The 72089-nt window shown below is 47.0% G+C and overlaps 1 protein-coding gene, 1 long non-coding RNA gene and 1 pseudogene across 2 annotated transcripts; 1 reads left to right on the plus strand and 2 right to left on the minus strand.

The window, feature by feature from the left end:
- Positions 1 to 11827: 11827 nt before the first annotated feature.
- LOC147978763 (uncharacterized) lies at positions 11828 to 14527 on the minus strand (annotated as a pseudogene).
- Positions 14528 to 30819: 16292 nt separating this feature from the next.
- On the minus strand, positions 30820 to 32758 carry LOC125546703 (F-box protein KIB4-like). Its single transcript, XM_048710864.2, has one exon. The coding sequence runs from the start codon at positions 32248 to 32250 to the stop codon at positions 30820 to 30822; it is 1431 nt and encodes a 476-aa protein (XP_048566821.1). The 5' UTR covers positions 32251 to 32758.
- A 590-nt stretch (positions 32759 to 33348) lies between these two features.
- LOC125548061 (uncharacterized) lies at positions 33349 to 36450 on the plus strand. Its single transcript, XR_007300886.2, has 3 exons — positions 33349 to 34186; positions 34280 to 35328; positions 35805 to 36450. It is a non-coding gene; the product is annotated as an uncharacterized LOC125548061 (long non-coding RNA).
- The last annotated feature ends 35639 nt before the right edge of the window (positions 36451 to 72089 follow it).

The raw sequence follows: 72089 nt of genomic DNA on the forward strand, positions 1-72089 counted from the left end.
AATCTATATATGTTGTTGTTATGAGAATAATCATGATGCCTTCATGTCCGTATTTTATTTTTATCGACGCCTCTACCTCTAAACATGAGGACATATTTATTGTTATCGGCTTTTCGCTTGAGGACAAGCGAGGTCTAAGCTTGGGGGAGTTGATATGCCCATTTTGCATCATGCTTTTATATCGATATTTATTGCATTATGGACTGTTATTTCACTTTATGTCACAATACTTATGGCTATTCTCTCTTATTTTACAAGGTTTATATAAGGAGGGAGAATGCCGTCAGCTGGAATTCTGGGCTGGAAAAGGAGCAAATATTAGAGACCTATTCTGCGCAACTCCGAAAGTCCTGAAACTCCACGGAACATCTTAAAATAAATAAAGAAAAATCCTCGCCAAAGATGAAGGCCAGGGGGCCCATACCCTGCTCACGAGGGTGGGGGGCGCCCCCCCCCTAGGGCGTGCCCCCTACCTCGTGGGCCCCCTGGTGGCTCTCCGATGTCCATCTTCTCCTATATGAAGTCTTTCGATGAGAAAAAAATCAGAAGGAACTTTTCGGGACGAGACTCCGCCGCCACGAGGCGGAACCTTGGCGGAACCAATCTAGAGCTCCGGCAGAGCTGTTCTACCAGGGATACTTCCCTCCGGGAGGGGGAAATCATCACCATCGTCATCACCAACGCTCCTCTCATCGGGAGAGGGCAATCTCCATCAACATCTTCACTAGCACCATCTCATCTCCAAACCCTAGTTCATCTCTTGTATCCAATTCTGGTCTCAAAGTCCGGGATTGGTGCTAGTAGGTTGCTAGTAGTGTTGATTACTCCTTGTAGTTGATGCTAGTTGGTTTATTTGGTGGAAGATCATATGTTCAGATCCTATATGCATATTATTACCCCTCTGATTATGAACATGAATATGCTTTGTGAGTAATTACGTTTGTTCCTGAGGACAAGGGAGAAGTCTTGCTATTAGTAGTCAAGTGAATTTGGTATTCGTTTGATATTTTGATAAGATGTATGTTGTCTAGCCTCTAGTGGTGTTATGTGAACGTCGACTGCATAACACTTCACCATTATTTGGGCCTAGAGGAAGGAATTGGGAAGTAATAAGTAGATGATGGGTTGCTAGAGTGACAGAAGCTTAAACCCTAGTTTATGTGTTGCTTCGTAAGGGGCTGATTTGGATCCACATGTTTCATGCTATGGTTAGGTTTACCTTAATACTTTTGTTGTAGTTGCGGATGCTTGCAATAGAGGTTAATCATAAGTGGGATGCTTGTTCAAGTAAGAACAGCACCCAAGCACCGGTCCACCCACATATCAAATTATCAAAGTATCGAACGCGAATCATATGAACGTGATGAAAACTAGCTTGACGATATTCCCATGTGTCCTCGGGAGCGCTTTTCCTATTATAAGAGTTTGTTCCGGCTTGTCCTTTGCTACAAAAGGATTGGGCCACCTTGCTGCACTTTTTTTACTTGTTGCTCGTTACAATTTATCTTATCACAAAACTATCTGTTACCACTTATTTCAGTACTTGCAGAGAATACCTTGCTGAAAACCGCTTATCATTTCCTCCTGCTCCTCGTTGGGTTCGACACTCTTACTTATCGAAAGGACTACGATAGATCCCCTATACTTGTGGGTCATCAGCTAGCAAACTTAGTAGGAGGGATTTCAGCTTTATCATATCTGTAGAGAGAATTTACCTTTACTACCTGTGTCGGGTTATCAAGACCATTTGTTTCCTAAATAGGGGATGGATTAAAACCACATATTTCTTCAACATGCGGTAAATTGAGACCATGTATTTCTTCAATAGGAGGTAAATTCTTAACATCTTCAGCTTTAATACCCTTTTATTTCATGGATTTATTTGCCTCTTGCATATCTTTAGGACTGAGAAATAGAACACCCCTTTTCTTCGGAGTTGGTTTAGGAATAGGCTCAGGAGTTGGCTCAGGAGCTGGCTCAGGAAGTGTCCAATTATTTTAATTTTTCAACATATTATTCAATAGAATTTCAGCTTCATCCGGTGTTCTTTCCCTAAAAATAGAACCAGCACAACTATCCAGGTGGTCTCTGGATGCATCGGTTAGTCCATTATAAAAGATATCAAGTATTTCATTTTTCTTAAGAGGATGATCAGGCAAAGCATTAAGTAATTGGAGAAGCCTCCCCCAAGCTTGTGGGAGACTCTCTTCTTCAATTTGCACAAAATTATATATATATATCCCTTAAGGCAGCTTGTTTCTTATGAGTAGGGAAATATTTAGCAGAGAAGTAATAAATCATATCCTGGGGACTACGCACACAACTAGGATCAAGAGAATTAAACCATATCTTAGCATCACCCTTTAATGAGAACGGAAATATTTAAGGATATAAAAGTAGCAAGTTCTCTCATCATTAGTGAACAAGGTGGCTATATCACTTAATTTAGTAAGATGTGCCACAATAGTTTCAGATTCATAACCATAAAAAGGATCAGATTCAACCAAAGTAATTATATCAGGATCAATGGAGAATTCATAATCCTTATCAGTAACAAAGAAAGGTGAAGTAGCATAATCAGGATCATATTTCATTCTAGCATTCAGAGTTTTTTGTTTAAGCTTAGCTAATAATTTCTTAAGATCACTTCTATCATTGCATGCAAGAAAGTCTCTTTTAGTTTCTTCATCCATAACATAGCCCTCAGGCACAACATGCAATTCATATTTATTAGGAGAGCCTTCATCATCACTTTCATCAATATTATTAGTTTCAATAATTTCATTCTCTCTAGCCCTAGCAAGTTGTTCATCAAGAAATTCACCAAGTGGCACAGTAGTATCAAGCATAGAAGTAGTTTCATCATAAGTATCATGCATAGCAGAAGTGGCATCGTCAATAATATGCGACATATCAGAATTAATAGCAGAAGCAGGTTTAGGTGTAGCAAGCTTACTCAAAACAGAAGGTGAATCAAGTGCAGAGCTAGATGGCAGTTCCTTACCTCCCATCATAGTTGAGGGATAAATTTTTATTTTTGCGTCTTTCAAGTTCTTCATAGTGATAAGCAGATATAAATCCAAAGTGACTCAAAGAATAGAGCTATGCTCCCCGGCAACGGCGCCTTTTCGAGGGTAGAGTATTCAACCCAAATTTATTGATTCGACACAAGGGGAGCCAAATAATATTCTCAAGTATTAGCAGCTGAGTTGTCAATTCAACCACACCTGGAAACTTAATATCTGCAGCAAAGTAATATGATAGTAGTGGTAACGATAGCAAAAGTAACGGTAGCAAAATAAATGTTTTTGGTATTTTATAGTGATGATAACAATAGAAACGGAAAAGTAAATAAGCGAAGAACAATATATGGAAAGCTCATAGGCATTGGATTAGTGATGGAGAATTATGTCGGATGTGGTTCATCATGTAATAGTCATAACATAGGGTGACACAAAACTAGCTCCAATTCATCAATGTAATGTAGGCATGTATTCCGAATATAGTCATACGTGCTTATGGAAAAGAACTTGCATGGCATCTTTTGTCCTACCCTCCCGTGGCAGCGAGGTCCTAGCGGAAACTAAGGAATATTAAGGCCTCCTTTTAATAGAGTACCGGACCAAAGCATTAACACATGGTGAATACATGAACTCCTCAAACTATGGTCATCACCAGGAGTGGTCCCGATTATTGTCACTTCGGGGTTGCCGGATCATAACACATAGTAGGTGACTATAGACTTGCAAGATAGGATCAAGAACTCACATATATTCATGAAAACATAATAGGTTCAGATCTGAAATCATGGCACTCGGGCCCTAGTGACAAGCATTAAGCATAGCAAAGTCATAGCAACATCAATCTCAGAACATAGTGGATACTAGGGATCAAACCCTAACAAAACTAACTCGATTACATGATAAATCTCATCCAACCCATCACCGTCCAGCAAGCCTACGATGGAATTACTCACGCACGGCTGTGAGTATCATGAAATTGGTGATGGAGGATGGTTGATGATGACGACGGCGACGGATTCCCCTCTCCGGAGCCCTTAGCGGACTCCAGATCAGCCCTCCCGAGAGAGTTTAGGGCTTGGCGGCGGCTCTGTATCGTAAAACGCGATGAATCTTTCTCTTTGATTTTTTCTCCCCGAACACGAATATATGGAGTTGGAGTTGGAGTTGATGTCGGTGGAGCTCCAGGGGGCCCATGAGGCAGGGGCGCGCGCCCGGGGGGGTAGGCGCGCCCCCACCCTCGTGGCTAGGGTGTGGGCCCCCTGGCCTTGATTCTTTGCCAGTATTTTTTATTATTTCCAAAAATAATCTTCGTGGAGTTTTAGGTCATTCCGAGAACTTTTGTTTCTGCACAAAAATAACACCATGGCAATTCTGCTGAAAATAGCGTCAGTCCGGGTTAGTTCCATTTGAATCATGCAAGTTAGAGTCCAAAACAAGGGCAAAAGTGTTTGGAAAAGTAGATACGATGGAGATGTATCAGTTCACAAGGTTATTGAATATGAAGGACATGATCGGATAATAATCCAACAAGGGGTATTATGGTCTACAACGGAGCTGATGCGAGTATCGGTACTCTATCAGAGGAAGAGAGAATGCAAGAAGATCAGATTATAGAAACAACTGACTAACTCAAAGCTCAACTGCAAAGGAATTATGAATTCCAAGACAAGGGATCAGAAGCAATGCTCTGATTAGGGGTACAATCGATGGCGATTTGATTGGTCGAGGTCCATCACCTGTTAAAATGACGTCTGAGCTGGAAGGATGAATTCTAGGATCTGATTGAGGATTGCGAGCATTCACAACATATTGTATCAACAGACTCAAAATGACAATGACAAAGGATGACAATAAGATTACTAGACTTATGGTATTAACCATAATGCAAGCAAGCAAGAAATTCAAGAACAATAGGTTGTTAAGGATTTTTAGAAGAACGAATGGTATTATGAAGACTTTTGTGAAATACATGAATCAACTGAGGATGAGAGGATACTCGATAGGTGCACAAAATTATCCGTAGGGGTATTCAGGTGACAAGGAACTGCAAGGCAATAAGCTCAAAGGATTCTCGGAACAACGGAGAGTAGTTTGGGGCATCTTGTAATAACAAGATCAACGGGATTGAATGTAAGAATGGCAGGTGTATGCAATTATCAATAAGGATATAACAGTGGTAGGAAATTTGCAAAGGCGGTGGGTACAAGTGTCTAGGGAGAACATTGTAGAGTAACTTCAAAATCTTCTAGTGCACCAAGTAATCATCTAGAGTGAGGGGCTCTCCGGGAGAAAGTAATTATGAGAACCTAGAGCCAGAGTTAGTAATTCATTAACCCGAATAGAAGAGAGATCAAAGTCCCAGAGTATAGACGAGGAATAAAAGATTCTAATACCACCCAATGGCGACAAGGGCCCGTAAGCCACACAGCCATGTTAGTAAAAGTTTTTCAATGACTAGACTCAACTTCGGCCAAGGAGTTTAGAAGGGGGATTCCTATAGGCAGTCGGCTCTGATACCACTTGTGACGCTCCCGATTTGACCGTACACTAATCATACACGCAAATGTGTATGACCAAGATCAGGGAATCACAGGAAGATATCACAACACAACTCTAGACACAAATAGAAATAATACAAGCTTTATATTACAAGCCAGGGGGCCTCGAGGGCTCGAATACATAAGCTCGAAAACACAAGAGTCAGTGGAAGCAACAATATCTGAGTACAGACATAAGTTAAAAAAGTTTGCCTTAAGAAGGGTAGCACAAAAGTAGCAACGATCGAAAAGGCAAGGCCTCCTGCCTGGGACCTCCTAACTACTCCTCGAAGCCGAACTCCATGTAGAATCATCCTCGGGATCCTCTAGCTCCTGGACTCCATCATATGATCGCAATAACCGGGAAAGGGGAAAAAGAAGTAGCAAAGAAACCATGAGTACTCATCCAAAGTACTCGCAAGCAAGGATCTACATTACATATGCATTGATATCAATGAAATGGTTAGTATCTGTGGACTGAACTGCAGAATGCCAAAATAAGAGGGAGTTAGCTAGTACTATCGAAGACTACGCTTCTGGCAGCCTCCATCTTGAAGCAGTAGAAGAGAGTAGATGGTAAGTTCACCAAGTAGCATCGTATAGCATAATCCTACCCGGCAATCCTCCTCTCGTCGCCCTGTGAGAGAGCGATCACCGGGTTGTATCTGGCACTTGAAAGGGTGTGTTTTATTAAGTATTTGGTTCTAGTTGTCATAAGGTCAAGGTACAACTTTGGGTCGTACTTTTACCGAGGGACACGGCTATTCGAATAGATAAACTTCCCTGCAGGGGTGCACCACATTTCCTAACACGCTCGATCCCCTTTGGCCGAACACACTTTCCTGGGTCATACCCGGCCTCGGAAGATCAACACGTCGCAGCCCTACCTAGGCACAACAGAGAGCTCAGCACGCCGGTCTAAATCCTAAGTGCGCAAGGGTCTGGGCCCATCGCCCATTGCACACTTGCACGTTGCGTACGCGGTCGGTGAGGAGACCTAGCAACCTCCATTACAAAGGAAATTGCGTTACACGGTCCAACCCGGCGGCGCGCCGCTCAGTCGCTGACGTCAAGAAGGCTTCGGCTGATACCACGACGTCAAGTGCCCATAACTGTTCCCGCGTAGTTGGTTAGTGCGTATAGGCCAGTGGCTAGACTTGGATCAAATACCAAGATCTCGTTAAGCGTGTTATCTTGAAGTAACCGCGAACGCCGACCAGGGCCAGGCCCACCTCTCTCCTGGGTGGTCTCAACTTGCCTTGTCGCTCCACCACAAAGTAACAGTCGGGGGCCGTCGGGAACCCAGGCCCACCACTACCTAGATGAAACCACATGCCCCTTCAGCCCCCACATCGGAATCACTTGCGGGTACTCTACGAGCCGACCCGACTTTAGTCACCACCTGTAAGTATGTATGTATGTATGTATGTATGTATGTATGTATGTATGTATGTATGTACCCGTGATCAGTTCCCGAGTGATCACGGCCCGATAATATAGCATGGCAGACGGACAAGAATGTATTGCAACTGATGATAAACTAGCATCCTATACTAAGCATTTAGGATTGCAGGTAAAGGTAACAACAGTGGTAGCAAAGATAGGCTATGCATCAGGATAGGATTAATGGAAAGCAGTAACATGCTACACTACTCTAATGCAAGCAGTAGAGAGAAGAATAGGTGATATCTGGTGATCAAGGGGGGAGGGGCTTGCCTGATTGCTCTAGCAAGAAGGGTTCATCGTCGATGTAGTCGATCACAGGGATACCGACAGCGGTCTCGGGGTCTACTAGAAAGAAGTAACGGAGGGGAACACAATAAATAACAGATCAATCAAAGTATAACATGGCAATACACGGTGCTAGAGGTGACCTAATGCAGTACTAGGTGATACCGGCAAAGGGGGGAAACATCCGGGAAAGTATTCCCAGTGTTCTGCGTTATTGGACAGACGGACCGGAGGGGGAAAGTTGCATGTTCGCTATGCTAGGGATGTGTGACGGACGAACGGGCTGCGTATTTGGATTCATCTCGTCGTTCTAAGCAACTTTCATGTACAAAGTATTTTCATCCGAGTTACGAATTATTTTATTAATTTTCAAAGTTTTATTTTATTTCCTAAAATTATTTTAATTTGAATAATGATTTTAATGCATCAGCCTGACGTCATCATGACGTCAGCAGCCAACCCAGCTGACTCAGGTCAAACCTGACAGCTGGGTCGCACATGTCATACACAGTGGGGCTAACAGTGGTTTAAATTAAACTAAATTAACTATATTAGAACCTGGGCCCACCTATCAGTTACTATTTAGATTAACTAAATTGATATAATTATTTCCTGTTAATTAGGGGGGTAGGCCCCACTGGTCAGTGGCTGGGGGTTGCCCAGTCAGCAGGGTTGACTGGTCAACCCAGTCAAATAGGGTCCCTGGGCCCACGGGTCAGTGACCCAGTAGGCGTCCACGTGGCACCAGGTCAACGCCGTCGCCGGAGTTACTCCGGCGACCACGTTTTGCGGCGGCGCGCGTCTGGAGGTGGTGGGGTTTCAGCTACGATGGCTCGTTTCGAGCGCGGGAGGTAGCGTTCGAACGAGTGCGGCGAGCCACATCTAGTGGTGGCGGTGGCGTGGCTGGAGGTGGCCGGAAGTGACGGCGGCGAGCACATCGGTGGACGTCCGGAGTCGGGCGCGAGAGCAAAGGGTGGTGCGAGGCATGGTTTTACGCGCGGTTGGGTGCGTTTGAAAGCAGGGGCTCGGGTGCACCCATTCGTGGCCTCAGCCGGGGCTGGGACGGACGGTGTCGACGACGGCGTCAACCGCGGCGGACGCCGGAGTTCGGTCGAGCTCGGGAATGGCGTTGCAGAGGGCTAAACGACCGGTGTTCGGCACCTACGGCACCTACGCGAGCTCACCAAGCGAATGGAGGCACGCACGGGACCACTGGTCCACCGGAGCCTCGCCGAAGATGAGCGAGTGCGGCGGAGCATTTCGGTCGAGGACGGATCGGTTGCTAGAGCTCGCTATTGATTGCATGGAGCGAGGGGAAGGAGAGTGATGCTCACTGGGGGCCTGCAGATGTGCTAAGCGGGCGCGGGGAAGGCTTGATGGCGACGAACGGCGGCGGCGATCCAAGGTGGCCGAGGAGGAAGATGAAGTCGCCGCGATCGCTGTAGGGGCTCCGAGCTCCAAGTCGAGGTGGCAGGCGGTGTAGGGTACGGCGACGGAGTGAACAGGCACGTCGGACGGGCGTGGGGAGGACGGTGGCCGCGAGGGCGACGACGGCTATGGCGGCAGAGCGTTAGATGTGCGCGGGGAAAGGGGGATCTGGGCGAGAGGGGCGAACTGGGAGGCGTCTAGGGTTAGGGTTGCGCCAGGAAGGATGGTCGGCGACTTGAGGTCGCCGGGAGTCGCCGGATGGCCGCCCCGTGGTCCATCCGCGCCGTGGACGGCGCACGGACGTCCACCGAGCTGCGGTGAACAGAAGTAGAGGTTGGCTCGGCTATTGGGCTAGCCCGGTTGGGCCGGTTGGGACGAGGCCCAGTTGGCCAGGGGGTTTTGTTTTATTTTTTTTCTGCTGTTTATTTTTTCTTTTCTGTTTCTTTTAATAATTAAGTTATTTTAGTTTTTGTAAAAAAATTAATTTCAAAATCTAAATTAGTATTTAGAATTACAACACTGCCACATTAATTTGAATAGCTAAATAAAATAGTTTAATATTTTATCAATTTGAAAAAGGTATTTAATTAAATATTTTGCTGCTATTTTATTTATTTTAGAGCCTTTAAACACTTTGTCAAAGTTTGGATTCTCCAGCATAATTACCTATGATTTATCCGACACCTTTAGAACATTTTAGTTTCAAGGTTTAAAAACGTTTGTCATTTGCCTTTACTTCAAATTTGAATTTGGATCGGTTCTCAACTAACATGAGATTAGCAACAGGGATCATGGTGACATGGCATCATTAGCAAGTAGTTACTGTAGCGTAAATATCCGGGCGTCACATCCGTCGTCTCCAAGCAGCATTGTGTTTTTCCATTTGTAGTTTGCTTGGAGTTGTTTGGGGTGGCTTGCTAATATTCAGGTCCTCTGTATACTGTCTTGAGTGTTGTATGCAATTGGATGTTTGCTGATCATTGCTTTTGTATATAAAGCGGGCAGAGCCTTTATCGGTATATGGTCGAACTTAATCAAGAACATTTGTGTTGTATAGGTTTCATCTTGGTAGGTTATTGAAACCAGATGGGCTAAGTTAAAACACGAATGGTTCCTTTGTCCAGGCTACTGGAGTTGTTTGAAGTGGCATGATTTTTCAAGACCACATGGGAGAGAGAGTGTGTTTTCATCGTGCAGGTGCCTTCAACATTGGTCGTCCGCCATGGAAGCTGAATTATATTCGATGGAAGAAGGCATGTCTCTAGTCACACAGTGGAGCCAACTTCCGATACATATTGAGAGTGATTGTTTTGAAGCAGTTAACATATTGGGAAAAGAAGGTATGGACTGAAATACAAGTTATTTCTCGTAAATTTTTTAGAGAAGTTGCGCGAATGATCACTCAAATAGAACAAAAAAATGACATCCTTATCCCACATGGATAAGTTAAAAATAAGGGCGGATGTTGAAAATTTCTACGAAACTGACGTGCCATATAACAGAGAATATTTGGCAATGTTTGACCCACTCATAAAATTATTAGAAATAATCCCATGCAAATCTACGATACAAATACGGCAGGACCCCGACGACTCCACGTGATGCGACCTGTTCCGTCTAGTCTAAACGGCTGGTGCATATGCGTAACAGTCATCAGATAAGCCGTACTTGGCCGGCAACTGCTCTGTATGTACGTAATGAAAGCCGTTTTTCTTCCGCGACGGGCATGCCGTATGCTCGTTCGTGTTAGTAGTTTACGAGTAGTCAGTTTTAGCAGCTAGCCCGAGATTAGGCACCGTGCCGTCGTGCGTATACGGAAGGACCAGCACGGGACGGATCATGTCAATGGCGGCTGCTCAGCTGATCGGCCGTTCTCGGTTAGATAGAACTGAATAATTAGTGAGTTCTGATGCCGCGAGGTCATGTCGTTGGTAGCAGCAGTTAACCCAAGATGCTTCAACCGGAGTATCTGTAACTGTATTGTACGACCGAGAAAGCTTATCGGGCCTGTCTATCACGCAACGGTGGAGTCGTCACGTACTGCCACCCCTTGACGTTCGGTTCTTGGGGTGGTCGGTCGAGGAGCTGCAGCCCTGTGAAGGCAGCGCGGGCACGCAGCTGCACCGGCATGCATGCATCAGCCACCTCTGCCTTTTTCGACCTCTGTTGGGATCCTGCCTGCGGATCGCACGGCGTCAGAGATTCAGAACGCGCTCATCACCTGTCACGTCTCGCTCGCTCCAACCTACCAAACGGCCCTCGGGTCCCTGGCTGTACAGTTTATAATCGAGCGTCGTGCGTGATTCCAGCATCAATGCCTCTGTGCGCCCCGTAACGCCGGTAACAGTGCATGCTTGGCTGAGTGCTCAGAGTGCCGGTACCCACAAGCCCACAACAGTCATCAGATAAGCCGTACTTGGCTGCACCAAAGAAGAAGATATGTTTCACTTGTGACGTGTTTGGTTGACCGCATGAGACCCAATCAGACCGGCGCAGGAAAAATTTAGGTTGTTTGGTTGCCTGGGTTCATGATTTCACCTGCATTGCACGATGTTTAAATCACCTCACAGTAAGGCACGCTAGAAACCGCCGAATCAACAGTTTTTAGACCCAGACTCGGCCGACGCAGAGGAGGGGAACACGGCGCGGAGCTCATGCGATTACGAAGATGGCACGAGCTCGCGTGCATCATCAAGAAGTCGGCGGGAGGATTTTGGGTTACCTCCGCCGATTCGGTCGCCCTATATAGCCACCTTCACCTCACCGTCTTAACTCCCACCACCATTCTCCCCCCTTTCAAGCTTTCCCTCCAACGTGGATCAGCACCGTCTAGCAGGTAAACAGTGCTTCTTCTCTGCGGCCGGTGGTCCACGACGGTGATGACTTGTGTCCTCCTCTTTTCCGACCTATTCCGTGTCTTCCTCGAGCTGCGCGATGGCCTATGTGCCTGCTTCTAAGCAGGGGCGGAGCCAGGATTTCACCATGGGGGGGGGGGGGGGGGCGAGGAACACATTGAAGCACACATGAGACATAACACAAAAATATTTCAAGTCTTGGATATTGTATCGATATCAAACATGTAATAGTATAAGCTTTACAATAAAAAGACTACATTTCTACTAGTTTGAATGCAGATCTATGCCCCCCAGCCGGTCGATCAAACAAATCAATAATCTCATTAACATTGAACTTTGCAGCTATTTCCTTCCCAATGTATACAACCATGTAAGGTCGACGAAAATCGTCACCCATTTTACTTCGGAGACGTGTCTTGATAATCTTCATTGCTGAAAAAGCTCTCTCCGCAGTTGCAGTTGACACCGGGAGAGTGATGACCAAGCGCAATAATCTATCAACCATTGGATACACAGAGGCTTTACCTGTTTTATGCAATGCAACGGTCAAATCAGCCAGTGATGACGAAGAATTCAGCTCTGGATGGTTGCAAATATCTAACTGATAGTGTGGAAGTTGTGACTCCAGGCGAGCCTGCTCTTGACTAGAAAAATCCGCTGGATAGAATTTGTCCACAAGCATGCAAATCTTTGATATGTCAAACGAGTCATGCCTTGGATCCAAGGATGCACAGAGTGTCATTAGCTCTGTTGTCTGAACGCTAAAACGGTCATTTAGCTCAACCAGTTGTTGATCTATCGCCACATTGAACACATCTGCTTTGTAGTGGTGAAGCACCATGATGTTATTATGTTTATTCCGAGACTTAGTCACATCAACATGCCTGTAAATTACAAATACAGTATATGTGTTAGAGTAAAGCACATGTGATCAATATTATTCTATTATACAGTAGAGGAAAGGGAGTAAGGGACATACTTGCGACTCATATCGGGGATCTCAACTTCATGCTTCACACAAAAGGTCTTAACCTCCTCTATGAGAGGTTCCCATCCTTCCTCTCTTAGATCAGCGAGGAGCACCTTAGTGTTAGAGAGTGTATCTAATGCATTCGAAATGTCCATAGATTTCTTCTGGAGTGTTTGGCACAAGACATCTGTGATTTTCATAATCCTCTCCATGAGGTGCAAAATGAACACAAAATCAAAAGAAACAATTATCCTTAGGGCGCCTCCAGCATCTTCACGGGAATATTGTGTCATCGAACGATCATTCGCTATACTTCGTAGGACTGTAATTGTGGCACCAAACATCTTCCTCAAGCTCTGAATTGACTTGAAGTGCGAACTCCATCTAGTGTCTGCTGGTCTCTGTAAAGAACCTATCTGGTTTGCCCCTTTTCCCGTATCAAGATCCCCCAGTTCAATTTCACGTGCAATTTCGGTGGCTTGATTTGCTAGTAACTCATCATTGCGTTTAGGTGAAGCACTAACAACATTTATGACAAAATTGGCATGTTGAAAAAAATTATGCATTTCATGTACCTCTCGTGATGCTGCAACAAGGGCCAATTGAAGCTGATGCGCCATACAATGAATGTAATATGCATAAGGGCACGCCTTCAGAATTAAAGCCTTCAATCCGTTCCACTCCCCTCGCATATTACTGGCCCCGTCATAGGCCTGACCTCTGATATCTTCCACATTTAAATTGTTATCTGCTAGAACAGTGCAAATTGTCTCCTTGAGAGTCAATGCAAGAGTGTCATTCACATGAATGACATCAACAAAACGCTCCTGTATGAACCCTTCAGTGTCAGGAAACCGGAGGACCAACGCCATTTGCTCTTTCTTGGATTCATCGCGAGCTTCGTCAACCATTATACAAAATTTGCTATCACCAATTTCTTCTCTAATTGTTCTTTGCACCTTTCGAGAAAGTATAGCAAGAATTTCCTCTTGAACCTGATGAGATGTGTACTTTGCGTTTCCAGGAGCATTTTCCAATACAACATCTTTCACCTCCTTGTTATAAGAAGCCAAAAGTTTTACCAGTTCTAGGAAATTACCCCGGTTAATGGATCCCGGAGATTCATCATGCCCTCTAAAAGCACAAGCCTGGAATGTTAACCACCTGCATCATGTCATATAATTGTTTTGTTAGGATACTACAAGATATAATATTTTAATTATTGTAACATAAGATGGAAGAAAAATATTGCTTACCGGATGGAATCAATTGTAACTTTGAGCCTTAGCCTTGCATCTAAAATCGTTTTTGCGGTTGCTTTCCCTTACACCTTATCAATATGAGTCATGCTGTTTTTGAAATTATCATAACAACGAACTGAGAAGTTATGGGCTGAACCAGCATCTTTACCCATATGAGTTAAAAAAGCACACTCTTTCCTATTATTCACCTTCTTCCACCTATCAAAGCCCAACACAGTAAATGTTTCTGAGCCGCACTTCCCAATCGGCTTTCTTGAGAAGAGGAAACAATGGAAGCAATATGCACGCTTTGTGTAAGGTGAAAACTCAAGCCATTCAAAATCCTTGAACCAACTGTACTGGAAACGCCGACGATGTTTTGGTGGATCATCATTATATGGATACTCTCTCATGTATGGCATGTATCGGCCTTCAGAAATATAGAATTGGCGTGCTTCATTTTGCTTATCAAGAGGGAGTTCCCAAATCTGTTTGCGCTTTCCAGGGTCTCGCTCGAATGGTGTGCTTCCGATTCTTTGTTGTTCTAGAACTTCTACTTCTACAGATGCCTCAATATTTTGCTTGGGGGTGGCATATCAACTGAACTGAGATTGGGGACACTGTTATCAGTGGGTTGCTCTGTGTCATCGACCTCCACGGTTGCATTTGCATTTTCAACTGTAGAGTTTGAAGCAATTGGCTTGAAAAAATTACTTATCGGTGGTGTCTTCTTCTTCCTCATGACCTATACAGTTCTTATATAAGTACAAAGCAGATATGTAATCTGGAATTGATGTGACAAGTGCCAAAATATACTAAGTCACTAACCACTACTTAGTACTAACAGTTGATCAATTGATTTATTGAATCAAACTGACGAGTAGTATGAACCTGACAATAATACCTCCTTCTCTGATCACGGGACAGGATCAGTTAGGAATTCGGTGTGGGCTTGTGGCGATTCCGTGCGGCTGCCTGTACTGGATTGATGCGCGGTCGGCGGCAGCTTCGCGAATCAGCAATCGACGACGGGCGAAACACGGCGGCGCGACGCCCGGCGGCCGGCGTCAATGAAGCCCTAGCGCCAGCGGCTAGCGGCGCGTCGCGGACGAAAGAGTCCAGGTCTCCAGGAAGCTAGTCGCGTGCGTGTCGTTCATCGTTGATCGATTGAGATGTGGATGCTACCAGCGTATACATGCGTAGTATGCAGGCTGCAGCCTCGGTCCTTGGCCCTTCTTGCGTTAGCCCATGCACTAATGGCCTGATGGCCGGATAATTATGCCTAAACTATTAGTACTAGTCCCCGCTGGAGTTCGTTCGCAAAGTCACGTCGTTGGTAGCAAAAGAATTAGTACCAGCCCGGTTGGCGGTAGCGATGTTTCCTACCGTCAATAGACCCTACCGCCATGGACTCTGGCTGTAGCAAAAGAATTAGATCTCGAATTTTTTTTAAACTAAGTCAAATCTTGAATAGGTTTCAGAAAAGGATCAAAACACGAAAATTTGCCTATTCTGGCTGGCTGAGCTACGGGAAGTCAGTCCGCGCTGCCCATTTGTCAGTCAGACCCGTCGTTAAGGTGTTCAAAAGAAAAGAAAAAACGATCCGTCGTTACGACGGAGCAACATACACATGGACGACCATTTTGTTTTCCATACGTACATCCACTGGCTAGCTAGCACACATGTTGGCCGTCATCGAGCTGCGTAACGTTAGAATTTGGGTTTCTGCGGTTTCAAGCGAGCCTTGGCTCGTAGTCGTACGTAATGTACGTACAAGTGCAAACAAACTCTAGATTGTTCTTAAATGACAATACCGTACGGCAGTATGAATCTGTAAAACAACACTGCAGGTAGAAACCACCGCTGCTTGATGTAAGCAATGGCGCCATTTTAAGATTCGCAAGCCGCCTAGCCGGGACAGTTCACATGAGCTACTCAATCTGCATAGGAGTACATTTTATGATTGAGCGTGGTGCTCGATTCCAACTTGCATGCCGCCGTGCACCGGTAACGCCGTGGCAGTGCATGCTTGGCTCGGCTGAGTGTTCAGACTTCAGAGGGCCGGTACCCACGAGCCCACAACAGTCATCAGATACGCCACACTTGGCTGCACGAAAGAAAAAAAAAAGGAAGAGGTGAGTACCGGCAGCAATTCCAACGCCCAACATCACTACACTCTACACGCACGGCATGCATGCATTTTTCTATGGCGCCAAGAATGTCAGAAAAAAAGGTAATATCATTAAGAGTCATGGAACTTGCGCTCGATGTTCAGTTTGGTGCTAAAACTTCGAAAATACGGATGTGTGATCACATAACTTGTCTTAGCGTGCAAATACGGTACCTCCTCTCGTATATCGCAGTATGGGCTTGCCACGTGGCGCACTAGCCCGATGAAGGTCCACATGTCAACGGTTGAGAGTGCGCAACGCGTTGGGTGACCATAGCATGCCAGTTTTTTTATGCAGAAAACATCCTCGCAATTTATTTAATTTTGCAAAAAGCCATCACATATAATGAGAAAATGCTAGCGCAGATGGGTTGGAACTGGCGACCTGTTAGTAAAATTGTCCAACGTACGTCCATCACACTAGTGCGGATTGACGATAAATATGTAAAACTAAACTGCTTTAAAATAAAAGCCCCAATGCATAGTGAGTGACAAATTGATTAAACCTGTCGTCAGTGCTATCAAGTTTGTCTTGATCAATAAGATGAATTGACCCACTGGGTGTTCTTAGGCAACTCCATCGCACGACCGCAAATAGACGTCCGTTTTGTCCGGATTTCGTCTGAGGTGACAATGGATGATTGCGTCCGGCTTTTGTTGGAGGCGTCCAACACGGCCGACCATCCCCAAAACGTTCGTCTGCACTTTGATTGCGCGCCCACGCCTACGCCTCTCCCGCCCGCAAGCTCGCGCTCTAGCCGCGCCGCATCAGTGCTCACCGGGGTGCAGCAGCAGTAGCCGAGCTCACCTGCGCGCCCGCGCCTGCCAGCCCGCCTGCCCGCTCGCCCGCTCACTCGTGCTGCGCTCGCCGGCACAGAGGCCGCAGCTGCGTCTTCCCACGCGATCGACATTCACCGCGCTCGCGAGCTCTGGCCGGGATCCACCGCATAGTCCTCATCCTCGTCCTCGCTCTGCTCGGAGTCGAACCCGCCACCACGCCCCTGTGTTCCTCCGCGCGCCCCCGTTAGTCGTGCCCTCGCCAGTAGCTATTAGTCCCCATAAAGAGAAACGCCAGTGTTTTATATATTGCCCACGACAACTACTCGTATTCAGGTTCTTTTTCTCTCTGACGTTTTCTTTGTTAAACCAAATATATTTATACGTTAATTCATTTCGAAGTTTCAGGCTAAAAATGGAATTGACAAGATATTTTGGAACCCAGATTTTCCGGCGCCTTCCGGAAAAAAGGAATAAAAAAGAAAAACTCGCTCATGAAGTTTTGTATGTTATGGGTTAAACATTATACATTTTGATGTGGTTTTTCAATTTAATTTTTTTATGAAAAAGGCCGAGATTGTCCTGTATCCGGCTTTTGACCGAACCGTGAAAAAAAGGTATCTAGAAAAAAACAATTGTGTCTTTTTTTGTGGGGAAAAGAAATTGTGTCTACTAATGTAAAAACAAGTGCACCTTTTTATAAGCACGACTATGTAGGTACTGCAGTGGTTTGCTAGCGTGATTTCAAATGCCCGCATGCACTTTTTATTCTCATTTTTCAAGTGGGACCCACCATGTTATTGAGGGGCTTTTGCTTATTTAAATACAGACCAAGGGGTGTTTCTGCGAAAAAGATACGCGTCAAGCTGTTCCAGTCACTATCTCGCAAAAAAAAGCCATTCCAGTCACTGACAGGTGGGCCATAGCCATGTTGGCGTGCCACATAAGCACGAATATGTCTAAATACGAGTGATGTGATCGTATTTGCACGAGAACGCAAGTTGGATGACTCTAAATCCGTATTTTTAAAGTTTTAGCACTAAACTGAACATTGAGCACAAGTTTTATGACTCCCGGTGATATTACCTCTCAGAAAAACATACACAACTCCCACGGGTCAATGCCAACTTCTCCCTACAGGTTGACGTCACACTTTGTTTCTACTCCCTCAGCGTCTGCAGAAAATCCACCAAAATACTCTGGAAAATCTGCACGATATAAAGTAGCTAAAGTTGACATCTACAAGTTGATGTCAACTTCTCCCGGCCGCGGCGGCTCTAGCAGACGGAAGCAGGGATACACAGACAGTGCGTCGCGACGGCGGATGGAACAAACGGATATGATGTGTGCGGGTCCTGTAGAGATTTTTTTTAAGTCTTCATCTAAAATAAAAGCTTAAGGCATCTCTAACGCTGGCCCCTAAAACACGGTATTCATCCGTGTACTAATCCACGGAAATATACATGAGCCTATTATCTAATTGTATTTTCTAAACATCTGTCCAGACAAGGCCAATTTGAAATTCTAATGCATAACGTCCGATCACTGCAAAAAGAGACCGTTGCCCATACTTTTTACTTGTTCGTTCAAAAAAGTACTCCCTCCATTCCAAATTACTTGTCGCAGAGATGGATGTATCTAGATGTATTTTAGTTCCAGATACATCCAATTTCCACGACGAGTAATTTGGAACGAAGGGAGTATCTCAGTTCTTCAGTCGGTGCAAATAATGGTGTTTGTCCTGCCGGATCAGCTATCTGAGCCTCCACGCTCACCCTGCCGCCAGCCCCTCCTCATCACCCGCCTTCTTCTCAGCCGCTTCCTTCACCTCCTAGAGTAATTAACCTGTTTTCAGTCGAAACTAGAACCTCACCCAAATAATCTACAGCTTCCTGGGTACCAAGACAATCACCCACCGCCCAAGCGTCCTACACGGGGTCAGGCTATTCTGTACACCTTTGGCAACCTGGACATGAATAAGAGACACAATGCCGAGAAGGAAGCGCCCCGATGTTTTCCTCCGGCTCCTATTTATCCAGTGAGTAAATACTTGCTCTTCAGCCAAGTAACTTGCCAAGGACTGTACTTAAGTGAAAAACTCTGTTTCCTAGTTTGTTCCTTTGTAGTTTCCTGTTAAACTCTCTTGTGTTATGCTAACAGGTTGACAAGGATGAGGATCCTTACCAGAATGAGAGGAGGTATGAAGAGTTTTGTGAAGCTAGAATGAAGCTTCCACTTGGATATGAGTTGTGCACTGTGTGTTTTTTTGAAGAGCCCTGGAGACATGGAAATGCAGTAGTACGTTCTGGGAATGTAAGTTAATCACTAATGAATTAATAGTAGCTTATTTCATCTTCTTGAGCATAACTGAGTTTTGACCTGCAGATGCTCTATCATTTCAATTGCCACAACACTCCAGGTGTCAAATGTGGTGAAGAATTATGTACGGTTCCGTAGCTCTGAACATCAGTAGTTATACAGATCATATTGCACAAGTATTTGGGAGGTAAGGTGACTCCTTCTCATGTGCATGCTGAAAGAAATGATGTGATAGTTGATACTAACTTTTGTTATTGTTAATGTAGACCAAGCCAGAGTTGCGGTATGACAGGTTTTGTCGAGGTAGGGTGTAGTACAATCTGTTGGGAAGATTTGCAGGAGCTAAAGGTGTCTGCAAGTATGTCCTGAGATTGAGGAACCACATGGTCTGCTAATAAAAGCTACTAAGAGATGAACTGTTGGATGATGGGTTGACATGTTGTGTGAGAGTGATGTCAAACGACAAACTGTGAGCCTAGTGCAATCATGTTGTTGAGAAAATGGTTTTCTTGGATGATGTCCTGCAGCTACTGTGGAAGTTATCTTTACTTTGATCGATCGAAATATGTTTGTTGGAATGTTATTTACATGGGGGAGATGGTAACAAGCGTCGGTTTGATCATGGTGACATTCACTTATTGGTTATGAGTTTTACATGTGTATCACCTGGTCACAGTTTACCGTAGATTTGACTGTTTCTAGGAGAATTGTTGAATGTTGAGGATGGGTATTTCTGTTTAAGGTCAGCTTGGGGTGAAACCTGCAGGACGTGGTAAGAAGTGCCAAGGAAGTATTCTGTGTTTTCTTTACTGATCATCCATTCATCCTGATGCCGTCCTGTGGACATGTGGTAGCATGTGATTCTGTTTAAAATCCCAGGAGGTGTCTTCTCCTCAGTTTCATTTGGCATGTGAGTGCTCATTTGAGATCAACTGGTCCTTTTCTTTAAGTATTCAAAAACTGAATTCTTACCAAGGATAAAGGTGGTAGCATGGTAATAAAGGTTGTCCTTTTTGCTCCAGAATCAAAAGATCACATGGTTTTTTCCCGGTGTCTGCTGGCTTGATATGTGGAAAGCCATCCGGTCTTAGTGAATTGTTTGAGCGCTGGGTGAATGGTTTCAGCAACATAACTCAAAAACCAGTATTGGCTGGGATTTCAGTGGTTTGTAGGGGCTATGTGGAACTGAGTCACAAGAAATGTCTTGCTGTCAGCATATTTTATACCTAATTATCCTAACACCGTTGTTCACTGTGTTTTCAGATCGATTCATGCTTTGCAGGAGGAGCAAATCAATGAGAAGCCGCTGCTGAGAATTTGGTGTGTGTGTTGGATGGCATCGACAGATGCTTTCAGAAGATGGGCTGCGGTGGCGATGAGGAAACTTTGAGTTGGATGAGCAGAATGTTCATACCTCCCCCACCCCTGCCTTGTTTTCCTCCACGTGTTCTTCTCGCAATTTCAATGAATATTACACCCTTCGATCCAAAATAAGTGTCACAGTTTCGAACTAAGGTTAGTTCAACCTTAGTTTAAAACTGCGACACTTATTATGGATCCGAGGGAGTACTATTTTATCAATGTTTCGCATCTAACCTGAACTTGGTTTAGCTTCTGCAGGCTTGTCTGTCTGATGCCTTCATGTCGCTGTGAACTAAAGCTTGTTCTTTTTATATGAGAAGAAGCAAGAAAATATGCCGGCAGACATTTGGATTTCCTCCACAGATTTTCAGAATAGTAATGGATCATAAGTAGTCGTGTTCCCTACTGTCAGTAGACTGCTGAAGGAGCAATGGTTAGCCTTGCAAGGACAATTCTGCAGTTGCTTCTCCTCCAAAAGACCGCTACTAGAAAGAAGAAAAACCCAAGGAAGAAACAGACACGAAGATAGCTCATATTCTGCTAAATAGGAGCGATGTGGCTCAAGATGACTAGTAGATATGTCGAAACAATACACTCCCTCTGTCCCATAATATAAGAGTGTTTTTGACACTAATACACTATTATATTATAGGACGGAGGGAGTACAATAAAAGGAACTTCCAAAAGAAGAGAAAACTGCTCTATGTATTTTAAGTATCTTCTCTAGTGCTGCTTCTTGGTTGGTTCATGTCTGAACTTTCCATTGACAGAGGTTCTGGTTTATTACACAATCAAAATTGAGATTTGATATGCTTCTTCCATCAACAGAGGTCCTGTGCTAATGGTAAATTAAGATTAAAAAGCTTCTCTTAGAAATATGACCTTGACATATACCAAGGATTGCGGACACAGTCAATTGAGAATTTGACAGCTGCACAATATAAGTTAACTGTTTTTGTTTACTGGTGTTGATGCAAAATGGCACGTTCAGATTATTGTCAGATTCTGCGAACATTTTTAATCCGATATGGAAGAAAATTCTTATCCTTGGCAGCTTGCGTTTCAATATATTGAAAAGATAGAAAAAGGTTGCCCCTAAAAAAATAGAAAAAGTTTTACAGGCCAAAAGAAAGACCAAGGGCCAAAGCCGAAGATCATTGGTCTATCCTTCTGGCTCAAACTTCTCCTGTTTGACATTGCAAGGTCAGCAGCATCGAACCTACTCGTCTCAGATTCTTGCACCTCACATCTGAGGGTTTCCACTTTTACTGATATTCTGAACCAAATACTGATGATTGAAGACTTGGTGAGCAATCACAAGCCTCTGCCATTACTGAGTGATTTGCGAAGTTCTTTAAAGTTGAAGGACCAGAACCTTTAGGTTGATTATTTTGCCTTCTGAATGTCTTCAACATCAAGCTTGCAACACAGTGTGGAGTCGTGCAATAGCATTCACTACATTAAGCAAGATCGCTTGAAGTCAATGAGCAACTATCCCTGTGTTTAAAATGAGTGTTCTCCAATACGGCTAAAAGCATACAATCGATTACCGTATTAATAAAGAAGAGTGCATTGATGGATTGCTGATGCAAAAATAGCACTAACAGATACGTACTTCAACAATATTTTCACAGCAAATAGAATAGATGAATCACTTGCCTAAATTGCTGCCTTCTTCTTGCTTACACAATTAACTGCAGTTTGGAACTACAGCGCAAACAAAGACAGCTGGGGATAGATTGATAGATTGATGGAGCCACCATAAGTAGGTGCCTCTGTTACATCTATCTGGATTGCACTGACTGCAGGAATGTACCAATGATAATGCATAAATAAAGTATGGTTAATCAAGTGAAAAGATAATTCCTCTTTTCAAGAAATTCAGCAGTAGAGATGTATATTCTCGGAACGTTGCCCGCATGGCTTATCATATTTTCTGGAGAAAGGCCAGTGTGAGGAAATGTATTGATGCTCACCGTGGATCATTAACGGATGCAGCGAAGTGAAAGATCACAGAAAATAGGGTGCTGCTAGAGTCAAAAGAAAAATAAACTAAACATAGACAAGCAAAAAAGGCAGTAACATGCCCTTATAATTCCCCATCAAAGTACTGATGAAGATGCCAAAAACATCATGATCTGCCTGTCCTATGGCCATTTATGTGAAGACCTTCATCTCCAAACTAGTTGTGTGTTTTTCCTGTAACACAAACTTAATCTCATTGCCGCCATACATAAGCCCGCACGCTATTGTATAAAGCAGGAAGGTGAAACTGAAAAGGAAAGGTCGGCCTGACCTTATAGTAAATTGGGTGACACCTAATCTAAGCAACATAGGAATATGCAGCTTTTGACCCCAAAAATAAGATCATTGTGTAAATTAAATTTCTAAATAGCCACTTCACATCCACCAGCAAGTGACGTGAATTATAGTTCTCAAAACCTTAACCCCACTATAATATACATAAACATGCCACTAAGGTGCATTCAAAGAAAATTACATACATTTGTAGTGTTACGTGCGTGGAGTTGGAGGTGGGAATTGGGATCTGATTGGAGGGGATAGCGAGGTTCGCCCTTAGGCGCACGTAGGGGCTCGTCTCCTGCCGTGGCGCTGGAGGCTCTGAACTCTCAGTTTGGGGCAATTTTCTTTATTTATTCATTGATTCTCCTAATACAAACTATCCTCTCTTTATATAGATCAGAGAGATCACAAAACTTGGAAAGCAAACCAGATCCTAACCGTTTGAAAAGTAAAGACAACTTCCTAATAGAAATATATTTCCTAGGGATAAACTTGGACTTCTTGGCCGCCAAGGATTAGCCATGTGCCTGCCTAAGGCCCATCTGTTGGTATTGTGGTTACGGACTGTGTTACAGGCTTGGGCCTGCGGCTATAGTATTGTCCCCAATACCTGTCCGTAACACTTCCGCCCACCCGGAGAAACAGCTCGTCCTCGAGCTGGAAATTTGGATAACGATGCTTGAAGTCTTCCAGGGGCAGCCATGAAGTAGCTATCGAATCAGCACCCTGCCACTGCACCAATTCTTCAGGGACTCCCTTGAACAAACGTGAACGAAGTACAAGAGCCGGAGTTGGAACCACCCTACCATGTAAGATGTCCGGTAATGCAGGAGGGGTATCTGGGGGCGGACCATGATATTTTTTGAGGAACACCGCATGGAATGCATCATGAATCCGTGCATGAGGTGGAAGGCTGCAACCGGTATGCCACCTCACCAATGCGCTCAAGAATTTGATATGGTCCAAAGTATCGTGGAGCGAGCTTGGCATTGCTGTGCGCACTCAAGGATGTCTCGGGCTGAGGGAGTCCTGGATTAGGGGGTGCCCGGATGGCCGGACTATACCTTCAGCTGGACTCCTGGACTATGAAGACACAAGATTGAAGATTTCGTCCCGTGTCCGGAAGGGACTTTCCTTGACGTGGAAGACAAGCTTGGCGATACGGATATGCAGATCTCCTACCATTGTAACCGACTTTGTGTAACCCTAACCCTCTCCGGTGTCTATATAAACCGGATGGTTTTTAGTCCGTAGGACAACATACAGAACAACAATCATACCATAGGCTAGCTTCTAGGGTTTAGCCTCTCCGATCTCGTGGTAGATCTACTCTTGTACTACCCATATCATCAATATTAATCAAGCAGGACGTAGGGTTTTACCTCCATCAATAGGGCCCGAACCTGGGTAAAACTTCGTGTCCCTTGCCTCCTGTTACCATCCGGCCTAGACGCACAGTTCGGGACCCCCTACCCGAGATCCGCCGGTTTTGACACCGACATTGGTGCTTTTATTGAGAGTTCCTCTGTGTCATCACCGTTAGGCTTGATGGCTCCTACGATCATCAATAGCAATGCAGTCCAGGGTGAGACCTTCCTCCCCGGACAGATCTTCGTCTTCGGCGGCTTCGCACTGCGGGCCAATTCACTTGGCCATCTGGAGCAGATCGAAAGCTATGCCCCTGGCCGTCAGGTCAGATTTGGAAGTTTAAACTACACGGCTGACATCCGCGGGGACTTAATCCTCGACGGATTCGAGCCACTGCCGAGCACGCCGCACTGTCACGACGAGCATGATCTAGCTCTGCCGCCGAACAGTGCCCTGGAGGCCGCACCCGCATCGGTTTCGATCCTTAATTCGGAGCCAACTGCGCCGATCGAGGATGGGTGGTTGGACGCCGCCTCGGGGGCTGCGATCCCAACGGCGATCAAGCCGAACACCAGCCTTGCACTCCGCGAGACTCGTGACTCCAAGGAGCCGGACTCCTCTCCGGACTCCGAACCCTCCGCGCCCCTACCGATCGAATCCAATTGGGCGCCGATCATGGAGTTTACTGCCGCGGACATCTTTCAGCACTCGCCTTTCAGCGATATTCTGAAAACACTAAAGTCTCTCTCTTTATCAGGAGAGCCCTGGCCAGACTACGGTCAGCAAGGTTGGGATACGGACGATGAAGAAATTCAAAGCCCACCCACCACCCACTTTGTAGTCACTGTCGATAATTTAACCGACATGCTCAACTTCGACTCCGAAGACATCGACGGTATGGACATCGATGCAGGAGACGATGAAGAACCAACGCCTATTGGGCCCTGAAAAGCCACCTCGTCGTATGACATATACATGGTGGACACCCCAAAAGAAGGAGATGGCGATGGAACAGCGGAGGATGACCCCTCCAAGAAACAGCCTAAGCGCCGACGTCAGCGGCGCCGCTCAAAATCCCGCCAAAGCAAACACGGCGATTCCGGCACGGGAGATAATAATACTTCAGAGAGTGCCGAAGAAAACCCCCTCCAGCAAGATTCGGCACAGGAGGATGGAGAAGCCAGCCCTCTTGAGAGAGCGGCGGACAGAGAGGTCGAGGACGATAATTATACGCCTCCCTCCGAAGACGAGGCAAGCCTCGACGACGACGAATTCGTCGTGCCAGAGGATCTCGTCGAGAAAGAGCGTTTTCAACGCAGGCTTATGGCCACGACAAGAAGCCTCAAGAAAAAACAGCAACAGCTTAGAGCTGATCAAGATTTGCTAGTCGACAGATGGACTGAAGTCTTTGCGGCCGAAGAGCATAAACTCGAACTCCCCTCCAAGAGCTACCCAAAGTGCAGGTTGCTACCCCGATTAGAGGAGGAAGCACTTAAACCTACATCACCAGCACTTGATACGGCCGACCGGCCACCTCGTGGCCGCGACAGAGAGGCCTCTCAGCCCTCCACTCAAGCCGCACCCCGTACCAAGGCATGAGAAAATGCGCCTGACCTACGAGATATGTTGGAGGACAAGGCAAGGCAAACAAGATCGATCTACGGATCGCGTGGGCGCCCCACGACTCGAGACGGTAACCGTCACGCCGGACACAAATCCGGCAGGGCCGAACACAGTAGACAAAGCTCATTGGAGCTACGTCATGATATAGCCCAGTACAGAGGTGCCGCACACCCACTATGCTTCACGGACGAAGTAATGGATCATCAAATCCCCGAGGGTTTCAAACCCGTAAACATCGAATCATATGATGGCACAACAGATCCTGCGGTATGGATCGAGGATTATCTCCTTCATATCCATATGGCCCGCGGCGATGATCTCCACGCCATCAAATACCTCCCACTCAAGCTTAAAGGACCAGCTCGGCATTGGCTTAATAGCTTGCCAGCAGAATCAATCAGTTGTTGGGAGGACCTGGAAGCCGCATTCCTTGACAATTTCCAGGGCACTTATGTGCGACCCCCAGACGCAGATGACCTAAGCCACGTAATTCAGCAGCCAGATGAATCGGCCAGGCAATTCTGGACACGGTTCCTAACAAAGAAAAATCAAATAGTCGATTTTCCGGACGCAGAGGCCCTAGCGCCTTCAAGTATAATATCCGTGACGAGTGGCTTGACCGGCACCTTGGACAAGAAAAGCCGAAATCTATGGCAGCACTCACGACACTCATGACTCGCTTTTGCGCGGGAGAAGACAGCTGGCATGCTCGTAGCAACAATATGACCAAGAACCCTGGTAATTCGAATACCAGGGACAGTAGTGGCAGGTCGCGTCGCAACAAGCAGAAGCGCCACATTAACGACGACAATGCTGAGGATACGACAGTTAATGCCGGATTCAGAGGCTATAAATCCGGTCAGCGGAAAAAGCCATTCAAAAGAAATCCTAGGAGCCCGTCCAGTTTGGACCGAATACTCGATCGCTTGTGCCAGATACATGGCACCCCTGAAAAGCCGGCCAATCACACCAACAGGGATTGTTGGGTGTTCAAGCAAGCAGGCAAGTTAAATGCCGAAAATACAGACAAGGGGCTGCATAGCGATGACGACGAAGAGCCCCGGCCACCGAACAACAGTGGACAGAAGGGTTTCCCCCCACAAGTGCGGACGGTGAACATGATATACGCAACCCACATCCCCAAGAGGGAGCGGAAGCGCGCGTTAAGGGACGTATACGCGGTAGACCCAGTCACCCCAAAGTTCAACCCATGGTCCTCTTGCCCGATCACCTTTAATTGAAGGGACCATCCCACTAGCACCCGTCATGGCGGATTCGCCGCATTGGTTCTAGACCCAATTATTGACGGATTTCATCTCACTAGAGTCCTTATGGACTGCGGCAGCAGCCTGAACCTGCTTTACCAGGATACAGTGCGGAAAATGGGCATAGACCCCTCGAGGATTAAGCCCACCAAAACGACCTTTAAAGGCGTAATACCAGGTGTAGAGGCCAACTGTACAGGCTCAGTCACACTTGAAGTGGTCTTCGGATCTCCGGATAATTTCCGAAGCGAGGAGTTAATCTTCGACATAGTCCCATTCTGCAGTGGCTATCACGCACTGCTCGGGCGAACCGCATTCGCCAAGTTCAATGCGGTACCGCACTACGCATACCTTAAGCTCAAGATGCCAGGCCCTCGAGGAGTAATTACGGTCAATGGAAACACCGAACGCTCCCTCCGAACGGAGGAGCACACGGCGGCCCTTGCAGCGGAAGTACAAAGCAACCTCTCCAGGCAGTTCTCCAGTCCGGCCATTAAACGTCCGGACACCGTCAAGCGCGCTCGGAGTAACCTACAACAAGACCGCCTGGCACGTTCCGAGCAGGCGTAGCAATGCAGCCCCAACCCCAGCCCTCGCAAAAATGCGACACCAGTGCTTCGCGTACATAACTACGCTTTAGAAATACCATGGGTACAGGGGGAGGGGCACCATCACGGTACGCCCGAAACACGGCTTAAACCGCACCAGGGGCTGCCGATTTCTTAATTTTCTCTTACTTTCAGGACTCCATTCTTCGGAAGGCCTGTTCGACAGTTCAATTGCCGCACAAACGATGCAAGAACCAGGGAAGCAGACAAGCCATGCCGCATTACGGAACTCCCAGGTGGTCTCTGTCACGAGCAGTATACCTGTTTCGCATACCATTCCGCAGCCTGCCCCTGGAACGGACATGTTAAATAGTCCAACCTTTTGCTTATCGCATTATTTTGTATTGTTCTGCTTGGATCACAGCCCTTTTTAATAAACAATGCATAGCCTTTGTCTATTTTTGCATTACTCTTTTTTTTACAAATATATGTTCCTTAACGACATGTTGCACCCGTACACTTTGGTACGGCCAAAATACGCCAGGGGCTTTAGTACCCCTCAATATGGTGTGAGAAGTCTGAACACTTTAACAAGTGCAGCACCCTGAACTTATAGCATTATATGCATCGGCTCCGAATCATGTCTTGGGTCAATAGTTGGGTTTGCCCGACTCCTATGTTTTGGTGCCTTACGTTCCGCTATATCGGCTAAGATAGCACTAGGAGAACTACTGCGATTGTGCCCCAGTTGAGCTGGGTCGAGCACCTCAGTAGAGAAAGCTAAAACTGACTGTCATGATGAAACGAGAGCTGGTCGCTTTTCGAGAGGTTTTTCGAGTCTCTAAAGACTTATGCCGCTTAGAGCGAGGAGTCGGCTCTGTCCGGCCAAGGCGTGGATAGCGCCCCGAAATCGGTCTTCCGAATACCAGGGGCTTCGCCAAAATTTAAAGTTATAGAATTCTATGGCTAAGTGAGAGTGTTCACGTATTATAGTCTGATTGCCTTGTTTGTTGGGCTGAGCGCCTCCCTCGAAGGACCCAAACATGGGAAAAAGAGCGCTCAGGTTTATCCTCGAACACCCCAGCACTAGCGGCACGGGGGCAGAAGCCGACGACTTGCCATCTCTCAGAATTGATAAACAGCCACACAGAAGGTAATATTTTAAATTCCTACAGCATTGCTTAGCGCATATGAACAAGTTTTCAGCGCACATGACAAAACGAGCGAGTTTTACTCAAAAATTATGTCCCTGGAACATTCATCTGCCATAAGGCAGGCACCCTTCAGAACATCCTTATAATAATTCTCGGGCTTGCGATGCTCCTTCCCCGGCAGTGACCCGTCCTTCACAAGCTTCTCAGCATCCAGCTTGCCCCAGTGCACCTTAGCACGGGCAAGGGCCCTACGGGCGCCTTCAATGCAGACGGAGCGCTTGATGACTTCGAGCCTTGGACAGGCCCCCATCAGCCGCCGCACCAGCTCGAAATAGCTCCCAGGCAGAGCCTCTCCGGGCCACAGCCGGACTATGAGGCCCTTCATGGCCTGTTCGGCCGCCTTGTGGAGCTCGACCAGTTGCTTCAGCTGGTCGCTCAGGGGCACGGGGTGTCCGGCCTCAGCATACTGAGACCAGAACACTTTCTCCGTCGAGCTGCCTTCCTCGGCTCGATAGAATGCGGCGGCATCGGACACGCTACGGGGAAGATTTGCGAATGCTCCTGGAGAGCTCCGGATTCGGGTAAGTAACAAGTAACTTACATTTAAGTGTTTGCTTTGCATAAAGAATGCCTTACCCGCCGCTATCTTTTTCACCTCATCCAACTCCTGGAGGGTCTTCTGGGATTCGGCCTTGGCAGACCTTGCATTTTCAATAGCCACCGCGAGCTCGGACGCTCGCGTCTTTGAGTCAAACTCCAAACTCTCATGTTTTTCCATGAGAGCCTGGAGCTCCTGCCGCACCTTGCCAACCTCGGCCTCATACTTCTCCCGCTCGGTGCGCTCCGTGGCCGCCCTCTTCTCGACCTCGAGCAGCGCTTGCTCAAGGGTCGCCACCTCAGACGTGGCCCCTACAATAGCCACGATAATCCTGTCATTTTTTGCAATTGCACCTTTTTATATATATATTTAAACAAGGTATTTCTTACCTTCCTTGTCCTCGAGCTGCTTCTTGGCACGACCGAGCTCTTGCTCGGACTGCTCGAGGTTCTACTTTAGCGTGTCCACTTCCGCAGTCAGTGCGGCGGACGCTAGCAGAGAAGCCTACATACGCATATTGACTCCTTTTTGTTAGACTCCTGCGAATTTTATTTGATCCTCTATTCGGCTTTTCTTCCCAAACGCCAAACAGAGCATCATGGGCTACTGTCTATGCGGTACTATTATTTACACATTCTTTACTTATCTCAAAGCCTGTTAAAAGGCTAGTACAAGCTTCAGTTAGTCCGCTCTTCGCGGACTGAACCTTCTGGACCACCGCACTCATAATGGTGCGGTGCTCCTCGTCGATGGAGGCGCCTTTGAGCGCCTCCAACAGACTGTCCGGCGCCTCCGGTTGGACGGCGCTGATTCTAGGTTTTCGGTGGTGATGGGTTCGCCCATGGTGGATGTTGGTGGTGGGTGGTCGAGGAAAGTCCTCTCTGATACCAAGATGTTACGTGCGTGGAGTTGGAGGTGGGAATTGAGATCTGATCGGAGGGGATAGTGAGGTTCGCCCTTAGGCGCACGTAGGGGCTCATCCCCCGCCGTGGCGCTGGAGGCTCCGAACTCTCAGTTTGGGGCAATTTTCTTTATTTATTCATTGATTATCCTAATACAGACTATCCTCTCTTTATATAGATCAGAGATATCACAAAACTTGGAAAGCAAACCAGATCCTAACCGTTTGGAAAGTAAAGACAACTTCCTAATAGAAATATATTTCCTAGGGATAAACTTGGACTTCTTGGCCGCCAAGGATTAGCCATGTGCCTGCCTAAGGCCCACCTGTTGGTATTGTGGTTACGGACTGTGTTACAGGCCTGGGCCTGCGGCTATAGTGTTGCCCCCAATACCTGTCCGTAACATGTAGCTTATCTATAAGACTATAATACATGTCGCATTTATCTTCTCCATGCAGCCAATCTTAAGCAACAAAGGAATATGCACTATTTGATGCAGAGCTTACAGCTGGCTTTTAAAACCCCGACTCTCGCCAACTGTAATTTCCTCAAAATAATGATCATAACTTATTCTCTTTTCCTTCCATACAAAACATTTTCATTATATCTGCTATACAATTATATTATCTGGACATGAAGAAAACTCATTGTCTGTCCAATGTTAGATGCCGTTTTGTAAGACTGGGGGTTATCCATACGGGAGTAGGCCAGTTGGACCAAAGCTGAGGGGAGACAAGTTCCTCACTACTGTTATATGTCAAGTCAAAAGCTGCAATGTCACGACGGTTATTCTTGTAATAGTTTAGATACTCGTGGTCGTCAGCAATGTAGACGGTGTTTGCCTTCAACTGTGGAAATTCTTCAGCACTGAGACAAAGTGATTGGTTCAGCCCAACCAGCAACACATGATCCATCAAGCTATTTATTTCCATAACCTTTTCAGCCATAGTCTCAACTTTAAATATTTTTATCCTGTCAGTATAGTGCACATGTGTTGCATTGTCAGCACGTGGATCATAATCAACCACATCTTGGGATCTAAAAACTTGCATAAGATCCCCACATGGAGCCTGAACAATGTAAATTGTTCGACAACTGTAATTATCTGCGCAACCTCTAATTACCTTTGTTGTGACCACAGGGCCTCTGAGATCGAAGACATGAATTTCTCCTAGCAATGTCACTGCATATAACTTACCGTCTTTGTACAAGCAGTCTTGAAAAAAACAATGTGGTTTCAGCCAGGTCCATTTGTCATCCCCTAACCAAGCAAATGAGAGCTGCCCATCTGGATTGTGAATAAGCACCACGATATAGCCTCCTGCAGATGCATCATAAAATACAAATGCCTTTTTCTGGAGGTAGTGTCGCAGCTCGCCAAGATCAACGAGTTGAGGGCCGGTGGTACTACGGTGCTCCGCTGTGTCACGAGAGTAAATGTACTTACATAAGGCACCTATTTCATCAAAAACAGGAGTCACGTGCGCGATGGTGATCATCGACGGGAGAGCGATCTGTTCACATGTGATGGGATTGAGAATATGCATCTCGGATCTCTCATCAGCAGTAACCAGCCAGCCATTTGATGACCCAATCAGATACCTGCTGCGAATAGGTGGCTCCGGGAGAGTCAACTTGTATGACCTCTTCTCCAAGAGGCTGTAGAGGCACGCAACGCTTTCACCAGGAGATTCAGATGTGTATAAGAGGCACGGCGTCTGGCGCTGCTGGTACTGCTCAAGGTTGCGTAGGCTGGAATACGCGGAGCGCCACGAGGAGGAGACCGAGCTGGCACGCATCAGGTCAGGGATCTCCAGGTGTGCAAATATGGACATCAGGACATCTTGTGGCAGCACTGGTAATTCGACAACTGCAACCTCCATCGGTGGTCCATGGATATCTTCTTTGAGGAATTTCGTCGGACAACCGGAAGGAAGAAGACCTAGCAGCTTAGGCACTCTGATGAAGACCAGAGAACGCAGATTCCTCCGGTGGATGGCTAGACTCGAAATCTTGGATACGCTACAGGTACCACCCATTGGAGATAACAAATTGGCTCTTTCAGAACAACACATGCTTGTTGGAAGGTTGCAATCCTGGATGGGCCACGCGGAGAGCACGGCCAGGCAGGCTCTTGGGCGTACTTATGGGTGGTCTCCCCTCCTCTGCTGCGAGCTGATTCTGTGATGGAAATCCGGCTCCGATTACGCGACTCCCAAAAAAGGTTCAGACTTTGAATCGATCCGGTTGCCCAAAGAACTCCGAGCACTGCTGGTTCTCCTCTGCAGGACTGAATCGAATCCGAGAGACCGAAGAACAGAACTAACCCGAGAGAGAGTAGTAGGCTCAGTAATCCAGCTCCGCGAACCACGAGGAGACGGAGGATGGCGGGGAGGTGGGGATTCGCTCGGCCTTCGTCGTCAGATGCGGTGACGAACCGGGAATGATACAGCCGTGGCTGGAGGGCATGTGGAGGTGGGATTGTATAGCAGCAGGATGACGGCGGAGGTGGGGATTCGTCGGAGGCAGTGCTTCGGCAAGCGGCGGCGGCGGCTGCTGGGTTGTTTGGTGACATGCACGGTGACATGGGACAGGTAGGAGGAGTGCCCTTGCCGAAATGAAAGAAGAAAAAATATACATGTTGGGTTTTCTTTAGTAGTGCCAATCCTCATTAGAGCATCTCAATGTATTTTACATCACTAAAAAGTGATTAAAATAAAATATACATCACCCAAAAAATGATTTTTACATCACTAGAAACGTTCAACTCCAACCAATACCCAAGCCCCTATATCCGGGGAAGTTTACGCCACCACGTTTCACCACTTGTTTGATTGGGGTTGGGGGTCTATGGAGTATGGACACGTGCATTAGTTTGGGATGCTGGGTGGTAGAAATCATGTGTGACTGTAGGCCTCCGTTGTAAATTTCGTTAACGTGTAAGATCTAGTTGTGTGTGTTCTCGGGTGCCCCTATCGATTTCTAAGGGTTTTTTTTTTAATTTTTTCTCACGGCCAAAATCAACTAATGGAGTGCTAACACGTGCATCAGTTCGGGATCTGCGGGGTACGATACGTGCCACATTCCTTTTGCAGCGTCCTAGATACATGCTGCGTGCGTTTGATTTGATTACGTGTTTCCTGGTTTGACAGTTTTCTTCTTGAAGACCCCACGCACATCTCTATCCCTGCAGCTCACCCCTCCACCGCCACTGCTCTCTCTTTCCGATGTGATTGATCACCGCCTTGCCGCTCTGGACCGAGCCCTCTTGAAGGCTCCCGTAAGATTTCCACCGCCATATGTATGTATCTATAAAAAGCTCTTCTCCCGCCATCAAGACCATCCCTACAGCCCCCCCTCTCGTTGCCTCTCCATCTACCCCAATTCTCCACCTCCGCAGGTTCGTTCCACTTCTTGCCCGGCGAGCGCGACCACATTGGAGGTGGTTCTCCCTCGGATGGCGCTTCCTCTTCCGGCGTTGTGCATCCGTTTTGCGCGGTGCTTGGCGGCGGCGATGAGAGGGCTGGGAGGCGCAGCAAGAGAAAGAGTGAGGCTCTTATTGATAGAGGAGGTCACGGCTGGAAACCATGTGGACAGGGAGGCGGCTCTTCCACGACACGGCCTCCTAGCCTCAACGCCATGTCCAGCCTCAAGCCGTCTTACGCATCCGGGCGGCGGCGGCCCTCGACCAGCACGTGAAAGACGGGCTGGGCGGTTGTCCCGTACTCCCGAGATGTGGTGATTTCGGATCGAGCGCGCCCCACATCCTGGCTTGGCGAGCCAACGACCGGCTGGAACCGTCGTCGTGGCCATATATCGATGTACCCCTTGATCGTACTTATGTGCGTCATTGCTTCCCGTGCCTATTTCCACGGTTGTTCTTCCGTGTATCACGGACCTCCCAGGATGGTCGATGCGTTCTTCGATGGCCAGACTATCCACGTCAAGCAGAGGTCGTTATCTGGCGGTGCGTCTACACATCCAAGCACATGTTGTAGACTCCGGTCGTCGGTATGGCTCCCTTCCTTCCAGTCCTATTTTTTCTTTCCCTTCCTTGATTATTGTGAACTTTACTGTTGATTTACATTTTTGGTTGTTGATCAGTTCCACTTACTCCTATGCGGAATGTTCAGCGCGTTTATGCTGCATGGAAGCATTGGAAGCAAGAAATTCTTCATAGCCGACATGCCGAGGCGCCCCTGCTCCTTGCCCCTCCGCCTCGGCGTCAACTGCAGGATGGCGATTACGCGATGGCTGCCTCTTCTTCTCTCTACGTCGACTGCCCTGTCGCCCACGCTGCGTCGCGTGCTTCTGCCTTTGGGGGGCCTCCTGCTGCGTCACGTGTGTGCGCGGGTCGCGTGCTGCCGCTGCAGCATGTGTGATGATGTGTACCTTTGTGCGTGTGTGGGTGCTTCGTTCTAGGCTTGTGTGTTGCCAGATGTGTTTGCATCAAATTTGATGACCAGCCTAACCCCAAGTCTGACCTGATGCCTGAAACATGAAGCTACCTGCAAGAAGTTCGATTCAGAAGCTTGCAAATGTTCAAAATTCAGAATATTCAGAACAGAGCAAAACAGAGAAGGCAAAGAAGGAACGACCAGGATGCAAGCTTATCCGACCACTCACTTCTATGATTTACAATCTTGCTTAGTCAGTGTTCAAATTATTGTAATGTTTACGCCTAGAAAGTCTTAACTATATAAACCGTGTATAACCACTGTAAAATCACTGCCTCTTCAATATAAAGGGCAGCCCAGAGGTTGCAAGTTTCAGAACTTGAATGTTGTACACCAGACTGCAAAATTTGGGAAACTCCTAAGCATGAGTATGTCAATATATTCTCTTGCTGAAATTTGGTTACTATACAAGAAAAGTTCTAATCATGTAGGTATACATGTTATAGGTTTGCTCTATTGTTTTTTTATTTTGTGTTCGGCTTCCTGACTGATAATATGTGTTCTGCTGCAGCTAGTGTACAAGTCAACAATATGTTTGCACTGATTGATATTTTTCGGATTGCTGTTGCTTCTTGAGTCCGATGGTTCATGGAGCAGCTGACGTTGATCCCCTTCCATATGATGCAGTGGACATGAGCATGGTCATGCAGACTAAGTGCAAGCCAGGAAGATCGAGACTGGGTCTTGATTCAGGAGGTTAGTATAAGGCAAGGTTGTTTTAGTTTCTCAATCATGACACAATACCCATCAGGTATTGAGTTGGCATTTCAAAACTGGGATTAGTCAATACTCAATAGTAGGACTTGAATAGTAGAGATGTGAAGCGGAAGAAAGCAGAGCGACTAATTATTTGAGGTGTTTTTACATCTCAAATGGATTGTGTGAGATAGTGTACGTGTCCCCATGATGATTAACTGACTATTAATTCCTCATCACCTTATTAGTCTTTATATCCTCACCAGTAAGCCAATGAGCATAAACTAATTAACCGATCCGGAATAATTCTGTTTGTTTGCTCTATATCAGTGGCAGTGCATCTCTATCTTGTTTATTCTTAATTGCGAAATTCATGCATCAGAACTCAAAAAGTAATTTTCCTTCTTTGTGTGATACATTACTCATTAGCTTCTTCTTGATCTTGCCTGTAATCTTTGTTCGTTTTCCATGTGAAGAAAGGGGCTTTGTTGATCAATTGTGGGTCATCAGTGTTTATTTTAATTGGCGTGCTCAAGTTCCCTGCCAGTTGAGCGTTAATACCAAGGACGGGAAATGCTTCAGGTCCAAGTCGCAATGTCCGCAGGAAATTTGATGCAATACTCAGCTTGAGTTCCTTCAGAAAATTTGTTTCGGTAATTAGCCTTTATTCCCCATTTAAAAGCTCCAGTATTTTTTTATTCTAGCCATGTGTCCGTCTCCAATTACTCAAGAAGAGCCGAGGATGAGATCATGGAGGTTGACACCAGTACATGTAAAGTCGGTGCATACCTGAGATTTTTTGCTCAGAAATGTGCACGAAATGTTGGGTTTACCCTATTATTATTTTTGATCTGGAACAGAATCATCACTATTATATACAATTATTTACATTCCTAACCAACAATAACTTTTAAACAATTTCACTTCGTCAAGATGGTACCTTTGGACATAGTTTATATTCAGTCCATGAAATCAGTTTTGAACAAGTCTGTATCATGTGATCTATCAGAGGTAGTTATGTTATCATGGCATTCAGGTAGATTTCTTTTTTGATGTCTTCACCATGAATAATAGAAGAGATGCAGAACTAGCTAGATGCTTCACATATTTAAGGAGAAAATTTGGTTTCATGGTGTGAAAAACAGGTGGAAATTAAGCTTTGTTTGTACAGGTTGTCTCTTCTACTTCCATGTCCTAAAAAGCTTCAAGTTAGAACTGTAGGTAATACTTTCAGAAATATAATCCAGAATTCCACAGAGATGACTCCAAACTGAATTCAACGAGTTATGCATGGATGGTATTAGTTTGGACAGAGATTGAATGTAAGAAGTTTTTTTCCCTAATAATACATATCATCTATTATGTGCTAGAGCAACATCATTGCCCTTGAACATGTACTCCAGATAATTTCGGGTTGATCTTCTTTTATAGATTAATGATTCTCAAACGCCAGATTAAAGAAATGATGTCCAAACTAACAACCAATAAAATAGTCAGAAAACTGACACACGAGCACACAAGTGTATATAGTTTGAACATAAAGTATCAACAGAGCTCTGTATCATTTCATCACCAGCACACACATCCAGCGGGTGGTCGAACAAGGATACAACAATTGAATTTTTTTCATGCAATATCAATATGTATTCTCTGTGTCTACATTGTACAAACTCTTTTCGTTCAATAAAGCTTTTCTGTATGAAGTATTTCAGCATTCGTACCAATATGATTTTTGTACATACACCATAACATAAAAATAAAGTGAACAAACAGAAGGTGAATAATGAATCAAATAATTATCAGGTAAAGTTTAATATCACCATACACAGAATTTCTCACATAAGGTATCAACTGGCGCGGTGTGCCGCGGCGCGGGCATTGCTAGTAATGTAAAATAGGGCAGCCACCCGACAGCCGCTCCAACAGATAATGTAAAAATAGGCCAGTCGCACAGCAACACTATAGCCGCGCATATTTAAACCAAAATCATCACAAACATGAGATACATTTGTTTGAGTGATGAGTAATATGAATAGGAGAGAGTTCCAAATTAACATAGCAAAATTATGATCTCATAGTGCATCATAGCAAACATAGTTCATTATCCCACAAATAAAAGGGCACATAAACATAAAGATAAACATGGCATCTCAATTTTCATCTTCTCCATTGTCACTTGGCTCGTTGTGAACATTAGCTTGATAATCCTTATTGGCTTCAAGAACATTGCCTTGAAGATCTTCATTGTCTTCTTTCTCGTTGTCATTTGGCACATTGTGAACATTGCCTTGTGATCCATCTATGCCACCATCTTCACCGAAGCCACCTCTCATGCCACTCACATTACCACCATAGGCACCTCCATGCCACCCATGTGTACACTGTAGCCACCTCTCATGCCACCCATGTTATCTCACCATAGCCACTTCCCATGTCAGCCATCATGCCACCGAAGCCACATGTAACGGTTAACATGCGGTCCTAGCCCAACAAAGACTTTGCAATCTTCACTATGGATAGAAGCGCTTATTGGTCATCCCAATATATGACGAATATCAACGCAAGTGTCATATGTTGGTAAGAAGGTGGACATCACAATAAATACAACTACTCTTAAAAAAAGAATACGAGATACAATAGGGCATACATATGTCAATACATAAATATTTCACCAAATAGAGGTCAACATGGCCCAACATTATATCAATCAGTGCAACGGAAGAAGGCACAAGTCTGAATACAGACAAGAAGCAAATACGCCTAAGAGGCAAGAGAAATAAGCAACGTCCACCATGTTAATCTCAAGTTGCCAACCGGGATCCCATCCTAATGATTATCGTCGAAGAAGAACGAAAAAAAAACTCCACGTAGAATGTTCATGCTCTCGTCTTAAAGCAAAGCTTTACATGCATGTATCTGCCCATAGCGACAACCCACACATGACAACTTGACACCCCAAGACTCACTGCCGAGGCAAGCGAGGCAGCCCACTAGCTGCTCCTCCGGACGCACCATGAGCACCTAGGCAGCGCCTCCAAGAAGGGGACGGCGTCGAGACGTCGCCGCTGACTAGCCCGGCGAACTGAGCCTAGGGTTTCCTCCGGTGTTAGAACAGGGGATGGACATGGCCGGCCATGACAACACCCCCAGGGAGGAGACAACGCCCACAAGCGTCACCGTAGCCGCGCAGGATTTCTCCTTGGCCGTGTCCATCAATTTCCAAAGCGCTGCAAACTAGAAGGGGGGCAAAGCTGCGACCTTAGGCCATCACCGTGAAGAGGGGGCAGCCGAATGCCACCATGCCGCCAACCGACATGCCCACCACAACCCTTGGTCGAGGGAGACCAGGGCCTACATCCACCCGCCACAACCCCCCCCCCCCCCCCCCCCCGCCCGCACAGGCAGGGAGTGCAACGCCACCGCCGGGATACCACATCACACAACCATGGGGCCCGACCAGCCTCCTCATCGCGCATCCGCCCCGGGAATAAGAGGGTGAGTCCACCGCAGCCTGGGGCCGCCGCCCCAGCGTACCAGCACCGGAGCAATAGTGACAGGAGCCCCGACGCCACCCGCAGCCCAGGCGGCCAGATCTGGCCGGGCCAGACCAGGACGACCCAGCGGCCATGCGCGGCCATCCACACCAGCAAGCTGTGCTGCCAGCTCCCACGCCGCACTCGCAACCCCCTACCTCTATCAAGCCACGCAGTCCATGGCCACCGCGCCAGATCCGAGCCACGACCATACCGTCACCGAGTGCTGCCAGAACCGACTAACGTGCTGCCCTTACAGCCACAGAAGCCGGCCCATCCCACCAGGTCCCGGGGCCGCCGCCCCGGCGTCCACCCGCTGCCAGCCGTCCAAGGCCACCACGCACATGCACGGCGGTGGCGCGTGGTAGCCCGCCTCGCTACCACCGGCGGCCGGAGTCAATCGCAAGCCTTTTTTTCTTGAAGACGCATGAGTGTGCGTACTATATATTAAAGAAGAAGAGCCGAGGCGACCGATACAATGCCTTTTGGCAACATGCTACCCCTCGAGGTTAGCACCCACATCCACCATGACAACACCGACAACTAACCCGCCTTGGCCATACTTAAGCCAAACAATGGAGAAGAGGACGAGCACATAACACACAAGCCGCATTCCCCTGTATCAAACACCTCAAAACGCGACAAAAACACCTAACCAAACTATATCAACACACCCTCCATCCTTGGTTCCTAGAGGATCGACAAGCGGACAGTGGGAGCTAGCCTGGCTCGAAGAAGACGTCGTCGAAGAGGTCTCGATGATGGAGTACATAGCGCCCCGGATGCTCCTGCTCATAGCGACAACCCACACATGACAACTTGGCACCCCAAGACTCGCCGCCGAGGCGAGCGAGGTAGTCCACCAGATGCTCCTTCGGACGCACCCTGAAAACCTAGGCAGCGCCTCCAAGACGGGGATGGCGCCGAGATGTTGCCGCTGCCTGGCCCGGCGAACCGAGCCTAGGGTTTCCCCTGGTTTCAGAACAGGGAATGGACATGGCCATGACAACGCCCCTAGGGAGGAGACGGCGCTCACAAGCGTCGCCTTTGCCCGAAGCCGTAGCCGCGCCGGATTTCTCCTCCGCCGTGTCCATCAATTTCCGGAGCGCGACAAACTGGAGGGGGGGGGGCAAAGCTGCCATCTTGGGCCATCACCGTGAAGGGGGGGAGCCGGATGCTACCGTGCCGCCAACCATCGTGCCCACCACAATCCCTGGTCGAGGGAGACCAGGGCCTGCATCCACCCGCCACAACCCCGCCGCCCGCATGACCAGGGAGTGCAGCGCCGCCCCCGGGATACCACAACACACAACCATGGCGCCCGACCAGCCTCCTCATCGAGCCTACCAGCACCGGAGCAACAGCGATGGGAGCCTCGGCGCCACCCGCAGCCTAGGCGGTCAAATTTGGTCGGGCCAGACCAGGACGACCCAGCGGCCACGCTCCCGCACCCCCAGACCTCCACCGTGCCAGATCCGAGCCACGGCCATACCGCCGTCGAGCGCTGCCAGAACCGACTGCTGCGCTACCTCTACATCCACAGAAGCCGGCCCATCCCGCCAGGTCCCGAGGCCGCCGCCCCGGCGTCCACCCGCTACCAGCCGGCGCCTCATCTAGGAGGGGGTACCGCCGCACGAGAGGAGAGGGCCGGCCGCTGCCGGCTACCGCACGGGCTTTGCCCGTCAACGTTGCCCAGTGGCGGTGAGAAAAGAGGCTGGAGTAGGGAGGCTGGTGGGGACGGCGCTATAGGGTTCGCCTGAGCCGGCCCCTTGTGTGCGACGCGGACGCAACTTTTCTATTAGCATGTAATCACAAGCCTTTTATTTGCCCTTTGTTGGGATCATTGTCTTAAATCCTCTTCTTTATCGATGAAAATGGCAAGCCTTTTGTCTTGTTTCAAAAAGAAAAAAAAAATCGCATGCGCGACCGAACATAACCGCTGGGCCGGCGTTCGTCGCCCTTAAAGAATTTGTTGCCGATTTGATAGTGCTCCACACATCTGTCCACGCTGCAACTCGCCGGGCCTATGAGCGTGGTCGGGCAGGTAGTCTCGCAGGGTCACCGTCGGCCTGTGACGCGCGATCGATGTGCGCGCTGGGGAGGGAGGGTGCGCTCTCGAGTTTTTGACGCACAAACACCGCACGCGCACGTACCAGTGGAACAAGATCGAAATCGCCGCACAGACCGAACTCTCTTTTTACTCCCGGTTCAGGTTGGTGCAGTAGACCCAACCAGTCCCTGTACAGACCACTGAATGGATCGAGGGGGTGACGAGTGTACGCAACGGTGCCGTGCTGTCAATGTAAAACGTGCAAGCCATCTTTATTTTGAACTTTAGCAACCTTTATTAAACTAGGACCATGTCTGTTACAAGTGAAGGAATAAGAAACTCAAGTTTATCTTGCCACACCTCGGACAGCTTCCTTCTATAACTCGCTCGAGCGAGCGCATGCGCCGTGCCATTGCTCTCTCGGGCGCAATGTACTATGAGGCTGGTCGTAATGGTAGTATCATACATGTCAACTAGACAATTTTGATGAGGTGACATAGCATTAAATGAAGAAAGAGAGGGTGTAGTATCATATCATGATACCGTATCATAATAAATACTATGCTACTTTGTGTCATGCATGACAATAAATAAAATACTACATGGTACTAATATATGATAATATGCATTAAAGAAATAATATCATACACTAGTATCATATGCATAATACTCCCCATTACAACCAGCCTGATGCCCTTGCCGAAAGAACTCATCATCTGTCGGCAGGCAGTCATCGATGATCACAGCTCCCGATGCACGATAATATAAGCCATCTTCATTGACCCTCGTGCGATTTTACGGTCACCGGGCGACACATATCTAGGAAACAAAAATATATAAGCGTGCGGTTCGTTGTACTACAATCGGCTCCCACGCCATCGTTCCACGACCGAATCAGCGGTGTAAACTACGACACCTCTGCAGCAATATTTCGTGCTCAAGAGATCTACTACAAGCCTTCGGCGAATGCTACGCGCACTCCCCTAAAAAACGCTACGTGCACCAGTACTATTACTACTAGAAGAACACCCGTGCGTTGTAACGGGGCCACATTAACTTTAAAAGTTCAATATTATGACATTGACGACCTTTCTTACCATCAAATCCTCACACACACACACTCTCCCTCCCTCTTCCTCACTCTCTCTCCCCCTCTTCCTCTCTCTAACGCACACACATATCCATCTTATTGGGTATGGGACCATAATCCATCTATTTCACACACACACGCTAGTGCATAACAATATGGATTATGTGTATTATTATTGCCACCAGAACTGAGGGAATTAATTTCATATAAATCGGCCAGCCACAGCTCCAAGAATACGCGGAAGAGGTGGCCCGGGTCGGCGTCGGCGCCGTCCGGCGCGGGCCACGGGCCCGCTTCCAAGTGCACGTGCAATGCACGTCTTCACAAATATTATAACCAGATGTGAGAAATCACATACTAACACGATGTTGCAATCAATTTGTAATTAAAGAAGCCAAAAGTCTTTTTTCTTAAACGAGAATTCCTTATGCTGGAGTTTAAACAAACCCCACAATAACATGATCAATTTTTTTTTTGCTCTACTTATCACCTAATTAAGCAAATGCATGAGTTATGAAGCTGATAAGAAATCATGTTAACTTGGAACTAAAATTCCAACAAAAGAGTGAGGAACAAACCTTTTTATCATTGCTCTGAAGTCTGAACCTCCCCCTATTTGTTAGTGAAATGTGAGTATGCTTGGAAGATAATAATTTCTTATGCAACACATGCTTTTACATCTGAAAGAGCTATAAAATATGTTGACCTACCTATGTGCACTTCCCAAAATAAGCGGATAAAATTATTTCTATCGGAAATATAAAATACTAAACATTAGAAAGAAAGGGACAATGTCCACTAACCATGCAAATATTCTGACCATGGGATATTTAGGCTGGCGTATATGGGAAATCAAAGCTAAAAATGACTCGATGAGTTAAGGATACATCAATAAATATTGTAAAAAGTGATAAAAACAAATCTGCAGCAACTCGCGACCCCACGAACTCGTATTCACAATGAGCAAGTTAGTGAGGCCGCCACGGTAGGCTAGCACCAAGGGACAAGGGCAACAACCGCCTTCCCATCCAACCTACTGATTCTGCTGGCGCTACTTTCATCCTAAGCCCATGAGTACCGCTAGTGTGTTGCCACATACGGAGAAACTACGAACTGAAATTTTCATCCAAATCATGAAAAATGTTAATGTTCCTCTCCTCTCCCATCCCTCGTGTGAACATACCCAATTCGTGGTTGGCTCGCTACATTCAGCGTAGCTCTGATGTGCACTGTCCTCGCTCTTGATTAGTTGCCGCAGTGCCACGCATATACGCCAACAAGCTGGGGAAACAAATGCAAATGTTACACCGAGTCAAAATCAACCATCCCACAATCGTAACAATAGAAAAGATAATAACCAAAATTTAACAGAAGAACTACTGCTTGGCTCCCAGATCCATCTCGATAGCCCTTGATCTGGCTGCTGAGCTTCTCCTAGCCGCCTCAACATCACGTCATTACCAAACATGTAGTGGATGCCTAGTGGGACAAGGATTAAGAAATAACATGAGGTGAAACATACGATGGTTGTCAATTCCATAAGACGATCCAAGTAATTTGACAAAACAGATCGGGAGCATCTTGTATAATCTCAAAAAAGCAACTAAAAATATGAGAAATGAATTGATGAAAATCAGCCCCTGCTCTCATTCATGCTCGCTTTTGTAATGGAAAGCAAGGAATGGGGATACCGGGAGAAGAAAGGATCACATGGATGGCAAGCCTCCACCACCGGCAAGTGGGGTTACTTCACATCCAATCTCCACGGCCGCCGCCTCCATGGGGACGAACTCCCATGTTCACAACCGGGCTCCCAATCGGCCGCCGCCTCCATGGGGACGAACTCCCATGTTCACAACCGGGCTCCCAATCGGCCGCTGCCTCGCCGACCTTGACGATGAAGTAGTCCCTCCCTTCGATCCCATTCGCAACGGAGGCAACACCCGTCCCAGCGGATGGGTCCGCGGTGAGATCCCTACTGGATTGTGGTCGCGCCTCCCCCAAACCTCACCGCGGGACACATGAGAGGGCGCCGTTGCCATGGTCAGGCTTGGATGGGGAAAGGAGGCGACATAGCAGCAACGGCGCCTTTGCCGGGATTGGTGGCGACGGCGGCGGCGAGAGAGTAGGAGGGTGGTGGCGGCAGTCCATCGGCCGCCGTGACGTGAGAGGAGGATGGGGATGGGGCCGCGATCTGGACGTATGGAGCGGTCGAGAGGATGGGAAGCAGGTGGCTGGGTTTTCCCATCGTGCGGGGTTTGGGGGAGGTCAAACGAGAGGGTTTTTTTCGTGCGGGAGGCAGAGCAACGAGGGCGGATGTAGGGAGACGGGACGCGGTCGGTTGGCAGGAAAAGGAAAGCTAGGCATTTTTTTAGGCAGTAGAGATGATTGATGATAAGAAAGGGAAAATCACATCAATATAAGGAAATATCCCATCAATACTTGATTGATTGCGATTTATTTTTTATATGGTAACTAATCTGATCATCAATACCTGTATTGATTGCGATTTATTTTTTATGAATGAGAGCAGGGGCTGATTTGTTTCCTTAAAGTATGATGTGTCTTTAAAATCTTTTATTTGTTTCCTTAAAATCTATTATTTGTTCCCTAAAGAAATTTGCAATAATGGGAGGTATCGGTTGATTTGGATAAGTTAGTAAAGTTAGATCCGTGATTGCGTGTACGTTTGGAAAGTGCCGATTTGCAAGGAAAGAGCTGAGGGGTAAATAAACCGGTGAATAAGAAACCAGCATCGAAAAAAATCTACGACGGTTAACCTACGAAAAAAACCCGGACGAAAGTGGTGGGACGAAAATTGACCGGCGGAGACTACCAACTGCTCCATTAGGAGTAGAGATTGGTTGGTTCGATTTTTTTTGCGTGGAGGGAACTACCTGGGAGGTGGGAGGGAGTACGAAAGTAAACCGTCTCGGCTGAGCGGGAGGTGGGAGCAAGTACCAAAAAAGACCGGGTGAGGTGGGACGAAAATAAAACCCGGAACGCGACCTACCAACTGAGACATTAGGAGGGTTTTTTCGTGCGGGAGGCAGAGCAACAAGGGCGGATGTAGGGAGACGGGACGCGGTCGGTTGTCAGGAAAAGGAAAGCTAGGCATTTTTTTAGGCAGTAGAGATGATTGATGATAAGAAAGGGAAAATCACATCAATATAAGGAAATATCCCATCAATACTTGATTGATTGCGATTTATTTTTTATATGGTAACTAATCTGATCATCAATACCTGTATTGATTGCGATTTATTTTTTATGAATGAGAGCAGGGGCTGATTTGTTTCCTTAAAGTATGATGCGTCTTTAAAATCTTTTATTTGTTTCCTTAAAATCTATTATTTGTTTCCTAAAGAAATTTGCAATAATGAGAGGTATCGGTTGATTTGGATAAGTTAGTAAGTTAGATCCGTGATTGCGTGTACCTTTGGGAAGTGCTGATTTGCAAGGAAAGAGCTGAGGGGTAAATTAAGCGGTGAATAAGAAACCAGCATCGAAAAAAATCTACGACGGTTAACCTACGAAAAAAAACCGGACGAAAGTGGTGGGACGAAAATTGACCGGCGGAGACTACCAACTGCTCCATTAGGAGTAGAGATTGGTTGGTTTGATTTTTTTTGCGTGGAGGGAACTACCTGGGAGGTGGGAGGAAGTACGAAAATAAACCGTCTCGCCTGAGCGGGAGGTGGGAGCAAGTACCAAAAAAGTACCAAAAAAGACCGGGTGAGGTGGGACGAAAATAAAACCCGGAACGCGACCTACCAACTGAGACATTAGGAGTAGAGATACTACATGCATGGTCAGGTCGTCGTCGCCCGTGCACGTCTAAGAGCAACTTTAACAGACCCCGTATTTTACCGAACTGTAAACTGTGTTTGCAGGTCGTGCGGGGGCGCTTATGCAGGCTGAAAAACACGGCGGCAGAACAGAAACTACGAACAAACCCGTAATATTTAAAAAAAGTTGTTTCGCGGGAGAAATTTAAGCAACAGCTCGCCGGAGCTCGCTCGCATAGATGGTTCTTCTTCGCATAATAAGTTCGTACACTCCACATACATATATATTAATGGTCAGAGATGCTAGACAGGGCCTACGCTACCGCACCACTACAACAAAATTGAGCTCACCGGAGCTCCTACGGTAGCTTCCCACTGGCGGCGATCAGTCGGAGTTGGAGTCGAGGTCGATGTAGAGCTTCGCCTGCTCCGCCTTCATCGCGCGCAGGTCAGCCTCCTTCGATGCGTGCGCCTGTGATGCCGTGATGCCCGTCTTGAAGAAAAGCCGCTCGTACTCGAGCTCATGCCGGATGCGCTCTTCCATCTCCTCCTACTCCCTCGTCGACCGCTCGAGGACGACGCGCTCGAGGAGATCCTCCTGTCCTGGGGGGAGGTAGTCCTCGGGCCCGATGACGCCTTGGCACGGTGACGCATCGGGCACGGCCTCCTCCGGCTCCCTCTTCACCGTCTTCTTTGGCTCCCTCTTCACCGGAACGAGCTGCGAGCTCGATGCGCCCACGGACCAGTTACCGGATGAGCTCCCCGCAGACCAGTTGCCGGAGGAGGCGTGGTGGCGACGGGCGAGCTCGAGATCAAAGTCCTCGAGCTCGCGGCGGTCGAATGCCGGCGGCGGCCGGGTACCGCGATTGAGCCACCGACGTGCCCCCCGCTTGTGCGCGGTGTCAGATCTGGCGCGGCGGCGGCGTTCCGCCTCATCCGCCGAGTCGGCCATGGCGGTCGAAGGCTCGCCGGCGCGACAAATCGAGCAGCGCGGTGGGGTATTGGGGGCAAACGCGGCTGTGGGGGGGGGAGGGGATAGGGTTTCGACCCGCATCTGCCTCGCAAACCCACAGTTATACTGGTTTGGGGGTAGCGTTTGCGGGCTGCAGCAAAAATATTTACGGGATGGACACCGATGCAGGCTCTGATCTAGCCAGAATAATGGACCGAATCCGTATAATCGCCGGAATTATGCGGGTTCACGCCGGATGCGGGATCTGCTAGAGTTACTCTAACATGCATGATTGCATATCTCTACGAGGCCAAACGAGCTACGGCTTATGGCTGTACAGAAACAACTGGGTGAGATCCACTGTGCCCATGCCAGAAGCTGACCACGCGCGGCAAAGTGGGTCGTTGCTTCCTTTCTCGCATCTAGATACGACGCGCAGAGACCCGTCAAAGACATGAGCAGGTCTGTTTTCCAGAGCTTGCTGACGCCTTGACGGAGAGGTTCATGTCCATTAAGGCATCTTAAAGCATCTACAGTCTTTCTTTTTGCAGGTTATAAAGCATTTACAGTCGAGCGTCTCAAAACATCTCTCCGACGCGCCTGATCAATAATCGAACAGAAGAGAGAAGGAAAAACATGATTCAACCAGACCCTTTATATCATTCATATACGCCTGGGTTGTCCGCAAACGCCCTAATGAATCTGAACGTTTGATCGTTTGGCCAAGAAGGGATGGCCAAACTGCGGCCCATGCCCCTCTGCAAGGGAGCAAGAAACCATCGAGCATCTCTTCTTGAAATGTCGTTTCATGCAGAGGCTGTGGGGGTTGGTCAAGGATTGGCTCCATCTTGTTAGAGCATCTCCAGCCGCGCCCTCAACAGGTCCCCCAGGCCATTTTTTAGCGTCGTCGTCCACACAGTCGCGTCCCCAGAAGCCCGTTTTTTGCCGGTTTGGGCCGAAACTGGCGTCGGCGGACCCAGGCCGAACCCGGCGCGCTGGGGGGCGCTAGGGAAACTGATTTTGGTGCGAAGGGGAAAGGGCTCGCCGAGTCAGTGACACGCCGCTTTGTCGTCCCCATCGCCTCGGTTCCTGCGGGAATCAATGCCAAGGCTGTCGCGCTGTCGCACCGGTCAGCCTCCCATTGATGCCTCACGGGCGGCGCAGTGGAGGCGCAACGACGCGCGTCCCGCCCGCTCCCTTCACGCGGCACCCGACGGCCAGCTTCTCACCGCCCCGCTTCGGCTATAAAAGCTGACCTCCCCGCCGGTGAACGCCACAGTCGCCACAACTCGCCTTCTCTCTCGCCTCGTCTCGCTGCAGAAGCCACTCTCACCTCTTCCCCCGCCGATGAGCAATGGCCAAGCGTTACCCAGGAGACGCCGCGGTGGCGAACGGCTTCGGTCGACGCCATCTTCGCGAGGACAAGGCGTGCCTCCTCTACGAGGCGGACTACCTGGTGCTACCTTTTGAGCTTGCGTTGGTTTTCCCCGAAGAGAAAGGGATGATGCAGCAGAGTAGCGTAAGTATTTCCCTCAATTTTTGAGAACCAAGGTATCAATCTAGTAGGAGGCCACACTCAAGTCCCTCGTACCTGCACAAAACGATAGCTACTCACAACCAACGCGATTAGGGGTTGTCAATCCCTTCACGGTCACTTACGAGAGTGAGATCTGATAGATATAATATTTTTGGTATTTTTGGTATAAAGATGCAAAGTAAAAAGTAAAGGCAAAGTAAAAAATCAAAGCAAGATTAAAGTCATGGAGATTGATATGATGAGAATAGACCCCGGGGCCATAGGTTTCACTAGTGGCTTCTCTCAAGAGCATAATTATTCTACGGTGGGTTAACAAATTACTGTTGAGCAATTGACAGAATTGAGCATAGTTATGAGAATATCTAGGCATGATCATGTATATAGGCATCACATCCGTGACAAGTAGACCGAAACGATTCTGCATCTACTACTATTACTCCACTCATCGATCGCTATCCAGCATGCATCTAGAGTATTAAGTTAAAAACAGAGTAACGCCTTAAGCAAGATGACATGATGTAGAGAGATAAATTCATGCAATATGAAATAAACCCCATCTTGTTATCCTCGATGGCAACGATGCAATACGTGCCTTGCTGCCCCTTGTGTCACTGGGAAAGGACACCGCAAGATCGAACCCAAAGCTAAGCACTTCTCCCATGGCAAGAACTACCAATCTAGTTGGCCAAACCAAACGGATAATTCAAAGAGACTTGCAAAGATAACCAATCATACATAAAAAAATTCAGAGAAGATTCAAATATTATTCATAGATAGACTTGATCATAAACCACAATTCATCGGTCTCAACAAACACATCGCAAAAAGAAGATTATATCGAATAGATCTCCACAAGAGAGGGGGAGAACTTTGTATTGAGACCCAAAAAGAGAGAAGAAGCCATCTAGCTACTAACTATGGACCCGAAGGTGTGAGGTAAACTACTCACACTTCATCGGAGAGGCTATGATGATGTAGAAGCCCTCTGTGATGACGGCCCTCTCCGGCGGAGCTCCGGAACAGGCCCCAAGATGGGATCTCGTGGATACAGAAAGTTGCGGCGGTGGAATTAGGTTTTTGGCTCCGTATATGTTCATTTGGGGGTACGTAGGTATATATAGGAGGAAGGAGTACGTCGGTGGAGCTCCGAGGGGCCCACGAGGCAGGGGGTGCGCCCTAGGGGGGGGGCGCCCCCCACCCTCGTGACCGCCTCTCTAATGCCTTGGTGTAGGGTCCAAGTCTCCTGGATCACGTTCGGTGAGAAAATCACGTTTCCGAAGGTTTCATTCCGTTTGGATTCCGTTTGATATTCCGTTTCTTCGAAACACTGAAATAGGCAAAAAAACAACAATTCTGGGCTAGGCCTCCGGTTAATAGGTTAGTCCCAAAAATAATATAAAAGTGGAAAATAAAGCCCAATATAGTCCAAAACAGTAGATAATATAGCATGGAGCAATCAAAGATTATAGATACGTTGGAGACGTATCAGGCATCCCCAAGCTTAATTCCTGCTCGTCCTCGAGTAGGTAAATGATAAAAAAAGAATTTTTGATGCAGAGTGCTACTTGGCATAATTTCAATGCAAATCTTCTTAATTGTGATATGAATATTCAGATTCGAAAGATTCAAGACAAAAGTTTATATTGACATAAAAATAATAATACTTCAAGCATACTAACACAACAATTATGTCTTCTCAAAATAATATGGCCAAAGAAAGTTATCCCTACAAAATCATATAGTCTGGCTATGCTCTATCTTCACCACACAAAGTATTTAAATCATGCACAACCCCGATGACAAGCCAAGCAATTGTTTCGTACTCTAACATTTTCAAAACTTTTTCAATCTTCACACAATACATGAGCGTGAGCCATGGATATAACACTATAGGTGGAATAGAATGGTGGTTGTGGAGAAGACAAAAAGGAGAAGATAGTCTCACATCAACTAGGCGTATCAATGGGCTATGGAGATGCCCATCAATAGATATCAATATGAGTGAGTAGGGATTGCCATGCAACGGATGCACTAGAGCTATAAGTATATGAAAGCTCAAAAAGAAACTAAATGGGTGTGCATTCAACTTGCTTGATCATGAAGACCTAGGGCAATTTGAGGAAGCCCATCATTGGAATATACAAGCCAATTTCTATAATGTAAAATTCCCACTAGTATATGAAAGTGATAACATGAGAGACTCTCTACTATGAAGATCATGGTGCTACTTTGAAGCACAAGTGTGGTAAAATGATAGTAACATTGTACCTTATCTCTTTTTCTCTCATTTTTTTATTTTTATTTTTTATTTGGGCCTTTTCTTTTTCTATGACCTCTTTTTTTTATTTGGGCTTCTTTGGTCTCTTTTATTTTTTTCCGTCCGGAGTCTCATCCCGACTTATGGGGGAATCATAGTCTCCTTAATTCTTTCCTCACTTGGGACAATGCTCTAATAATGATCATCACACTTTTATTTTTCTTACAACTCAACAATTACAACTCGATACTTAGAACAAAATATGACTCTATATGAATGCCTCCGGCGGTGTACCGGGATATGCAATATGACAATGATGAATGTGTCATGATAAACGGAACGGTGGAAAGTTTCATGGCAATATATCTCGGAATGGCTATAGAAATGCCATAATAGGTAGGTATGGTGGCTGTTTTGAGGAAGGTATATGGTGGGTGTATGATACCGGCGAAAGGTGGAAGGGTGAGAGTGCGTATAATCCATGGACTCAACATTAGTCATAAAGAACTCATATAATTATTGCAAAAATCTAGAAATTATCAAAGCAAAGTATTACGCGCATGCTCCTAGGGGGATAGATTGGTAGGAAAAGACCATCGCTCGTCCCTGACCGCCACTCACAAGGAAGACAATTAATAAATAAATCATTCTCCGACTTCATCACATAACGGTTCACCATACGTGCATGCTACGGGAATCACAAACTTTAACACAAGTATTCTTTAAATTCACAACTACTCAACTAGCATGACTTTAATATTATCGCCTCCATATCTCAAAAAAATTATCATGCTTCAATCTTTTCTTAGTATTCAACACACTCAAAAGAAAGTTTCACAAATCTTGAATACCAAGCATATTATTATTAAGCAAATTACCATGCTATTAAAACTCTCAAAATAATTTAAGTGAAGCATGAGAGATCAATAGTTTCTTTAAAACAAATCCACCACTGTTCTCTAAAAGATCTAAGTGAAGCACATAGAGCAAAATTATAACGCTCAAAATATATAAGTGTAGCACATAGAGCAAAACTACTTAGCTCAAAAGATATAAGTGAAGCACATAGAGTATTCTATCAAATTTTAATTCATGTATGGCTCTCTCAAAAGGTGTGTACAGCAAGGATGATTGTGGCATTCTAAAACAAAAAGACACAAATAATACAAGACTCTCCAAGCAAAACACATATCATGTTGGTGAATAAAAATATAGCTCCAAGTAAATTACCGATGGAAGTGGACGAAAGAGGGGATGCCTTCCGGGGCATCCCCAAGCTTTGACTTTTTGGTGTCCTTGGATTATCTTGGGGGTGCCATGGGCATCCCCAAGCTTAGGCTCTTGCCACTCCTTGTTCTATAATCCATCAAAAGAATTCACCCAAAATTTGAAAACTCCACAACACAAAACTTAAAGTAGAAAACTCGTGAGCTCCGTTAGCGAAAGAAAACAAAAGACCACTTCAAGGTACTGTAATGAACTCATTATTTATTTATATTGGTGTTAAAACTACTGTATTCCAACTTCTCTATGGATTATAAACTATTTTACTAACCATAGATTCATCAAAATAAGCAAACAACACACGAAAAACAGAATCTGTCAAAAACAGAACAATCTGTAGTAATCTATAGCTATTGCAAGATCTGGAACCCCAAAAATTCTAAAATAAATTGATGGACGTGAGGAATGTATCTATTAATCATCTTCAAAAAGAATTAACTAAATAGCACTCTTCAAATAAAAATGACAGCAGTTCTCGTGAGCGCTAAAGTTTCTGTTTTTTACAGCAAGTTCAACAAGACTTTCCCCAAGTCTTCCCAATGGTTCTACTTGGCACAAACATTAATTAAACACAAATAAACACAACCAAAACAGAGGCTAAATAATTTATTTATTAAATAACAGCAAGGAAAAATATTGGGTTGTCTCCCAATAAGCGCTTTTCTTTAAAGCCTTCTTAGCTAGGCATTAATAATTTTAATGATGCTCACATGAAAGACAAGAATTGAAGCACAAAGAGGGCATCATAAAACATGTGACAAACACATCTAAGTCTAACATACTTCCTATACATAGGCATCTTATAGGCAAACAAATTGTCAAGGCAAGCAAAAACTAGCCGATGCAAGGAAGCGGAAAGAAACAATAACAATCTCAACATAACGAGAGGTAATTTAGTAACATGAAGATTTCTACAACCATATTTTCCTATATCATAGTAATTACATGTAGGATCATAAGAAAATTCAACAAAATAGCTATCACATAAAATATTTTCAACATGATCCACATGCATGCAAAGTTGACACTCTTCTAAAATAGTGGGATTAACATTAACTAAAGTCATGACTTCTCCAAACCCACTTTTATCAAGATTTTCATAAGATTGAACATTCTCCAAATATGTGGGATCTAAAGTTGACACTCTTCCAAACCCACTTTCAATAATATTGAAAACACTATTATCAATATCATATTCATCACGGGGTTTAAATAAATTTTCAAGATCATAAGAAGAATCACCCCAATCATAATCATTGCAACAAGTAGTAGACATAGCAAAACTAGCATCCCCAAGCTTAGGGTTTTGCACCTTATTAGCACAATTGACATCAAGAGAATTTATAATAAAATCATTGCAATCATGCTTTTTATTCAAAGATCTATCATGAGTCACTTCATAAAGCACTTCATCACGACTTTCAGATTTACGGATTTCAGGCAAAAGCTTATAAAGATAATCTAGTGCATCCAAATCACTAGGAATTGGTTCATCATAATTGGATCCCTTAAAAAGATTGGCAAGCGGATGAGGATCCATAGATCTTAAGTTCTCTGTTTAGTAATAAATAAACAACTATTCCAACCATATGAGCAAACAAGAAACGGGCAAAAAGAGGCAAATAGAGAAAGAGAGGGAGGATAGAGAGAGAAAGAGAGAGAGAGGGCGAATAAAATGGCAAGGGTGAAGTGGGGGAGAGAAAAACAAGAGGCAAATGGCAAATAATGTAATGCGAGAGATAGGGATTGTGATGGGTACTTGATATGTTGACTTTTTGCGTAGACTCCCCGGCAACGGCGCCAGAAATGGCTCGTTGTCGGGAGTCAAATCTTGACTTGCGCGAACCTCCCTGGCAACGGCGCCAGAAATCCTTCTTGCTACCTCTTGAGCTTGCGTTGGTTTCCCCCGAAGAGGAAGGGATGATGCAGCAGAGTAGCATAAGTATTTCCATTAGTTTTTGAGAATCAAGGTATCAATCCAGTAGGAAGCCACGCTCAAGTCCCTCGTACCTGCACAAAATGATAGCTACTCGCAACCAACGCGATTAGGGGTTGTCAATCCCTTCACAGTCACTTATGAGAGTGAGATCTGATAGATATAATATTTTTGGTATAAAGATGCAAAGTAAAAAGTAAAGGCAAAGTAAAAAAGCAAAACAAGATTAAAGTGATGGAGATTGATATGATGAGAATAGACCCGGGGGCCATAGGTTTCACTAGTGGCTTCTCTCAAGAGCATAATTATTCTACGGTGGGTGAACAAATTACTGTTGAGCAATTGACAGAATTGAGCACAGTTATGAGAATATCTAGGCATGATCATGTATATAGGCATCACGTCCGTGACAAGTAGACCGAAACGATTCTGCATCTACTACTATTACTCTACTCATCAACCGCTATCCAGCATGCATCTAGAGTATTAAGTTAAAAACAGAGTAACGCCTTAAGCAAGATGACATGATGTAGAGAGATAAATTCATGCAATATGAAATAAACCCCATCTTGTTATCCTCGATGGCAACGATGCAATACGTGCCTTGCTGCCCCTTGTGTCACTGGGAAAGGACACCGCAAGATCGAACCCAAAGCTAAGCACTTCTCCCATGGCAAGAACTACCAATCTAGTTGGCCAAACCAAATGGATAATTCGAAGAGACTTGCAAAGATAACCAATCATACATAAAAGAATTCAGAGAAGATTCAAATATTATTCATAGATAGACTTGATCATTAACCCACAATTCATCGGTCTCAACAAACACACCGCAAAAAGAAGATTACATCGAATAGATCTCCACAAGAGAGAGGGGGAACTTTGTATTGAGATCCAAAAAGAGAGAAGAAGCCATCTAGCTACTAACTATGGACCCGACGGTGTGAGGTAAACTACTCACACTTCATCGGAGAGGCTATGATGTTGTAGAAGCCCTCCATGATGACGGCCCTCTCCGGCGGAGCTCCGGAACAGGCCCCAAGATGGGATCTCGTGGATACAGAAAGTTGCGGCGGTGGAATTAGGTTTTTGACTCTGTATCTGTTCGTTTGGGGGTACGTAGGTATATATAGGAGGAAGGAGTACGTCGGTGGAGCTCCGAGGGGCCCACGAGGCAGGGGCGCGCCCTAGGAGGGGGGCCCACCCTCGTGACCGCCTCTCTGATGCCTTGGCGTAGGGTCCAAGTCTCCTGGATCACGTTCGGTGAGAAAATCATGTTTCCGAAGGTTTCATTCCGTTTGGACTACGTTTGATATTCCGTTTCTTCGAAACACTCAAATAGGCAAAAAAACAGTAATTCTGGGCTGGGCCTCCGGTTAATAGGTTAGTACCAATAATAATATAAAAGTGGAAAATAAATCCCAATATAGTCCAAAATAGTAGATAATATGACATGGAGCAATCAAAAAAAATTATAGATACGTTGAAGACGTATCACCCGGCGCCCCCAGACATGCGGGTGCCGGGCTCGTGGAGGCTAAGCGCCGGTGGCGTCCCGGTGCCCCCGGTGCCCACCGGGGCTGAACGACGCGCCGAGTTCGCTTGCATCCGTTCGTCGCTGTTGGAGGCGCAACGGAAGAGCCGAGGTACGCCGCCGACAGCCACACGTTGTGGACGATGTACTTTGACCGCCGCCACGCCGACCAGGTCGCCTCTGCAAACGGCACCATCCTCCGCGGCCGCCTCAACGCCGACTGGCGGTGCGAATGGTGGGACGTGCCCGGCCGCACCCTCGAAGCTGTCCTCGACCACGTCGAGACCGGCAACACGCCGTGCCTCGAGTACCCGGCGCCCTCGTCCTTCTCTCGCCGCCGCGGTAGTTCCTGGACGCCGCGGTGACCTCCTCATCGTCGGGTTCCGGTTCGCTCTCCTCTGGGTCGCCGGTGCTCCGCCCTGTCAAGCCGGAGCCGCATGAGACGCCGCTTGGGCGCCACACCCGTAGCGGCGCCCTCGTCATCAACGAGGGCGGCCGCCTCTCCCCTCGTTCCCGCCGCCTCATCCGGCTAAAGACCAAGCCGGGATTGCTCCCCGTCAAGGAGCAGCGGAGATGGCCGCCGCCGACGAGACCGCCCTCAAGTGGGCGAAGGCGGACTACGTCCGTGAGCAGGTGGAGTGCCAGCGTCGGGCCTATGAGGATATCAAAGCTCGGCGCCGTGGACGCGGCGAGGGCGGCGTCATCATCCTCGATAGCGACGAGGAGGAGGACGCGCCTGGCCCATCCAACCCCCCGCGCGTCGGCGACCCTGGTCATGGGTGCAGCAAGGACGACGACGACGACGGCGACGACTACACCCGGTTCTACGGACTCCTCGGCATGTAGAAGGTAGGCGGCGGCAACAGCGTAGTAGGGCTAGGCATAGTAGGCGTAGTTTGTTTTCTGTTTTTTGTACAAATTTGAATGAAATCGCCGAGTTTGTGCCGCGTTTGTACAAATGTGAATCAAATTGCCGAGTTTGCGCCGAGTTGGGGGCGACCTGGGGTCAACGACTGGGAACACAATCGCCCCCACGCCGAAATTAAACGCCGGTTCGGCTCTAGTCGACGCTTTCTCGGTGTCCTGGGGGGCCGAACGGCTGGAGATGCTCTTAGTGTGGACATCTTGGTTTGGGCAACACCCAGGAGCATTAACCCAAAGAGTCCATAGAAGAGCAATGTCTTCCCCTCACTATGCTAAAGCCATCTGGGATGAGCGGAATGCAAACGTCTTGTGAAACAAATCCACCCCTCCGTTCATCCTTCGCCTCGCCATCCAGAAAGAGGCGAGGCTTTGGGCCATAGCGGGTGCGAAATATTTGGGTGCAATCTGACCGGGAGAGTAGTGATCTTGCGTCTGTTCTTTTTTTACTCTGGTCCAACTCCTTAACTGATGAATGAAGCAAATCGTTTGCCTTGTATTAAAAACACACACACGCAATTTTGGGATGATGATGTGTGTAAAAACAAAAGACTGTAAGAATACATTAAAAAAGCACATCAATAGTCATTCCAATTGAAAAAAGGCATCCTTATCCTACATGGATAAGTTATAAAATGATGAGTCGATATTCAAACTTCTATACAAAACAGACGTGTCATAGAAGAAAGAAATTTGGTAATGTCGATCCTTTCATCGAATAGCTCGAAATCAACCCTTTGAAAATCTACTCAAAGAGGGACCTGCCAGACGATACTTTGCGATGCGACCGTTCCGTTCAGTTTAATCAGCTCGGGCATATGCATGTTAAGCCCAAAATGGTTGGCCGTATGCATGTCAACCGGGCGTCGCTTCCTTGCTCACGTCTACGATCACGATGCGCAGAGACATGTCAGAGGCGTGAGCAGGTCTGTTTTACACGAGTAGCTTGCTGACGCGTTGATGGAGACCTTTTTGCCATCCGCGACCTTTCTCGTGACTTCTTTGGCCATGGCCATCGCCAAGTCGTCTCGAGTCACATGTTGTCTGCTCCCTCAAAGCACAAGAACGACACACCATGTATGAACTCGAGTGAACTTTATCAAGTTAGGCCAATTCCAGCGCGTGACTTTATTCTGGCCGGATGCGTCCGTTTGAAATAGAACGAACGAATAACGCGGCCCATCGCACAATCCCAAACAGATAAATATTCGGATTTCGTCTGTTTTTGATCCATTCTTTGTCCAAACATGCGCCAAGTTTGGGGTGAAACAGACATCACGCGGATGGGCTCGATGCACGCCCTTGTCCCCCGTGGCCCGTCTGTCGGGGACACTAGCAGTCCATTCGCTTCCAGCACCTCCACCCGCTCTTTCCCGCCCCGCCCGGCCGCCGGCGCCGCCACTATTCTCCGGCTGCCTCCTCACTGCTTACCCCCCGACCGTGCATACCAAACCACGCCCCGACTTGGCCGCCACTACGCCCGCGCTTTCGTAGGAGTTTTGGCCGTCGCTCAGAGGAGATTTGGCCGTCGTAGCCGGTGCCAGAGGGGATACGACCGCCGGCGACCTCTATGGGCCACGACAGCTTCCGTTGGGTGCCCCAGAGTGGCCAGTAGCCGGCCGCCAACCACCCCTGCTGCATCGAGGTGATCATCGTGCCTCTTTGCCACCACGACCGCAAGGTGTTCGACACTTTGCCCACAAAGGAATGGACAGTGGAGATGAATTTTTCTTTCACCACTTCATTTATTCATCGAACGATTCGTCCTCGGATGATGAAGTTATTGTGGTGGCTGCACTGGTCGTTCACGACCACATTGAGCGGCAGATTCCTCGGCACAGGGGGTCGCTCCCTGGCCATGCTCCCAACCTGAACCGCAACAGGGAGAGAGGCCACGCCCTGCTCTATGTCGATTACTTTACGAACACCTCGCTCTTCAAGCCGGATAAATTCCGTCGCCGTTTTCGTATGGCAAGGCATGCGTTCAATCGTATTCGAGAAGGAGTGGTTGCTCATGACCCATATTTTGAGTGCAAGACCGATGCCCTTGGCAAGTTTGGATTCTTCTCTTGCCAGAAATGCACCGCGACCATCTGCATGCTTGCATATGGAATTTCAGGCGATCTGGTGGATAAGTATTGCTACCTTTTGAGCATGCGTTGGTTTTCCCTTGAACAGGAAAGGGTGATGCAGCAAAGTAGCGTAAGTATTTCACTTAGTTTTTGAGAACCAATGTATCAATCTAGTAGGAGACAACGCACAAGTCACCTAGTACCTGCACAAACAATTAAGAACCTTACAACCAACACGATAAAGGGGTTATCAATCCCTTCATGGTCACTCACAAAAGTGAGATCTTATAAAGATAGTAAAGTAAATATTTTTGGTATTTTTGTTGTATAGATTGGAAAGTAAAAAGATTGCAAAATAGTAAACGAGATGCAATGTAAATAAAATAGATGCAATATGATAAGAAAGAGACCCGGGGGTCATAGGTTTCACTAGTGGCTTCTCTCAAGATAGCATGTATTACGGCGGGTGAACAAATTACTGCCGAGCAATTGATAGAAAAAGCGCATAGTTATGAAATTATCTAGGCAATGATCATGAATATAGGCATCACGTCCGTGTCAAGTAGATCGAAACGATTCTGCATCTACTACTATTACTCCACACATCGACCGCTATCCAGCATGCATCTAGAGTATTAAGTTCATAAGAACAGAGTAACGTTTTAAGCAAGATGACATGATGTAGAGGGATAAACCACAATACGTGCCTTGCTGCCCCTACTGTCACTGGGAAAGAACACCGCAAGATTGAATCCAAAGCTAAGCACTTCTCCCATTGCAAGAAAGATCAATCTAATAGGCCAAACTAAACGATAATTCGAAGAGACTTGCAAAGATATCAAATCATGCATATAAGAATTCAGAGAAGAACCAAATAGTATTCATAGATAATCTTGTTCATAAACCCACAATTCATAGGATCTCGGCAAACACACCACAAAAGAGTATTACATTGAATAGATCTCCAAGAACATCGAGAAGAACTTTGTATTGAGAATCAAAGAGAGAGAAGAAGCCATCTAGCTAATAACTATGGACCCGAAGGTCTGTGGTAAACTACTCATGCTTCATCGGAGAGGCTATATTGTTGATGTAGAAGCCCTCCGTGATCGATTCCCCCTCCGTCAGATCGCCGGAAAAGGCCCCCAAATGAGATCTCACGGGTACAGAAGGTTGCGGCGGTGGAAAAGTGGTTTCGTGGCTCCCTGCGATCGATCTAGGGTATAAGAGTATATATAGGTGAAAGAACTACGTCGGTGGAGCTAGATGGGGCCCACGAGGGTGGGGGCGCGCCTATCCCCCTGGGCACGCCCTCCTGCCTTGTGGCTGCCTCACGGAGTTCCAGACTTCCACTCCAAGTCTCATGGTTTGCTTTCAGTCCAAGAAAGATCATCGCGAAGGTTTCATTCCATTTGGTATTCCTTTTCTGTGAAATTCTAAAATAGAAAAAAAACAGAAACTGGCACTGGGCCTCCGGTTAATAGGTTAGTCCCAAAAATAATATAAAAGAGCATATTAAAACCCATTAAACATCCAAAACAGATAACATAATAGCATGGAACAATAAAAAATTATAGATACGTTGGAGACGTATCAAGTATGTGCGTATGAGCGAGTCCATATGTCTGTTGTCACTGTACAACTTCTGTAAGGCCGTGGTGGTAGTGTTTGGCCCTGAGTACTTGAGGGAGCCAAATGCCGCTGATACAGAGAGATTGTTGGCGACCAAGGCAGTTAGAGGCTTTCCAGGCATGCTTGGCAGCATAGATTGTATGCACTGGGAGTGGAAGAACTGTCCATTTGCTTGGCAGGGCCAGTACAAGGGGCATGTTAAAGCGTGGACTATCATATTAGAGGCAGTGGCTTTGCAGGATCTTTGGATATGGCATTCTTTCTTCAGCATGGTAGGTTCTCACAATGATATCAACATGCTGCAGCGTTCTTCAGTCTTCACATGGCTTGCAGAAGGCCACTCCCCACCTGTCAACTTTGAGATCAACGGCCACCAATACAATAAGGGATACTACCTTGCTGATGGCATATATCCTCAGTGGTCAACTTTTGTGAAGACAATCTCGAACCCTCAAGGTGAGAAGAGAAAGAGGTTTGCCCAAATGCAAGAGAGTGCTAGAAAGGATGTGGAACGTGCTTTTGGTGTGCTTCAATCCCGATGGGATATCATTCGAAACCCTGCACTGACATGGAATGAAGGAAAGCTTTGGGAGGTGATGAATGCTTGTGTAATCATACACAACATGATCATCGAGGACGAGCATGATGACAGGATCTTCGAGCAAAATTTGATTATCAAGGTTAAAATGTTGAGCCCCTACACCAAGAACCAGCCACGTTTGAACAGTTTGCCCAGTTTCATCATGAAATGCGCGATTGACACACTCATTTGGATCTTCAAAATGACTTGGTTGAGCACGTGTGAACTCACATTGGAAACCAATAGATGTATTGGTTCATTTATGTTCATTCAAGACAATTTTGATTTGGTTGTAAAACTATTTTATTAGAGACAATTTTTGATTGGATTGTAAAACTATTTTTATTTTCAAACAATTAATATTTGGATGTGCAAACTTGTTTTGAACATTGAAATATGAATATATGGCCATTTCTTGACCGTGGCGGACCGGATGGGGTCAAAGGATGTGGCCGCGCGCTGGGCGCACGACCACCGCATCTTAGGACAGACCCGGACACGACTCCATTGCCCTACCTAAATGGATAGAATTCGAGCAAAACAGGCGTTCATTTGAGATTGTGCGCTGGAGTTGGCCTTATATACCTTGAATGCGGGCGTCGCCAACCACTAGAGAACTAGACCAGATAATTAGCTAATTAAACCCATTCAGAGTCACGCAACCTCGCCTCTCGTCTCTCTCGCCCACAGCTTCCTCCGGCGGCAGCTGCCCCGAGCGCCTAGGCCTGGCCACTGTAGCTCCGTCTCCCCCGAGCTTTTCTTTCTGCATCTCACGAGTTTTTTCGATCCGCATCTTGGAGCACACAAGAGAGAGGCTCCGTGCTCGTTTCCAGGATGATAGGGAAGGGGAGGGCGGTGGGTGCGAGGCAAAGAGGAGCGTTGGTTGCATCTGGCGAGAGGGGAGGGCGAGATGCTGAGATCCAGCTCCTCGCTGCGGGACGCGCCGACCTCGCTGCCGCTGTCGAGTCCAACGGTGGGTGGTTGTGGCTCTCCCTCGGATGGTCTCACTACAAAAAAAGACACATCCGTGACATTTTGGGCCGAACGAATTTTTTTTCTATCATACATATGACACTTCTATGACGATAATTGTGACAAAAGCTGGTATCATCATAGATGTGGTGGGCTCCTACTTCTATGACAAAAAATCATGACAGAAAATGGGCATTTCGTCCTGGGCGGGCCGGAGACGCAGCTGCATGACATTCTTTGGGCCGTCTATGACGGAAAAAACCATGGTAGAAGCGAGGGGGAGGAAAATTTCGGGGAGTTCCCGGTTACGGTGGGAGGTCGGGGGCCGAGCGATGCGCGTTTCTCTCATACATGTACGCGCGTGTGTGCAAGGCGTTGGATCTAACTGAACCCGAGCGAGGCATTGGGCTCTAACTGAACCCAAGCGATTGCACTGCAGGCTACGCGTTACTGAACCCGAGCGATCGATCGAGGGCTGTTAACTGAACCTGATCGAGCGATTCCTTCGCTACTGCTGCTAACTGAAGCCGATCGATGCTGCCTCTGGGATGAACAGTGAGCATTGCGGGAGGGGGGGGGTTGGATGAACAGTGAGCGGTGGCGTTGCCTCTGGATGAACAGGACCCCGTGGTGTGGTGGAGGGCTGGATGAACAGTAGACGATGGAGGGGTGCCCGTGGAGGGGTGGTTGAACAGGACCCCGTGGTGTGGAGGACTGGATGAACAGTAGACGATGGAGGGGTGGTTGAACAGTAGCCGGTGGAGTAGCGCACAGTGGAGGCTGGATGAACAGGAGCCCATGGAGGCTAGAGGAGGTCGACGGTGGAGATGAACAGTATCCCGTGGAGTCCCGTTTTGCGGTACGCCACACCCCTCCCGATGAACAGGACCCCCGTTTCGACCGTAGGAGGTCCGTTTTGTCCGTTTTGCGGTACGCCACACCCCTCCCGATCAACAGGACCCCCGTTTCGACTGTAGGAGGTCTGTTTCCTCCGTTTTATGGTACGCTACACCCCTCCCGATCAACAGGACCCCCGTTTCAACCGTAGGAGGTCCGTTTCCTCCGTTTTGCGGTACGCCAGACACTTCCTGATGAACAGGATCCCGTTTCGAACGTGGCCGGTCGAACATAAGGCCGTTTCCTCCGTTTTACGGTATGCTAGGCCTCGTTTCCATCGCCTGTTCCATCCAAGCCCTCCCGATGAACAAGACCATGCATTCCGATCCGACCCAGCCGGTTGGCTCCCATGCGTTCAGTTGCCTTCCGATGAACACGATGCATTCCGTTGCTTTCCCATGAACACGGCGCATTCCGTTGCCTCCCCATGAACACGAGGACGACGCTGTTTCTCCGTTCCGACCCAGCCATGTACACGAGCCCTGGCCGTACGTATGCGCGAGTAGGTATTCGAGACCCCGCCCGTATGTACACATACGTGGCCGTATTTTCTTTCTTGCACCCTGGCCGTTGTACGTACATGTACATGCTACATGCGCCCCTCTACTACGACATGTACGCGCCTCTACTACGACACATGCGCGCCTCTACATCCACCAGTATATATGTACGTACACGTTCGCGACCAGAATGACAGCGCTACGTACGCTTCGACCAGGTGGGTCCCGACTGTCAGGCACTTCCTTGCCTGCGAAGATGTAGCTGGTGAAATGTAGTTGTTTATCCTTAGCAGCCTCTCTTATGGGGAAATGTAGTCTAGTGCTTCCATAAGCCATAGTAGTCCGCTACAGCCCGGTTCACCGGAGTCCTGCTAGCCCAGCATTACTGCTCAGGACACTTGACTGGCCGGCATGTGTTTCACTTCGTTCCTGTGTCTGTCCCTTCAGGGAAATGTCACGCGGTGACATCTGGAGTCCTACTTAGCCTGCTACAGCCCGGGTACCCGGAGTCCTATTAGCCCAGTGCTACAGCCCGAATTCACACGCTGCTGACCGACATGCTCGATGTGATTCATGTATTCCTGTCCCCATAGGTTGGTGCCGCTTTGGGTTTACGACTAGCCATGTCGGCCTGGATTCTCTGTCATATGGATGCTAGCGACACTATCATATATGTGAGCCAAAAGGCGCAAACGGTCCCGGGCCATGGTAAGGCGACACCCGTGGGAATACCGTGCGTGAGGCCGCAAAGTGATATGAGGTGTTACCGGCTAGATCGACGTGACTTGGAATCGGGGTCCTGACAGCGTTGGTATCAGAGCCTGACTGCCTGTAGGATTACCAAGCCAAACCGGTCGAAGTTGTGTCTAGAAGTGCTTTAGTTATGTAGGGGAATTGATTGTGGAAGGGAACGTAAGGCTCTTTTTACTCCTTTACCTTATGGCCTTCTGATCCGAGTCATCCTCTTCTCTTCTACGGGGTTTAAGAACTAGGCCTTCTAATCTATCTATCAAGATGACGTGTTACTAATCCATAGACTTATAGGATTGATGGATTCATGCCGCAGTTCAGTTTCCAGTACTTCCACGTGTTCATAATTGGTCTCGGAACCTTGATTTTGTGTTGTTGAGTGGTTATGCCACCATTTTGCAAGATGTCTCAAATCTTTTGAGCATTTATAGCCGTTTTGCTGTCCGAGTCATCCCAGGTTTCTAGATAATCTGATGCATTTGCAATCCTTTCTTTCCGTTCCCGATGTCCTTTATGGTCAGAATAAGCACACTAATCGGTGATTTGAGGTACTCTGTTGCCTCGACATATATGTTGGAGCTATTACTATGACCCTAGGTGTTTTAGGGAGTCACCAAGTAATCTAGCCATGTTTTGTGTTCTAGTGTGATGATTCTGGCCACCATTCTCGAAAGCATCCCGTGATGCCATGTAGTGCTAGGTATTCTATTCATGGGTTCTTGAACTAGAGATTCACCCTATTTATCTCATGTTGATAGTGTTGCTAGTTCCTTTAGGATATTAGTAACCTTTGCGATAGTCCTTGAGGTTCGTGGTACATCCTTCTTCCAATTATCATGAACCATTCTTGGCAGGAGTTCTTTTGAACCAAAAGGTCACGACAGAGTGCTCCTGATGAGTTCTCCACTCTATGTTGTGACTCCGCCAACCCTACCTTCCTGCGTGGGTTATCCGGAAGAATTATGTTGAACTTTTTCGACATGCTAACCTATGCATCAACAACTCAGAAAGTGATATGTTCCTTTGAGTTGTCCCTTTTCAGTTGTATTCCGACCTTCGTCTATCAATTGATAGTCAAGAGTATGTGTGCATTCGTTCATCGATGCCTAATTATTCTTGTGGTCTGTCAAGCCATTCTATTTCGGAATGACTAGGAGAAACAAACTCCAGTACCTCATCCATATCTAGGATTGGGTCAAAGTAGTTGTATCCCGCAGATCAAAATGCCAATCCATCTTTTGTTCTGTTCTACCTTGGAGTGTTGCCCTCTTTATGTCAAGAATATCATGAGAACTACACCTTCTCTTATGAATTTTTGATGCAGCGATACTCTCACCATCATCGTTCATTCCTCGGTCCCGTGTTGCCATAACCGGAATGCCGACAAGTGAACTGTGATGTGTGAAATCGGTACTCCTAGCAGCCTCGTTGCTTGGTAGTTAATGGACAATATTCTCATTCTTAGCGTGTTGGTTATTGAATCATCATTCTAAGATTGATCGTGCTACCTAGTCCATTTTACTGGTGCACTCTTCGATCAAGAGTTGGGACTGTGTCTATCCTTGCTTAGTTGATCATATCGTCTTGCCCTGAAAAGCAAGATTGTTCTCGAGCTTAGTAACATATCGGTGGTTCGTGATTTTCCGAAGATCTTCTCGGAAGTATTACCTGGTTGTCACCTGACCGGTATGTTGAGTTAGTGATTAAATGGGTTTTCTTATAAATCACCCCTTCTCCAAGAATCTGTGTTGGATATCCCTGAGCTAGTTGGTTGAGCTAAACAACAACTTGGAGAGTTGGAAGATAAAGCTTGTCTGACTTAGTTCATGTTAAGGGATATCTTTTTGTGTGTGTGTGTGTGATGAAGAAACATGATATCTCCATCGATTGGTCCTCGTGATCAGTTGTTGGATCTATTGCCTTGTCAAAACCTTGACTTGAGTATGGGCTATCGTCAAGTCAAATCAGAACCAATGATGTTCGTAATGTTGTCTTACTCGTGGTTGATCCCTCGAGCATACACCATTACATCCTTTGGTCTGACCAATGCTATCACCGTGTTCACATGATGGTGGAAGTCCAGTGATATGGAAATTCCGATGAGTTGTTGTTGAGTCCATCAGCAGCATTTTTTCTCCTCCATGATTCGTGTTGAACATCCAGCTAGCATTGGAAACTTGTGTAAGCATTTTTTTCATGCCCCGTTCATGAAGTATCTGTCTGGATGAAAGAAGTGACTTCCTCTGGTTCACGTGCAATCGATGCAAGTTGCCGCGGTGAATTCGAGAAAGTTTATTTTGCCTCCTATGGAATCATCCAAAGTTAGTCATGCACGTGCGAAGTGCCCTATGGTTTGATGGGTTGGCCGCCTCCATTCTATATGTGTTCCTAGCACACCAAGCCACTGCTTGAGTTGCTCAAGGATAAGAAGTTCATCGATAAGTGCACAAGGACTTCGATATCCTCGATGATGGTTCCTAACCTGAACTCGGTAGTGTTTTATTATAAGACTACTGTGTGGTCATGCTTGTCTGGGACAGCGTGTTCACATGTTGTAGCAAAACCTGCTCATGTTTTGGAGCTTGCTATCGTAGTTCATTCCCTGAGAATCTTGCAACATCATCTCATCGATTTGTGTTGCAACCCTTCTTTCCAAGCATGTTGTCTGAAATATCATGTTATCAACCAGATCTGAATATCAGGCAGATATGATGGTTGGAATATTTCCAACATTAACATTTTGTTTCTAGCTTGCATGGCCATTGTGCCAGTTTCCCATGGGCTGCCATTCTCAATTGCTGAAGAAGGATCATCTTCAGAAGTGGACTTACCATGAGTCCCATCCATTTCCGGTGATAAGCAAAAATCATTCGTTGCGTTGTCTTCAACAAGGTAGTCCACATCACCCATTTGAGTCCGGGTATGCCATTCCTTTGAACTCTGCCAAATGTCTGTTGGTGATTTGTCTTAGGCTGGTGTAGAGAGTTTCAATGATATCTGTATCGAAAGTAATTCTTTTTGCCACTTAAGGGGATAGATCTACGAGTCACCTTCCCCAAGGTGCCCCGTTGTGGAATCATGGTAGTTAACTCCTCGCTACGTCGTGATCGAGCGTGGATTTGTTGCCTACTTAGTGGACCTTCGTCATCTGTTACACCCCATCCCCCCGAATGTATGTTTCGTGTCTCAGCTCAAGAGAAGTTTTATATCTCACCCTAAGATTTAATCTTGAGTTGCCCGATCTTCGAGAAGATCGATTCTGGTAGAGTTCCTGTCCGTCGTCATCGTGTTGGATGAAGATCTTGAAAGGAAGGACGCCAAGATCGATCTGAAGCAATGGATCATGAAGATCATGATAGTTTGTACCCCTCTGTCTTCTTACCTCACGTCTTGAATCTCGGGACGAGATTCTTGTTTAGTGGGGGTGAGTTGTCACAGCCCTAGAATTGTTTGGAGATAGTTGCATCAGTGGGCATCATGCATCCTGTTAATTTCAAGAAACTTGAAATGAGGAAAGTGAAAGCCTCAGAAATCAATTTAAAAGAAGGGCAATAACCCTTTAAATTGCATTCATTCTTTCCAAAATGCCTTCATAAATGTTTGTTAATTTTGGCAAGGCTTTGAGACCAAACCAAAAATAGGGAGCATTTTTGTGGAATATTTTGGGCACTGAATTTAAATCACTATCCTATTTGAATTTGGAAATATACCCAAATATATATAGGATATATCTCCAAATACCTCTGATATATTTTATGTGCATTTGGAAAAGTCCATTTTGCAACATGAAATTATTAAAGGATAATTGACACTGTTTTTGAAACTGTTTTGAATTTTAAAAGCAGTGGCAAAGATAAAATAAAAACAAACAGAACAAAAAAAACAGGAACAGAGAGAGAGAGAGAGTTACCTGGACTTACCTCGGCCCACCTACCTGCTGCCGGCCCAGCTTCACCAGCCCAGCCCACCACCGCAGCCCCCTCTGTCGTCTTCCTCCCCGTGGCAGTAGACAGGGCGCGTGCTCGTTGCGCGCGCGCCAGCTCCTACTTCCACCGCGACGCCCCGACTCTTCTGAACGCGCCACGGAGACGCCCTCGACCCCCTGCGTCTCTCCCCTCTCGCTCTGGACCCCCTCCCCCTCCTCTGCTCTCTCTCACGCGCACGGCCGAGCGAGACCGTCGCCGCCGCTTGCCGTCACCGCGTCCACTGTGTTCCCCGAGCCGCCCCGAGCTATCCCCGAGCTCCGCCACCTCGTTCCCTACCTCCTCACCGAGCCAAGCTACCGGAAGGGCCCCGAAGCGCCACCCCCGCCGCTTTTCCCCTCCTCAACCACCGGAGATTCACCTCGCCGCCCCGCTCAGCTCCGGCCTTCCCCGAGCCCGCTTCGACGCCTGCTGCAACCGCCGTAAGCTGCTGCTCCTCCTCCCCTCTCCGTTTTCTCGGTTGCACGCCGTAGTCGCCGTTTCGCCGATGACCGAACTCCGCAGCCGCCTGCACTCACCGCCGCCGACGCTCCAGTGACCATTTGGTCCCGGGCGCATGTCCACCGAGCTCGCTGCACCGCGTAGAGCATCTCCAGTGCTTCGCCCCGCCCGTTTACATAGCGCAGCCGCGCTCCCGCGCACACCCGAACGCCGGCCGCCGCGGCCGAGCTCCTCGTCGTCGTCTCCAGCCGCCCCAGCCCCTGCAACCACCATCGTTGGACGCGCGCATCGCGGCCATTCCAACGAGACCAGCCCTGCTTGCTCCCATCGCCGGAGTTGGCCGGACGGGCAACGCCGCCTCGTCCTGGTTACGCCGGTGATTAGCCGCCGGTGATAGCCACTCTTTGGGGTTAAACACTCCGCTAACTAAGCCTCTAAGCCACTGACAGCTGGGCCCCACCGCCTAACTAACCGGCTAACTAAAATAGATTAAGGTTAAGCTAATTGCAGTGGCCCCACGTGCAGTTTTGACTATGCTGACGTGTCCGTTGACCGGACCCCACCTGTCTGTGACCCTAGGCAGCACTGGGTCACTGCCCAGTGGGTCCCACTGGTCAGGTTTGACCTGGACTGCGTCTGTTGACCAGATGATGTCAGCATGATGTAAGGATGACATAGTAAATGCTTTTCTGTATTTTTTAAATAAATCTAAATGATTTATTTAATTCCAGAAAATAGCCAAAACTTCTAAAATTCATAGAAAATTATCTATAACTCAGAATGAAATAAATTATATATGAAAAATTATCAGAAAAATTCAAGGAATCTGTTTATGGCATTTGCATGCATGTTTGAACAACCTAGGGTTGCTGTACAGGGCAATTTGCATATTTGACATTTAAATAAGCACATATGGAGTTTGAATTTGAACCCTTGGTTCGAACCAACTTCATTTAATATGATTGCTAGTTGCGTTAGGCCAATCAACATCATATTGCCATGTCACATTCATGCATCATATTGTTGCATTGCATTCATTGTGTCCTTCTCTGTTTGCCGGTAACCGTCTCCTCTCAGACGACGATGTTTCCGACGACGTGATCGATGACACCGATGAAGAACTATATTATCTTCAGAAGTGCCAGGCAAGAAAAACCCCCTTGTTCATTCTGATACAATCCCACTCTCTCGCTCCTGCTCTCTTTTACTGCATTAGGACAACAACGATTCAACTGTTACATGCTGCGGTAGTTGAACCCCTTTCCTCTGCATGACCTGTCATTGCCACAGTAAATAGATGAAACCCACTAGCATGAGTAGGAGTTGTTTGAGCCCTGATGTGCCTACTCATTCATGCTTGTTTTCCATGCCTGCTATTGCATAGAGTTGTGTCAGGTCTGATTCATCGGGGATGAATCGGAGGTGTGTGAACATGTCCTACTGTGTGTGAGCTAAGTGTGTGAACATGATTTGGTAAAGGTAGCGGTGAGAGGCCATGTAGGAGTACATGGTGGGTTGTCTCATTGAAACCGTCCTCAGGAACTGAGTTCTGTGTCTGTGATCCATGAACAGCTACTACCACTCATTGGGATCCTTAATTGACCCTCTCGGCTTCTTAATCACCCTAGTACTCTGTCCAGGAGTTGCAACTAGTTTCTGGTGTTTGTAGGATATGTGTTGGCAGCCGTGCGTAGCGCTGACCCCAGGGGTGGGCTATGTTGCGGTAGATACACCGTGGCCGGGCATGCCGGCTGCCCATTTGGTGTCTCGGAACCCTGTACACATCGTTCGGGGCCGTATGTGGAAACCTCGGCCGGACTCCCTGCGGATGGAACCTGGATAGGCGATAAACCTGGACTAGAGACTTGAGTGTTTAGGTAGGCCGTGGCCGACACCCTCGTTGGGCTTCCGCTTGAAGGTTGCCGAGTACATGTCGTGTAAACGACAGTAAGTGGTGGGAGCGTGTGTGAAGAAGAACACCCCTGCAGGGTTATCATTATCTATTCGAATAGCCAGATTCCTCGGATATGAAAACTTGGACCCCTTGCATAGTTCATAGACAAGTGAAAGTGGATACTCTAAAACTCGCAAGATAAGCGTGAGTGCTATGGATGGCCTTCTCGTAGGGAGACGGGAGCGGATCCAAGTGGTGTATTGATATGGTGAATATGTGGACTCGTGTGCGCCACCTCAAAAGAGTTGCTTGAAATCGTAGTTCAGGTTAGCCACTGAGTCAAAGCTGGCTTGCTGCAGTTAAACTCCACCACCCCCTTTGTTGATACCGATGCATATGTAGTTAGTTCTGATGTAAGTCTTGCTGAGTACATTTGTACTCATGTTTGCTTAATTTATGTTTTTGCAGAGAGATTTCAGTCTCGCTGGTAGTTCCGTGTGGACTTCGACGTTTAGCTTGATACCTCGGCTACGATCTTGTGTCCTCGGCAGGATCGGGTAGATAGTCACGCTTCTCAGCCCTTTTCATTTGTAGATGTCTGTACTCAGACATGTTAAGCTTCCGCATGTGTTTGACTTGTATGCTCTGGATGTTGGGTCATGAGACCCATGTTTGTAATATCTCGCTCCTCGGAGCCTAATGAATAAATACTTGAGTCGTAGAGTTATGTTGTGATGCCATGTTGCATTTACACATATCGAGCATATTGTGTGTATGATTGAAATGCTTGGTATGTGTGGGATCCGACAATCTAGTTGTTTATCCTTAGCAGCCTCTCTTATGGGGAAATGTAGTCTAGTGCTTCCATGAGCCATAGTAGTCCGCTACGGCCCGGTTCACCGGAGTCCTGCTAGCCCAGCACTACTGCTTAGGACACTTGACTGGCCGGCATGTGTTTCACTTTGTTCCTGTGTTTGTCCCTTTGGGGAAATGTCACGTGGTGACATCCGGAGTCCTGCTTAGCCTGCTACAGCCCGTGTTCCCAGAGTCCTGTTAGCCCAGTGCTACAGCCCGGATTCACACGCTGCTGACCGACATGCTCGATGTGATTCATGTATGCCTGTCCCCATAGGTTGGTGCCGCTTTGGGTTCATGACTAGCCATGTCGGCCCGGGTTCTCTGTCATATGGATGCTAGCGACACTATCATATACGTGAGCTAAAAGGCGCAAACGATCCCGGGCCATGGTAAGGCGACACCCGTGGGAATACCGTGCGTGAGGCCGCAAAGTGATATGAGGTGTTACCGGCTAGATCGATGTGACTTGGAATCAGGGTCCTGACACCCCGTCTTTTGCGGAATGTCTCATTTTGAGCATTTTACTGCCGTTATGCTACCGGAATTGTCCTAGGAGTTCAAGAGATAGTATTTTCCTTGTATTATATTCTACATCCTTATGATGATGTTGAATCCATCCTTGTTTCCTTGGTTGGTTCTTCAGGATGTCGTCAGTTAGCCGAAGTTCTGTTGCTCGTAGTCGGAACCACGGAGATGGTAGGGATGAGGATCCTCCCGACCAGCCCTCGTTGGCAGAGTTCATGTTAGAGATGGAGAGGAACAAGCGTGAGTCTAACCGCTTGCTAGCACGTATTGAGGAGAACACCTCCCATCAGCACAAAGAGTTTGTGTCCATCCATGACTTCATTGGCCTGAAACCACCTGCCTTCCATCATTCCATTGAACCACTCGATGCAGATGACTGGCTTCGTAGTATCACTCACAAGCTGCATTCTGCGAACGTAGCTGAAAGTGACAAGGTCACCTATGCTGCTTATCATCTGGAAGGTCCTGCTAGTCTTCGGTGGCAGAACTATGAGGCTACGCTTCCAGCTAGCAAGATACCCATTTGGAGAGATTTCACCGAGGCTTTTCGCGAGCATCACATTCCTCAGGCTTTCATTGACCGCAAGAGAGAAGAGTTCTGTAGTTTCACCCAGAGTAAGATGGCTGTTGATGCTTACAGTAGAGAGTTTGAGAACCTCGCCGGCTATGCTACAGAAGAGGTGTCCACAGACGCCAAGAAGCAGGCTAGGTTCCGGAAGGGTCTCAACCCCAAGTTGCATCGTGATCTCCACTTGCATCATTGCAATACATTCCA

This window comes from Triticum urartu, chromosome 3A (genome assembly GCF_056163025.1).
Source record: "Triticum urartu cultivar PI428250 chromosome 3A, HENAU_Tu73, whole genome shotgun sequence".
NCBI classification, from domain to species: domain Eukaryota; kingdom Viridiplantae; phylum Streptophyta; class Magnoliopsida; order Poales; family Poaceae; genus Triticum; species Triticum urartu.

Bases quoted from the DNA above. Each gene is read 5' to 3' on its own strand.
- LOC125546703 (XM_048710864.2), bottom strand. From the start codon at position 32,250: ATGTGTTGTTCTGAAAGAGCCAATTTGTTATCTCCAATGGGTGGTACC.